The 72,089-nt window shown below is 40.6% G+C and overlaps 1 pseudogene; it reads right to left on the bottom strand.

The window, feature by feature from the left end:
- Nucleotides 1-19,362: 19,362 nt before the first annotated feature.
- On the bottom strand, nt 19,363-20,005 carry LOC147432809 (uncharacterized; annotated as a pseudogene).
- Between the last annotated feature and the right edge of the window lie 52,084 nt (nt 20,006-72,089).

The raw sequence follows: 72,089 nt of genomic DNA on the forward strand, positions 1-72,089 counted from the left end.
ATTGATTAACCAAATTACCATTTGTATTTATCTTCTCTCATCGCATACCATAACTTTTGCATTTAGGAGAGATTAGCACACTCATCAGTGGCATACCTTTAAGTGTGTGTGTGTGTGTCTCAAGTTTTATATGGATGTCGACCTCAAATGTGTATCTTTTTGGAAGGTCTTGAAGGCACGTTCTCTTACTTTACAAAATTTACAATGTAAATTTAAAATTTCACCTCATTCTTTATTCTATTTTTTATGTGGGATCAAATGCTACAATGTGCACAAATCATATGCGTGAAAATAACTACCATGGTCCTACTTATGTACATGGCCTATCGACAAGGAGAGGTTGTGGAGGTGGCACTATGTCATGTTTTCTTTGTCTTGATTTTTGGGTGTTGGGTTTTTGTTGCATCCTTTGATAGCCGATATTCCCGGTGCTAAAGATCGATTCGTTGCCTTCTTGTATGTGGAATAACTGATTGCAAATATTTGAGCTCCGGTATTGAGCTATGATTTTTCAAGTGTACTTTGATGGAAGGTCCATTCCATCTAGCCATTCATCATTTGTTGACATTGCATCCTTTTACAATTCCCATATTTGTTCATCTAGTTCCAAAGTGTTGATGGGAATAGGAGTTTGTTGGTTTCTCAAAGTAGCTTTCTTGTTGAGTACTTAAAGTTGAGCTTTCTGTTGGGCTTCAACAATAACCTACTATCGTTTCATCTTTCTTTGATTTGTTGCATGCATCTTTTCTAGAAAATCATTGGTTAGTGAAAAATTGTACTTCTTTAAGCAACATCCAGTAATCTAGTCAGCCATTAGTTCATCGTCTAGAGTGGACAAATTAACTACACTTGGAGATACATCTTCAATGATATACGGTCCGTTTCCCTTTTTTATGAACTTGGGAATGTGTTGCTTAAGGGAATAGACTAAAAATAGGTCCCCTTTTTTGAAGATTTTTGTGACTAGATGTGAATTAAAAATTTGTTTTTGTTTCCATTTTTGTGCATAGATGTGAGCTATAGATGTTAGGCTTTGCTCATCAAGATTTTCTAAATCTTCAAGCCTCTATGATAGTTCATGTCCTGTCCACTCAAGATCTTTAGATACCCTTAGTGCCGGTAATAGAAACTCTATAGGAAGTATGGCATCAAGTCCATAAACAAAGTTGAAGAATGAAACATTTAAGGTTGTCTTGAATGAAACTCTATAAGCCTAGAAAGCTCAATGCGAACAATTTTGGAAAAAATTAGGAGGTTTTATCCTTGGCAATAAAAGTGTATCCAAACTATTTACCAAGTGATAAGATGATTTCAACATGTAATTTGATCTCAAAGTGTTTTTTTCATAGATTTAGGGAATTGTCTCATCTCATTTAGGCCTTTTATGGACAAAATGGGTATCTTTGGGCTAAAACATTCCATAAAATGGTAAACCATTTGTAAGAAATAGATGAAAACTCCACACTGGTTTTATCCTTCTTGAAGTTGAGGGTGAGTTTACACATCCAGAAAAGAGCTCTCTTTTGAAATCTAAGGAAGAAGGTATTGAAATTACAAGTGATGGTGCTACTGCAGCCCCGTGTTGTTTTCACCCTTTGTTCGAGGATGTGAGGCCATCAATCATGATTTTCTGTCTTCAAAGAATTAGTCGGTCTTGTCTAATGAAATTTCAAAGGTTCAATGAAATTTTCTAATGAAGAATTGAAGCGTTTATATAGGGGTTTTAGTAAGATGGAAGACCATTGTACCTATGCATTTGGAAGTGAGACTACACCAAATTGTCACACAAACATGCAATTTTTTCCTTGTGTTCAATTACTTTCATGGTTGCTCAAACTATGTGTAAGGCAGTTTCGTCTCTCTATTATCTTGTATATGAGCTTGTGAAGGAGTGAATTAGGGTTTTAATTCATCAACATTGTGTGTCAGCTTCAATATAAAAGCTCTTTAATCTCTACAATATAAAAAAATGGTTGCCATGAAGGTGGAATCTCATGTATTTGTATCAAATGTTTGAAGGTACGACCATGTAATTGAGGGTGAGGCTACATAATCTTGTAAAAGAGGATTGGGTTTAGGATGGGATTTTTGCTATTATGAGAGTTGAGTTTTCATCGCTAAAAGTTTAGTATTTTTAATTTATCTTTTTAAGTCAAATTGGATGTGAATTGGTGATCATTTCAGCATGAATTCACTTCAAAAAACGTGCAAATTTTGAGGGTAACTATTTTGTCACAATCAGTCTTAGACTTTAAACCATATTTAGAAGGAGGTTTGGTGATTTTCCATATACACTTTTTTTTATTCTCATTACAAACTCTCAACAATTAAAGGTTTTGTAACTTCCCAACTAAAGCGCACAATTTTTGACATTTCTGGTGAGCCCAAAATGAAACTCCTCGGGTAGAAGTTTGTGAATTTATTTACACACTTTCTTAGCCATGTATGAAAATCTAGAGACACACAGAATGCACTTAGGATGCACTTTAATCCTAGAATCAAGCAGATGTCTCAAGAATTTTCCATCTATATACAACAACAATAAGCAACAAAAAGTATCCAAATTTCAACCTTCAAAGCACTGCAATCTATTGTGAAGAGAATTGAGTAGTTTGATGGAAAGGACATTAGAGAGTATCTACAAGATTATTATAAGGAAATGGATTTGAATCTATTTTCAACTCCAACAAACTATACAAGCTTACTTGCTCGATAGGGAGAAGGTAGAGCTATTCCTACAAAACACGAGCAAAGAAATTGAATAAAAATTAGAGCTTCTCTTTGAAGAAAAAGATACAAATAAAGGCTTGAAGATAAGGTGGAATGAAGAAATCGAATAGAAATTGGAGTTTCTCTTTGAATAAAAAGATACAATTAAAGGCTTGAAGATAGGGTGAAATGATGTACAAGATGCATAGAAGAGATGATATGGTGTTAAACAATAGTACTCTAGTTTTTACTATTTAAGAAATCTAGCGAAAACATGCTATGGTAGATTCTATGGATGATAGACTTATGCGGGATAACCAACTTTGGCAAATGAGGAATGAAAAAGCTAGTCGAGGACACGAAACCCAGTCATGCTATCTCGATGGCTAAACAAGAGGAATTTGTCTTGAAGGCTAGTTAGGTCATACTCAAAGGATGAAAACTTATTGAAGATGTGAATGAGAATGGTGAAGATATATGGCCATCCATGATGGATTTAGCTATAAAGAAAAATCTACCTCAAAGAATATGGAACAAAGCTGGAGATTGTATCCATATTGAGACCAGGTGGAATGAACCTATAGATGCCTTGTTAGTGCATGCCTATATTGAAACATTTTGAACCAATAAGGCAATTTTTGAAGAGAAATATAGGAGAAGAAATGGGGGAAGGTCCCTCAAAAAAGGCTACTAGAGGTGGAGGAAGAAAGGATTTGGTTCCCTCTCAACAAGAGCCCATGTCAAGGGAACCTCCATCACAAGAAGTATCATTGAAGGATGCTACACCAAAGGAAAAGCAATATAAAGAAAAGAGAAAAAGGGAAATGCCCATCATACAACCTACAATGAAATATTGAAGCTACTACATATTTAAAGAAGTTTTTGGGAAAAGAATCTAAAAGAGAAAGCTGGAGTTCACATTGGGATAAGTCCTTGGCATTGCAAAGAGAGAGTTCCACAAGGAAATCATTGAAGAAAACAACAAGATTTAACGGAGTCTATCCAATAATAGGTTCAAGGGAGTGCTTCAAAGATGCATGTGATACAAGTAAAATAAAAGGATGAAGATGAGAATGTTGTAGGTTGATGCTAGTCTTCAGGCAAAAAAAAATAGGCATGTTAAGTTTGTAGATGAAGATGAAGAGAAAGACATTCATATGAGACACTATTCTGGAACCATTGCGGGTAAGGGCTACAATAGAAACCTTGGTTAAGGCGGGAGATCTTCAGGAGCCTTACATGGACTTGATAGACCATGGTTTGGAGATTAACCTCATGCCCAACAGTCTCTATATGAAGGAAAAGTTCCCAATTGATACTTACCACGGGTGGATAATTGGGGTTTGTAACAAATCATTGAGGGATATCTATGGTTCTTCTCTAGATGTTAATGCAACCATAGGGGATGTTAAAGATGAGAAAATTTTATTTCTCCAAGAGATGTCAAGCTATCCTCTAATTCTCGGGTAACCATACATCATCACAATGTAAATGGACACAAAAGTATTGGATGATGGCTCTACTTATGTGAGGTTAAAAAACAAATATGGAAAATAATTTGTTCAATTCTTGACAGACTGTGTTGAATCATGATAGTTTAAGGGACCATTGTCAACCAAAACCAAGCAAGGACTTGCAAGATCAAAGGGAGAACCAAGGTTTGGCCCTATTACCATTGTAAAGCAGAAGTGATGTGGTACATGAAGCAAAAGGTTGTTGCTTGATCCAAAAAGGGACAAGGCTTTTTCTATAGGTGCCCTAGTAGCCAAAGATGGATCAATATCTTTTGCAATACTTTGAGATTTAAAGAAAGGACAAAAAAGCATGTAAATAGTGTATATAGAAAGAAAAAATTAGGAAGAAAAATGTTGTCACTTGATCCAAAAAGGGACAAGGATTTTTCTACAGGTTCCCTAGTAGCACTATATACAATATTTACATGTTGTTTTTGTCCTTTTTTTAAATCTTAAAGCATTGCAGCACATATTAATCCATCTACCATGATTTTCTTTATGAGAATAAGTAAATTCAAGGTGTGTTTGAAGAGGTTTCTTTTTCTAATTACTATGGATGATCTCAATGCTTTAGCATTGTTTATTTTTTAGTATGGAAATGACCTACTAAAAGTAGCTTCTATGGACATGTACATAATCATTGAAGCTTTCAAAGATGAGGAGTGCTATAATTCACAAAAAATTCTAGAAGTATAGGTGAAGACAAAGTGCAGGACTCTTACAAAGAAGATGAAACCAATGGAAGTGCCTTTGCCTATAGATTGCAAGGAAAAGATGAAGCAATCTTCTTTGCAACCTAGTCTCCAAAATCCAAAAAGAATCCATCACTTAAAAGAGTCATTAAAGATGTTGAACATTGAAAGAAATGAATCCTTGACACATGTTGAAAATAAATAATTTTACTACATTCTCTCTATTAATGGAAAATATTTTTCATTTGAGCCGTAATAGGTAGGGTGTTTGAATCCTTCTATAGTCAAAAAAATGGTAATATCCATTGTACCTCATGTTCCTTGGAATCTACAAACAATTATAGTGCCAAAAGTGCTCTTGCCAAATATGATTGACTTACACAATGAAAAGTTAAAGATGGGGATTTTATAGCCTTTGTGTGCTCTCTACTCAAGCATATGCTTCATAGTACCAAAGAAAATTGAAGCTCTATGCTTCCTTAAAGACCTAAAACTTGTTAGCAAAGTCACAACCAAGAATATGGGTATGCATTAATTGTAGAAAAGTTTGCAGAGACATTTTCAAGAAGGGAAAATATGTTCTATGGAGGATTTGTAATCAGGGTATGATGAGTTCAAAATAGAAGTGAAAATTATGACTTGACTACCATGAGTACACCTTTGGGTTTGGTAAGGATGTGCACCTTACCACCACAGGGAACAACTAACTGGATTACACACATGGCAAATGGTATGAAAAAAGTTGTACATGATTTCATACTTTAAACAAAAATTACCCTTCTTGATTAAGTGCCAATCAAAGGATGAAACATGGCTTTAAAAAATGAGGCTCTAAATTTGAGAGGGTGTTGCACATATGTGGAAAACCACATCAATGATTGTGATAAAAATCTAGCAAGGATGTAACAAATGAAAGTTTACCTTATTTGGGAATGAGTCATTGTTTGGGGTTGAAGAAATATTGATTGTGGGGCATCTTTGAATTCCTCATGGCTGTGGACCTTGTCCAGTTATATTGGCTGTAATACATGTTGACTAGAGAGAAAGACTGCGAAGGAAGAGAGAGAGAGAGAGAGAGAGAGAGAGAGAGAGAGAGAGAGAGCACAACACTTTGCAAATCCCAAAATTTTTGTAGAGCACACACACTAAGAATATATATATAGTGAGCACATAGACCTATATGTTTTGTAGCTATGGACTCTATATATAGTCCAACATCCCCTCTCCAATAGGGGTCTCTAACTATGGATGGAAAACCCCTCCCGGTTTCAAGGGAACAAGCCACAACACTGTATATATATTTTCATATTAATAAATTCTTGAAGGTACAAAATATCATTTCAAGGAGCTACTTCACTCCATTGTTTACAATGGCTTCCAAATAGGTCTTGATGTAAATGATCTAGAGAGGTGCTTCAATTTACCAAAAGTTGGTACTTTTATAGATATGTTGATTATTGTTGTGAATGCCGAAACTGATGAAGCTCATCGCTTCAATTCACCTGCTAAGAAAAAAAGTATGAGACTTAAGTAGAACAATGTAGACCAAAAAATAGTTGACATTGGAGACTTGTCACAAGCACATGTCTTTTTAGACTCGGGGTCCCTAACTATGGATGAAAAAACCCTTGGGGTTTCAAGGGAACTGTTAAGTATGGAGCCTGATTTACCCTTGTAATTTTCTGTGGTAAAAGCGCACATTTGTAAGGCCCCCATTATGAGGAGAAGCCATCGTGCGTGAAGGAAAATCACTCACCGGAAACCAAAATTTTCACGGACAAGAATCAGGGGCAACTTTAAAGGCCTCGGGGGCGGATTGGAGGGTCCGATTTGGACTTATTCGCACAAGGGCGGCTACACATCGCTGTCTCTCATAAGAGAGGGCAGCCCTTTTGGCCTATAAAAGGAGGCCATTTCTACACACATTTCATAGTGTGAAGTTGATGCAACAAGGTGAGTGTGAGGTGGTGAGAGTGAAGCAAGGCGGGAGCTCCATTAAGGGTATAATCCCTTTGTAAACTACTTCTTGTTTTGAAGTACCAAAGCCATTGAGTGGCTGCTTTTCCGTGGACGTAGCCCACATTGGGTGAACCACGTATATCGTGTGTACTCTCTCTCTCTCTCTCTCTCTCTCTCTCTACACTATAATCTCGTGTATATAAATTTGTCTCTCTCCATTAAGTAATCTACTCAATTATCTATTTAGCTACGTCTTATTTCCTAACAACTGGTATCAGAGCAAGGTTTGCTCGTAGCTAAATTATCTCAAGGAAAGGATTCCTTGAATTGAGTGGGAGTTATGGCGGAGGAGGGGAAGCTCAAGATTGAGAAGTTCAACGGCAAAAACTACCAGCATTGGAAGATGCAGATTGAAGACTATCTCTACCAGAAGGACCTCTATTTGCCATTAGGCGGTCTTGCGAAGAAGCCCACAACAATGGCAGATGAAGCATGGATTGTCCTTGATCGAAAGGCACTGGGAACAATCCGGTTAAGCTTGGCGTCAACGGTGGCCTTCAATGTTTCGGAGATGAAGACCACGGAGGACTTGATGAAGTCACTTGACGACTTCTACGAGAAACCATCGGCATCCAATAAGGTATTTCTTATGAAGCGCTTGTTCAATCTAAAGATGGCAGAGAATGGTTCAGTTGCAGAACACCTAAATGACTTTAACACAAACATAAGTCAACTTCGATCAGTGAAAATCAATTTCGATGACGAAGTGCGAGCTCTCCTTATACTATCATCTCTACCGGATAGTTGGGACAGCCTTGTGATGGCTGTAAGTAATTCTATCTCTGGCACAAATACTCTTAAGTTTGATGATGTTGTGGGTGTTCTTCTAAGCGAGGAAATGCGAAGGAGAAGCACAGGAGAATCATCAAGTGCTGCACTATCAGTGGAAACAAGAGGAAGGCCTAAGGAGAGGTTCAAAAACCAAAAGGGTCGTGATCGCTCAAGACGGAGCAAATCACGAACAAAGTCAGTTCTTGAATGTTGGAATTGCGGCAAGAAGGGCCACGTCAAGAAGGATTGCTGGTCCAAGAAGAAGAAGGAGACAGAGTCTCAAGACAACAAGCCATTATCGGAGGCCAATGTGGCAGGTAAAGTAGAGCAAGATGCTCTAATTCTCTCATTAGACAATGTGTCTAATTCCTGGATAGTAGATTCCGGGGCTTCATTCCATGCGACACCACACAAGCAACATTTCCAAGACTACACCAAAGGTAATTTTGGGTATGTATACTTGGGAGATGATGAAGCTTGTGAGATTGTCGGCAAAGGTACAGTTTCTATCAAAACTGCTAACGGAAATGAATGGAAGCTGAAAGATGTTAGGCATGTTCCTTCTCTTCGCAAAAATTTGATCTCTACAGGACAATTGGACGATGAAGGTCACAATATTACATTCGGAAACAAACGGTGGAAGATCTCAAAGGGATCTTTGGTGGTTGCCAAGGGTGAAAAAGTCAGTACACTTTACTTGTGTGCTGTTAGCACGCAACCTTCAGCTTGTGCAGCAACTACAGAAGTTGACAGTGCGGTGTGGCATTACCGACTTGGGCATATGAGTGCCAAAGGAATGCAAATCCTTCAAACAAAGAAGCTTCTACCAAGTTTGAAAGAAGTGGACTTAGAGTTCTGTGAAGATTGTGTTTATGGTAAACAAAAGAGGGTAAAATTTCAAAAATTAGGAAATGAAAGAAAAAATAAAAAACTTGAGTTGGTTCATTCTGATGTTTGGGGTCCTGCAAGTACACCATCACTTGGTGGCTCATTGTACTATGTAACATTCATAGACGATGCGACTAGAAAAACATGGGTTTATGTCATGAAGAATAAATCCGATGTATTTTCCATATTTCAAAGGTGGAAAGCCTTTGTGGAGAATGAAACAGGTACCAAGGTTAAATGCCTCAGATCCGACAATGGAGGTGAATATTGCAGCCAAGCTTTTGAAAGCTTTTGTGCTAGCAATGGAATTCGGAGGCAAAGGACAACCCCAAGGACACCTCAACAAAATGGGATTTCGGAAAGGATGAACAGGACAATTATGGAACGAGCACGAAGCATGCGGCTACATGCAGGCCTACCGCTTGAACTTTGGGCGGAAGCTGTAAGTACGTCTGTGTACTTAATCAATCGGTCACCCTCAACGGCATTGGATGGGGGAGTTCCAGAAGAGGCATGGACAGGTAAACCGGTGAATTATGCATTTCTCAAAGTGTTTGGGTGTGAGGCTTTCATGCACATAGATAGAAGCCTAAGATCAAAGTTAGATGCAAAGTCCAAAAAGTGTTTCTTCATTGGCTATGGAGAAGGAGACTTTGGGTATCGCCTATGGAATCCTGAAGATGGTAAAATCTTAAGGAGTAGGGATGTAATTTTTAATGAACAAAATATGTACAAAGATTACTTGGAAAGAAAACAAACAAAAGAAACAGGTGATGAGTACATGGAGGTTGAGGACGGTGAAGACTCAAGGACTGCAAACGGTGACAATGTGCAACAACATCAACCAAATGAGGAGCCTCAACCTATTCCCCGAAGATCTACAAGAGCAAGTAGACCTCCAGAAAGGTTTGTTCCTTCCTTCAACCATCTCTTGATCTCAGATTCTGGAGAGCCGGAATCATATGAAGAAGCTATGCAACATGAATCCAAAGGAGAATGGACGAAGAGCATGCAAGTGGAGATGGACTCACTACATCAGAACCAAACATGGGAGTTGGTTGAGTTGCCTAAAGGTAAGCGGGCACTTCAAAACAAATGGGTGTACAAGATAAAGGAAGAAGAAGGTGGGAAGAAAAGGTACAAATCTAGGCTTGTGGTAAAAGGTTTTTCTCAAAAGAAAGGTATTGACTTCAATGAAATATTTTCTCCTGTTGTAAAAATGAACTCAATTAGGCTTGTCTTAAGCCTTGTGGCTGCTCATGATCTAAATCTCGAGCAAATGGATGTAAATACGGCATTCCCTCACGGTGACTTAGAGGAGGAAATCTACATGCTTCAACCAAAGGGGTATGAAGTAAAAGGTAAGGAGAAAATGGTTTGCAGATTAAAGAAGAGCTTGTATGGTTTAAAGCAAGCATCAAGGCAATGGTACTTGAAGTTTGATCGATGGATGTTGGATCATGGATTCACAAGATGCAACTCGGATCACTGCGTCTACACGAAGAATTTGGGAGATGGGAAATTCATCATCCTAATGTTGTATGTTGATGACATGTTGATTGCAAGTGCTAACATGCAGGACATCAAAGACCTAAAAGAGGAGCTGTCCAAATCTTTTTCAATGAAAGATTTAGGTGCTGCAAAGAGGATACTTGGTATGAAAATATCAAGGGACAGGACGAAGAAGACAATAAAGCTATCTCAAGAAGATTACATCAAGAAGGTACTAGAAAGGTTTGCAATGCAAAATGCAAAACCAGTTTCTACACCTTTGGCTGGTCATTTTAAACTAACGAAGGATATGTGTCCAAAGACACAGGAGGAGATAGCCTATATGTCTAAAGTTCCATATGCTGCAGCGGTAGGTTCTCTAATGTATGCTATGGTCTGGACAAGGCCAGACATTGCACATGCAGTGGGAGTTGTGAGTAGGTTCATGGACAACCCAGGTAAAGAGCATTGGCAAGCTGTGAAGTGGATACTTAGGTATCTAAAAGGGACAACAACAAATGCTTTGTATTTTGGAGGAACTGATATTTTTCTAGAAGGGTATGCTGATGCAGATATGGCAGGTGACAAAGATACTCGAAGGAGCACTACTGGCTATGTGTTCACGGTTGGAGGCACAGCAGTAAGCTGGGCTTCAAAGCTGCAGAAAGTGGTTTCACTTTCTACCACGGAAGCAGAGTATGTAGCAATGACGGAGGCAAGCAAAGAAATTCTGTGGCTTCACAGATTCTTAGAAGAGCTTGGATTCAAACAAGACAATTGTGTCTTGTACAGTGATAGCCAAAGCGCTATCCATCTTGCGAAGAACTCAGCCTTTCATTCAAGGACAAAGCACATTGAAGTGAGATATGACTTCATACGCACTCTTTTGGAAGAGGGACAACTAAAGCTAGGAAAGGTGCATACAAGTGAAAATCCTGCAGACATGTTTACAAAGGTGGTCAACAAGGAGAAGTTGAGCTTTTGCTCATCTTCAATCGGCATTCAAGGATAAAAAAAGCCAGAATGGAAAGCAGTCACAGGTTTGGTTTGGAGATCAGTCTCCAAGTGGGAGATTGTTAAGTATGGAGCCTGATTTACCCTTGTAATTTTCTGTGGTAAAAGCGCACATTTGTAAGGCCCCCATTATGAGGAGAAGCCATCGTGCGTGAAGGAAAATCACTCACCGGAAACCAAAATTTTCACGGACAAGAATCAGGGGCAACTTTTTTTCGCCGGAATATTATGGCCGGACAGCGGTCGGAAAGTGGTCGGAAAACAACCGGTCGGTTGGCCGGTGGTCGGAAGTCAATGGCCAATGGCCGGTGGTCGGAAGTCAATGGCCGGTGGCCGGTGGTCGGAAGTCAATGGCCGGTGGCCGGTGGCCGAATTCAAAAGCGGACTGCCGAATTCAAAAGCGGACTTGTCTTCTCAAGGGCGGCCACACATGGGCGGATTGGAGGGTCCGATTTGGACTTATTCGCACAAGGGCGGCTACACATCGCTGTCTCTCATAAGAGAGGGCAACCCTTTTGGCCTATAAAAGGAGGCCATTTCTACACACATTTCATAGTGTGAAGTTGATGCAACAAGGTGAGTGTGAGGTGGTGAGAGTGAAGCAAGGCGGGAGCTCCATTAAGGGTATAATCCCTTTGTAAACTACTTCTTGTTTTGAAGTACCAAAGCCATTGAGTGGCTGCTTTTCCGTGGACGTAGCCCACATTGGGTGAACCACGTATATCGTGTGTACTCTCTCTCTCTCTCTCTCTCTACACTATAATCTCGTGTATATAAATTTGTCTCTCTCCATTAAGTAATCTACTCAATTATCTATTTAGCTACGTCTTATTTCCTAACAGGAACAACCCACACCAATATATACATATATTGTCCTATTGAAAAGTTCTTCGAAGTACCAAGTATAATTTCAAGGAGCTACTTCACTCCATCATTTACAATGGTTTCCAAATAGTCCTTGATATGAATGATCTAGAGAGGTACTTCAATTACCAAAAGTTGGTACTATTATAGATATAATGATTATTGTTGTAAATGCCCAAGATGATGTTGCTCATCGCTTCAATTCACCTTCTCTAAGAAAAAAATATGAGACGTAACTAGAAAAGTGTACACCACAAAATAGTTGGCATTGGAGAATTGTCACAAGTACATGGCGTTTTTAGATTCCGGGTGCCTAACCATGGATGAAAAAACCCTTGGGGTTTCAAGGGAAAAACCCAGAGCACTATATATATTCTGTCATAGCAATAAATTCTTGGAAGTACAAAAGATCATTTCAAGGAGCTACTTCATCGTTTACAATGGTTTCCAAATAGGCCTTGATATAAATGATCTAGAGAGGTACTTCAATTACCAAAAGTTGGTACTATTACAGATATATTGATTATTGTTGTGAATGCCCAAACTGATGTAGCTCATCGCTTCAATTCACCGACTAAGAAAAAAACATGAGACTTAAAGTAGAAAAGTGTAGACCACAAGATAGTTGACATTGGAGAATTGTCACAAGCACATGTCGTTTAAGATGGTTCACAATGCAGCTCTTTTAAACAATACACAGATGCCTAGAAAGTATTGATATGCATACATGTAAACACAAGCCGATTTTCAAGTACATATGAGCTTTGACATGAATAAGAGAATTTTTGAAGTATCAAGCATGTAAAAAATTTGATGTCAACAATGGCACACCAAGCACTCTAGATAATATTCATGAACTTTTTAAATCAAGTAGTAGAGTAGTGAGCTATGAGAACCTGTCATCAACATGTACGAAATTTTTCATCAAACGTGTACGATATTTGATGTTGATGCAGCTAAAGTGTGTCGACCATGGAAGATGACACATGCAAGTATGTAGGGGCTAGTAGGTGCATGGCAGAAAGCTAAAGCAAGTACAAGGATCTTGGACACGCAAGTAGAAATAGATGTGTATGATTGATCGATTTTCTAGACGAAAAGGCTCAAAAGACGATTTAATGGAATGAAAAGTAAAGGATTTTTGAGGTGCACAGTTTTGCTTCGAAATGTAGTGCTCAAAGTGTTGAGCAAGCTGGTCTAGATACCTTAATAAATGGAGATACAGCGTGCGAGATATTGAGGTTTGAAGATGAAGGTATTTGGAGATCTGAGATGATTACGGTAAGTGGTGATAGATGGCCAGAGCTAGATTGAAGTGATGAATGTGAATAACTTGAATTATGGAGTGCATTGATCCTTCGAGATTGACAACAATCGGAGTCATGGATACAAGTTAGAGAGGTTTAAATTTCTATCATGGGCCAATTTTGAGTCCATTTGACTACTTGGAAAAATAGTCCATTAGAGTGTTTCTGAAGTTGAAGTGTCAAAGAATTTTTACCAATTTTTATTGGCTTGATTGAGTTACCCAGGAAAGTCAAGGTATCATGGAGATGGAAGACCTCGATTGAGTTACCCAGGAAAGTCAAGGTATCATGGAGATGGAAGACCTCAAAGTCGGGGATGATTTTTACCAATTTTTATTGGCTTGATTGAGTTACCCAGGAAAGTCAAGGTATCATGGAGATGGAAGACCTCAAAGTCGGGGATGATGGTTTCCAAGGGGTTTTGTCGTCTTCATGTTCGGAGCATCAACAAGCAAAAAATTAAAATGGTTTGAATAGGGGTAGAAAACCAAGTCTTTTTTGAAGTTTGTGGTGTGTTTTTGAGGCTTTGACTGGCCAAGGGTTCAGTGGTTGCCCCGTGTCATTTTGGGGTAGTTTCACATGCAATACTTGGAGGTGGACAAGCATGGTATTTAGCCTAGGTCGTGCACTCGCTTGGGACATCAAAAGAAGAAGAGGAGCTCTTGGAACTTAGAAGCTATAGTGGATCTTTAAGCTCTACGGAGTTGCTTGGTGGTCATTCGGAAAAATTTGGCGCGTCACTGGAGTTTTGTAGTAGTAGTGGCTATTGTCCTATAGTTTGATGATGTGGCATGTCTAGCAAGGTGGGGTTCCTGCGGGCCCAATGGGTGCCCACTGTTTTGTTGAATGCAAGGGGGGACTCCTCCCTTGTCACAACACCGTGACATCTTATTGGGGGTGGGGGGCTCCCATGTGATTTGAGATAAAGGTTGCATGAGGATAAGGATAAACTTAGTGGTTCATAGGCAGCTGGGTGAGGAAAGTGACGGAGTTGGCAAGGTCATGCAATGTTTGCTAGATTAAATTTTTCACATGTGTGATGTATGGAAAAATGCCTAAATGGGCTACACAAGAAGGGAAACAGTTTTTTTTCTTTTTTGAGAGATTTTTCACACTCCTAAAAGAGGAGATTGTTTAGATTTTGTAAAGGATTTTTGACCGATAAAAGGGATTTTTGGCATTTTTCTCTACCGAAAGGCGGACGTTAGGGTGCCCCGACTTGGAGCATGTTTGTATATGGTTGTTTGGTGAATTGAAGCCATCATTGCTATGCAACTGTGTTAGTTCCCCCTTCCCCTTTCTCTTCTTTGCTTGTGTGCGTGTGTTTTTTAGCATGTGTCAGTAGGTGTGCCCCATGGAGGGCGATTATGCAAAGAGATATTAAGAGAAGTTGTGTGTGTGTACAAGGCAGTGAATCGGGCAGTATCGGATGATTGGTCATGTTTGTGGTGTTGCAAAAAGTTCTTGTGTATATTATCATTTGTAAACGTTTGTTTTCTTGTGAGATTATGTTAGTTTGAAGGTGAACTCTAGTGGTTAAGGATGCTCTGTATATCCTTGGCTATAGAGAGGCATGTTGTGTGTGTTTTCTTTTCTCCATTTCCATCTTATGGTTCCCCCATTAAGGATCACGCTAATTTATCAATGGTGATGTGTTTGTGTTTAAAGATGTCGTAGAAATTGTGTACAATTTTCAATGGTGATGGAGATGCAGAGGAATGGTTAGCAGGTTTTCAGCTAATGATGTTGCTGTTGCGGATGCAAAGTGATGAGGAAAAGCTGTAGATGATGCTTCTGCCAATCACGAACTTGAAAAGGTCTCGTTCAATGGTTTGTAGAGTGTTGATTGAGGCTCCTAGAAAAGCTGCAGAGACAATTCTTGAGGTTGTTTAAAAAGGTGATTACTCCGACAGTTTGGCTGTTGCAAAATTAAGGGGGGTATGCGAAGATGTAAGTAAAGAGTTTTCAATTTTTGAACAACTTGAGGTAGTAAGAGGTTTCTACTAGGGTTAAAGGAAATCGATATTTAAAGCTCCCAAAGTTTCTTGAGTGCTTGCATCCAAAGACTAGGGAAAAGGTCGAGTTTGATTTAGACAGCTATGAAGATATGGTATATTGGCCAAGATGAAAAGCAAGAATGTCAACTGAAAGTTGGAGTTGGGCTTGTTGAAGCCTACAAATTATGTGCTTGTTACGGTGGTAGCGGAGTGTTCCATGGTTCAACTGAAGGTGGTGCATGTTGTTCAAAGTGCAGGTCCTGTTGAGGTAAGTCCAATGGTTGATTATGCTCTTTGGAGGTCTCATCTTTATGATGTGCCTATACCGGTGATAAATTAGCTTTCATTAGGAAGAGAACGGGGTCTAGGATGGCCTCTTTATTAGACGGTTAAAAGGAGTCACACCTTCAGTATTAAGAAAGTGATCAAAGGACAACTTTTGAATTCAAATAGGCAAAACGGCTAGTTTATTTGAATTTCAAATCCCCCTTACCCCAAAAAAAAAATAATGAGATTTAGAATCTAGTGGTCAAAACCATATAATGTGGAATATCTATGGGTGTCTACCATAGTGATTTTCTGAGAAGGGCCTTGCTTTATATGGATGGGAGGGAGGGTTAGTTACAATTCTCTTGAATGATAGTGTGTTTGTTGGTGTGTGGTATGAAGTGTTCAATATGCTAAAGGATGTTTCGAGAGTTGAAGGTAGGCCATGGGTATCTTATGATCATGAGGGGCTATGTACTGGGGTGTAGCACTATGGTAAGCGATAATAGGTGGATGATGGAACTAATGCAATGTGTTTGATCCAGGTGGAGAACTATGTTGTGATGCAAGGGGTAGGGCAACCCACTTGAAGGTTTGGTAGTATGATACATAATAAAACTGTAGGTATTATGGTTGAACATAAATGTCTAGAAAGTGGATTGGGCAATGATGGTGCAACTAAAGTGTGTTGACCATGAGAGATGACATAAGCAGGTAGGGATGGGCTAGCACGTGCATGATAGAGAGATAAAGCACGCACAAGGATCATCAACAAGTTAGTGGAAATGGATGTGTATAGATGATGCCTTTTTTTAGACCAAAAGGGCTCCAAAAAGGGCCTAATGGGATGACAAGTGAAGGATGTGTTAGGTGCAAGTTTAGAACTTAGGAATGTAGTGTTCAAAGTGATGAGTGATCTGGTCTAGATGATTCATCAAATAGAGCTACATGGTGCAAGTTTTGTGGTTTGAAGGTGGAGGTGTTTGTTGCAACGGGCTGGGTAGGTGGTGATACATGGTCAAAGATAGTTTGAAGTGATGGATCTGTAGAGCTTGAATTACAAATTTTGTTGGTCCTTTTAGATATACCATGTGTAACAAAATCATACTAGGACAATGGTGGCTAGCCACATCAACATGATTTTGTGATCGGTGTGCCTCAACCAAAAATTCTACATCAACGAGACATGCTGGCTAAATTAGTGAATCTGCACTAATGTTGCCTAAGTCTGTGTATCTGAATTTAGTTTTGTGCTGCTTAAATTGTTCAATCTACGCTTGATATTGTTTAAAATACTGAATCTGGAGTTTTTTGGTGTGCTGCCTAAATCTGTGAATCTACACTCCTGCTATCTAATTCAACGAATTGATACGTATCATTGCTGTTGCCTAAATTGGTGAATCTACACCAAGATAAGTATTTATACACTACCTAAATTTTTGAATCTATGCTACATGTAATCAACAGACTAGATGAGACATAAAAAGAAAGAAAGTCTTTTACTACCTATTCGACACCGCGTTAAAGTAAGATTTAGTAGCAAAGTACTTACAAATTGTGTTTCATTAACTCAAGGCACCTCAACTTATGTGAGGAGCTAGCTGCATATCCCAATGTGAAATGATCTCAATAGCAATTTCATCTGATACAAGTATATCCACAAAGCTAGAAATTGTTGATTTAGTAAATCACAAGACAATGCAGGTAAGTGAAAAATCCTTGTCTTCTCTAAAAAAAATATATGGTAATTAACATAATAACTAGGCCATGTACATTGAATTTATGTAGCCATGTAGTCTCTTTAGAATGGGATTACTAGACTCTTCTAGGAGTCTGGCTATTATAGACTTTGAAAACTAATATTAGTGTATGAGACTTTGTGTTTTCTAAAAGATTTTTCAAAACCAAAAAAAATAAAACAAGGCAAGAACTTACCTGATTTCTCTCTATAAATCATTACATTCTTGAAAAATTAGAAGAGAAATATTGAAGGTCATCATCAGAATTATTTAGTGATGATCTTAACAATTTCTCTTGAAGTATTTGAAAGATAAACTATCTCCAAACAAATTTACATGCCTTAAATTCTAAGCTTGTATAGATTTGTTAATAACATTTAAGAGCATGAATTTATGAATGACTTAGTGAAAAATCCACATGGGATAGATTAGCATTAGATAGACATCACAAAAGTGGTCATAAAAGCAAGTCTATGATAAGATAGCATTCTCCACTTGTCATATTTAAAAAGGTGAAGGAGACTCCAATTGATTGCTACTTGTGGAGTAGATTATAATGTTTAAACGATAACACCACCCTACTACAAACTACCATTATGAACATGATCATTGGTATATAAACACTTCCATAATTTTAATGTCATTGAAAATGAAATACAATGGTTTCAGAACTCTGTTTATTGATAACATGCGGTGTAATAGTCAACAAGGTTATGATTGCTGGGTGAAGATGGGAATAAGGGAAAGGAGCATCCCAATATTTAAAAAAGATATCCCACTAGGCAGCCTAATGTAAACGTGATCTTCTAGATGGGACCAATAATGGATAATATTATTTGGACGATTGGATCTTGTTTGAAAAAATTTGATTTTGTGTGTGATAAGCTTTAGCATCTTGGTATTTGGTTTAGGTGAGTCCTAAATAACTATATGTATAAATACCTTCATGAAGACCTTGGGAACTAGAATATCCACTGTTATAGGAACACAAGAACCTTTACATTTATTTAGCCCGTGTGAAATCCTAGAGGACCTAGTACACCGTGATAGTTTGGTAATATAAATAGGAACACCGGTAGGAAATTGGAATGATATCCTTCATTTGACAAAAATATTGTATGGAAAGAGTAGAGAGAGAGAGAGAGAGAGAGAGAGAGAGAGAGAGAGAGAGAGAGAGAGAGAGAGAGAGAGAGAGAGAGAGAGAGAGAAAGAGAGAGTTTTCTTGCACTGATCATTGCCTGCTCATGGTGTCTATCTCAATAGTAAGGATCATCTTTGCCATGGTCTTGGGGTCTTTTCGTACCTTTTCTCATGTTGATTATGGGTAACGCAATTGTATTGTTATCTCATGTTCAAATACTACTTGCATGGCTAGTATTATGTAGACTACTGCTATCATGTCTACCATCAACACGGGGGGTGGGTGGGGGGGTTGTTGATGAGGTACTAGAGAAACTAAACACCATGCCTGATGATTGTATAAGGATTGTAGGCGTGTCGAGAGATGTACATAAGCAATGTTCAACCTCTGCTCTAGACCAAGCAATGTTAGCACATAAGCAAGCACCAAGTAATAACGAGCTCACAACAAGTACAAAAGATTCAAGGCTAGAATAAACTGTAAGTAAAGAGGAAATGTGATTCTCTACATGCATCTCACAAAAACTGCATGCACAATCTAAAAAATGGAAATAACTTGTAGAACTTGTGACTACCTATAAGTTTAAGGCACTATGAATATACACAAATGTTACTGCTACGAGAGTAGGAGTGAGAGTAGATGCATGAACATCAACCTATGTTAAAAAGTAACAAAAGTTGTGAAAGCGAGAGCCAAAACATTATACATATCAAAATGGGAATCACACTCAACAGTACAAAATACCAAAAATCTGTACTTGAACTTGTATCGACTACATGCAACCATAAAACGCAACCGTGAGAGCCAAAGGCTGAAGAAGTCAAAACGTTGAAGGATAAAAAAGTGGATCAATTGTAATGGAATCCACCCTAGCTTTCGAACAATCAAAGAGAAGGGTGGGTTATTATTTGGTGCACAAAAAAAAAAATAGAGAGAGAGAGAGAGAATGCTAATTACAGGGATCCATAATTGAAATAAGTGCAGTGCCACCAAAATCACAAGTGACTTTCAAATCTTTATCTGGGTGACCCTTCTAGTAACCATTGAATGCAAACGACGCATGCGCCGCTAGGTTGTTGGGCTCATAGGAGGGCTCGCTCAGTTGGATGGATAATCCTCGGCGCCACATGCATAATCCAATGCTACCTGTAATGCTTTTGGGTTGGCGGTTGGAGTAGCTACACACCAGTGCTTTCCATGAGAATTTTCCTGAGATGAGCCTTCATTTCTATTGCTGTTGCGGTTGCCTAGCTGCCCACGTGAGCCTCCATAATCATTGTTGTTGCCATGACCACTGCTTGAATGCCCACTCGAGACTCCATAATCACCGTTGTTGCTGTTGCCCTTACCGTTTCCATCACCATTGCCTAAATGCCCACCCAAGCCTCTGTAGTTACCGTTGTCATTCCCATTTCCATTGTCGTTGCCATCGCTGTTGATGTTGCCTAAATGACCACCCGAGCTTCCTTAATCACCGTTGTCGTTTCCGTTCTCGTTGCCATCTCCATTCCTTGAACCCTTAGGTTAGTAATCATCGCCATTGCCCCTTCTAACGTTGACTGAGCTGCCTTGGGACTAAGTGGCACAGGCATGGGAGGGTGGGATCTACAGCTGATGTTTCCAGATTCATTTTCTTCTGCTTGCCAATCCTCATGTCGTAGTAGATTGTCTCCCCTTTCTTACCGGTCATGCGTAGAAGGCCAGTACCCTAGTCCTGTTTTGCCTTCATGGCCATCAACCATGGCCTTCCCAAAATTAGTGGATAGCCCTCCCCCTTAGTAGACATTACAAAAACATCTACCTCTACCTCCATGTTGAAAGCTTTGATTTTCACGGCACTTACCACACCCACACACTTTACTTTTGCGTTGTTTGCCATCTTTGCCTTGCATGGAGAAGGCCTGTCAACCTCGAGCCCTAATCGAAGCATCATAGCTTCGCTCATTACACAGATTTGTGCACCTCCATCAATGTAGGTGTTTCCAACCCTCTTTCCTTTTATGTTTACGTCGACAATTGGAAGGATGTCATCCATGTTGCATCCCGAAATTGCTCCGGCTACCTTTGTTTTGGAGCGTCTTGTACTTACCATTTTAGACCATTGTCGCCTTACTTTTGGTACAAGATGTAGCAGCTGTGGCCATGTAATCTTCAGTCCTTGCTCTTCCACATCCAATGTTAGATCATAGGGCTTAGAACTTTCCCCTAGCTGGAAGTTAGTGATGCCCAATTTCCGTCGTGGCCTGGATGGCCTCTTGCTAGTTTCTCCTCTCATGCTTCTCTCATCATCTGATTGTGTAGCTTTCTCCCTCCTAGCTCTTTTCACAGTCATGGCTTCAAGTGGTTCTAAAAAGGTTACCTTCTCCTTACCCTTGTCCCTCTCCTTTGCTCTGGGTGGATCCACTACTATGGCTTTTCCTTTCTCTTCTAACCTTATGATGTTTACAGGGCGATCAGGTGGTGGGGCTGGTGGAAGAGGTTGGATGGATGCTTGTAGTGGTGTCTGGGGTGAACGTAGAATTTGTGTTGGTGGGGGTGGTGCTCGGGGTGGGGGTGTTCTTTCTCTAGGGGGTGACAATTGGTTCCTCCTACCTCCTCTATTATAGTTTTGTCGTGGTTTGGGACAGTAGTACATACCGTGATCGTCTTCTCCGCAGTTGTAGCAATGATACTCCCTGTGTTGTCGTCGTGCTCTTCCAGGGTCTTGATCTCTTTCTTGACTCCTCCCTTGTTGTATTAAGTGGATAGACAAATTCTGCTGTTGGTCAGTAAGATGGGCCAACATATCTTGTTGGTCATCTCTTACCCCAAGAGCCGGTGGTGGTGGTGGAATGGTGGTTGTCGTAGTTGCTGGTCGACGTGATGTTCCTGATTCTGTTGACTCGGTTTCTTTGGCTTTCATTCGCAGCTTCTTGTCTTTAAGGCGAGCAATCTCAACGGCTAACTCGTACGTAGCCGGGAATCTACCTTTCACCTTCTCCTTGAGAAGCGGCCATAAGCCATGCGTGAACCGATCTTTTTTTAGGAAATTGGGTGCAACTTCCCCCCTAGCCAGTGACTCAACCCACCGTTCCCACAAATCCACAAATTTGGACTCATAGGTGGCATATTCTAAAAGACCCTCCTACTTCTCATGAGATGCTTAAAGATTCTAACCTGGGATTCATCCATATCTTTGTTGCTCACTACACATGCTACTTCAAAGTCATCTAGGAAGTCTGTTACCAAATCCTCCCCCTTCTTTCCTTTAAATGTTGGAAATGCTACACTTGCCATGATTACTGAGAGAGAGCTAGAAAGACACACTGCTTAACTTGCAAAAGTTTTTTTCTTCTTTACAAGGAGGCGTGTATATCCTCTTATACTAGGAAATAGATTAAAACTTCAAACGGTACATTGCCTTGTACCAAAGGTAAGACAAATGGTTGATCTAATGCCAGAACCTCCAAAAACCGCTCCCCACCCGGCATGGTGTCAATGACGTGCTGGTAGTGAGCCTTCAAATCCAGTATTACCTTGATTGAGCGTACACGTGTTGGTATGTGTGATCTGTCTTGAGGTAGGTTGTACTGATTCATGTGAAGCTTAGAGGTGCTTAGTCACTGTCCAAGCTTGTGGGAGAGGGTGGTGTTCTTTCCTGAAACAAACTCAGTAGATCCCTAGTTTCTCTAGTGAGAGTGTGAGCCAATGCTTCCGTTATCTATGCTGCAGCATCAGGTGCGACTTGAAAACTGACTGTGATAATTACCTCGGTGACTTGAATTATCCAATTCTCAAAGTAGAATACTGTTGATTCTCTATTGTGTAGAGCTCCTTCCATTTTGTTGTTGTGGGTTGGTTGTAGGTTGCGGACATGGTTTCGACCTTCTCCTTCTTCTTGGCACTTGGCCTATGTATATCCACTGGGTTTGGCATGTTGGTTGACTCTCCCACTGCAAATCGATTACCGTTACGCCTGGCACTCGAGCTTCGAAGGAGATGCGGAGTTCGTCTAGTTGTGCTTGGAGCTCTTCTTCTTCTGTCGTCCAATTAGCAAATCCTGCTAGCCATTCATCCATTCACAATAGTTTAAGGGTTTCAGTCTTGTAAACTGAAGGGTTTCATGAAAAGATCCTTAGTGGGGGCACCAAATGACGGGAGCAAAGAGAACCCCGAACCCCGACGGCCTCTAAAACACCGGGGACCGAATGGCGCGCCTCGAGCCTGTCATGCTAAAGCAAATAGGGGGCACCACCTACTTTCAGCGGCTAGGACGCAAACAACACACCACCATAACAAAGTTTTAATCCAAGAGAGATGGATGCTTGGGAGTAATGATGAAAAGGAAAGGGAATGAGATCAAGTGAGAGAGAGAGAGAGAGAGAGAGAGTGATGGAGGGGGTATAGCGGCTTAGTATGTAGGCATCACAAAAGGATGGCGAATCCGCACACCCTTCACACATACACAAGCTCACTCCAAAACACAAGACTAGGTGGAGGTTCCGCACACCTCACATGGGCAAAACATTGCAAGAAAACATACTCACAAAACCTCAAGCTTTATTTAGAGAATTAGGCGATGAAATGGGGAGCATAGGGTAGGGGAATGAGAAGCGAGAGAGTGGTAGAGCACATGGCGGATAGGTGGGAGTTGATGTCGAAGACTCGCACGAGGATTATGGCCATCATCCTTCATTTAGTTGCCCTTCATCTTCCATAGCCAAGGGTGTAGAGGTCATGCTCAAGACAAGCATGGTGATTGCGGTGATGGTGATGGTGTGGGTGTGTGTGTGTGCACTAGGCACACACAGTGCATAGTGTGTTCTTTGGTGATGTTGTGTGTTTTTGTGTGATGGTGACCCCTCTTTATCTAGGGGAGGAGGGGGGGGAGAAATTCTAGAATTTAGAAATGAAGAAATCATTATCTACATAGGCCATGTGACTGTGGGCCCCACTTGTCTGGCTATGTGTTTATGTGCCAGAACAGCAGTCTCATGAGAGAGAGACTAAGAGAGAGAGATGGGTTGATGAAAAAAAGTGAGAGGTGACATGGAGAATAAAGTAATTACAAGAGTGGAGAGAGAAGAGTGTGTTCAGAGGTGAATCTGTGTGCAGATGTGTGTGAACACAAGAAAAATCAGGTAACCACCGGGTGGGGATGGGTCTCTGGGCACCTTTTTTAGTGAAACTGAGTGTGTGTGAGTGTGGGGGAGGTTATTTAGCTACAAGAAAAGAGACATGGCGCCCTTTAGAGAGAGGGGGGGGTATTTGGGTCATGGGATATGATAGGAGAGAGAAAGGGGGGGTGGGGTATACTATTTTGGAAGATACGGTAAGTTGCATGTGAGTTAGGGTGCATTATTGGTGAGTTAGAATGCATTATTGGTGAGAGGTGGGGTAGCTTGAGGGGAGAGAGAAAGGAGAAAGGACAAGGGGAAGAGAGAGGGGGTTGACCTTTTGAGTGGAGGAGAGGAAAAGGGACACACGGCGGGGCAACAGTGAAGAAAAATGAGGCAAGGTGGGGATGGGCTGCCCCGCAGGCATGAGGTGGCCTATTTTACCTTTCTCATATATTTACATAATCATACTTTATTTTTTTCTTACTTTTTCCAATGTCTTTTATCACTCCCTCCCTAAGAGCGGGTTTTCATGGGGTGGGGACGAGAGAAGAGGGGTATGGGAGCTTGGCTTGTGAAAAGCCCCCATCAACTCTAATTATCTTCTTTTGAAAGCTAATGATGGGACACATACTATTGAAACTCCACTACCCACATTGATGGAATTAGAACGATTGAAAGTGATTAAAATCCTTTGCATCATTAAGTAAGCCGAAGTTTTGCATCTCTATTTCACACAATTTTGAGAACTTTTGCACAAGCATAATTTCGTTCCCTATCATTCATTTGCTTTTGCAACTTGTGTGTGCATACAATCCTTGGCAATATATCTTAGTAGAGTCCCTAGACTCTACAATGGTTTTACATTTGATGTCCGAAGTGATTGACCAGAGTACCCTTTTTATTTATCTCTCATCACATACCCTAATTGTTGCATTTATGAAAGATTAGCACCACTCGTCATTGGCATACCTTTAAGTGTCTGCGTGTCTCAAGTTTTGTATGGATGTCGACCTCAAATGTCTAACTTTTTTGAAGGCCTTGAATGCACGCTCTCTTGCTAGAAAAATTTTGCAATGTAAATTTAAATTTTCACCTAACTCTTTATTCTATTCTATATGTGGAATCAAATGCTACAATGTGCACAATGTCATATGCGTGAAAATAGTTGCTACGGTCGTACTTATGGACATGGCTTATTGACAAGGTGAGGCTGTGGACGTGGCACTATGTCATGTTTTGTCACATTTATTTTGTCTTGATTTTTGGTGTTGGGTTTTGGTTTCATCCTTTGATAGCTAACATTCCCGATGCGAAAAACTAATTCGTTGCTTTCTTGTACGTGGAATAACTGATTGCATTTATCCGAGCTCCGGTATCGACCAATGCATTTGTGATATGATTGTTCAATTGTTCTTTGATGTGAAGATCCATTCCATCTAACCATTCATCATTCGTTGACACTGCATCCTAGTACAATTCCCATAGTTGTTCATCTAGTTCCAAAGTGTTGATGGGAATAGGAGTTTGTTAATTTTTGAAAGCAGCTTTCCTCTTGAGTACTTGAAGTTGAGCTTCCTCTTGGGCTTCATCAATAACTTGCTGTCATTTTATCTTTCTTTGCTTTGTTGCATGCATATTTTCTAGCAAATCATTGGTTAGTGGGAAATTGTACTTCTTTAAGTGACATCCACTAATCTAGTTAGCCATTAGTTCACCATCTAGAGTGGACAATATAACTCCTCCATTTGGAGATACATCTTTATTGATAAACGGTCTGTTTACCTTTTTTATGAACTTGGGAGTGTGCTGCTTAATGGAATAGACTAAAACTAGGTCCCCTTTTTTGAAGATTTTCATGACTAGATGTGAGTCAAAAAACTGTTTTTGTTTTCTTTTTTGTTCATAGATGTGAGCTACAGATGTTAGACTTTATTCATCAAGATTTTTTGAAATAAAAAATTTCAATTCTTGATAGTTTTTGTTGAATCATGATAGTTCAAGGGACCATTGTCAACCAAAACCAAGCAAGGACTTGCAAGATCAAAGGGAGAACCAAGGTTTGGCCCTATTACCATTGTAAAGTAGGAGTGATGTGGTGCAGCAAGAAAAAGGTTGTCACTTGATCCAAAAAGGGACAAGGTCTTTTCTACAGGTGCCCTAGAGCAAAAGATGGATCAATATGTTTTGCAATGCTTTGAGATTTAAAGAAAGGACAAAAAAAACATGTAAATAGTGTATATAGAAAATACAAAAACCATGATTTTCTTTATGATAATGAGTAAATTTTAGGTGTGTTTGAAGTTGTTTCTTTTGTAGATACTATGGAAGATCTCAATGCTTTAGCATGGTCTAGTTTTTAATATAGAAATGACCTACTAAAAGTAGCTTCTATGGACATGTATAGAATCATTAAAGATTTCAAAGATGAGGAGTGTTGTAATTCACAAAAAGGTCTAGAAGTGTAGGTGAAGACAAAGTGCAAGACTCTTACAAAGAAGATGAAACCAACGGCATTGCTTTTGACTATATATTGCAAGGAAAAGATGAAGCAATGATCTTTGCAGCCTAGTCTCCGAAATCCAAAAGGAATCCAACACTACAAAAGAGTCATTGAAGATGTTAAACATTGAAAGAAATGAATCCTTGACACATGTTGAAAAGAAATTCTTTTAAAGGATTCTCTTTAGAAGTGGAAAATATTTCTCATTTGAGCTATATTAGATAGAGTGTTTGAATCTTTCTATAGTCAAACAAATGGTAATATCCATTGTACCTCATGTTCCTCTCTTGCCAAAGATGATTGACTTACTCAATGAAAAGTTAGAGATGGGGATCTTAGAGCCTTTGTGTGCTCTCTACTCAAGCAACTACTTTACACTACAAAAGAAAAATGGAGCTCTACGCTTCATTCAAGACCTAAAACTTGTTAGCAAAGTCACAATCCAAAATATGTGTACATATTAATTGTAGAAAAGTTTGTAGAGACATTTTCAAGAAGGGAAAATATATTCTATGGGTTGTTTGTCATCAAGATATGATTACTTCAAACTACAAATGGAAAGAAACACCTTTGGGTTTTGTAAGAATGTGCACCTTACCACAGGGAGCAACCAACTGTATTGCGCACATGACACATGGTATGGAAAACATTGTACATTATTTTATACTTCAAACTACAATTCCCCTTCTTGATTAAGGGCCAATTAAAGGATGAAACATGGAAAAAAAGATGAGGCTCTAAATTTGAGGGGGTGTTTCATATGTGTGGCAAACCACATCAATGATTGTGATAAAAATCTAGCAAGGATGTAATAAATGAACCTTTACCTTATTTGGGCATAAGTCACTGTTTGGGGTTGAAGAAATATTGATTGTGGGGCAGATTTGTATTCCTCATGGCTGCGGACCTTGTCGAGTTAAATTGGTTGTAATACATGTTGACCAGAGAGAAAGACTGCGGAGGGAGAGAGAGAGAGAGAGAGAGAGAGAGAGAGAGAGAGAGAGAGAGAGAGAGAGAGAGAAAGAGAGAGAGAGAGAGAGAGAGAGAGAGAGAGAGAGAACAACACTTGCAAACCCCAAAATGTGTGTAGAGCAAACACACTAAACATATATACATAGTGAGGACATAGACCTATATGTAGTGTAGGTATGGACTCTATATATAGTCCAACATCCCCGCTCAAGTAGGGGTCCCTAACTATGGATGAAAAAACCCTTGGGGTTTCAAGGGAAAAAACCCATAGCACTATATATATAATGTCATATTAATAAATTATTGGAAGTACAAAATATCATTTCAATGAGCTAATTTACTCCATTGTTTACAATGGTTTCCAAATAGGCCTCGATACAAATGATCTAGAGAGGTACTTCAATTACCAAAAGTTGGTACTATTATAGATATGTTGATGATTGTTTAAGTGACAAAACTGATGAAGCTCATCGCTTCCATGCACGTGCTAAGAAAAAAACATGAGACTTAAGTAGAAAAGTGTAGACCACAAAATGGTTGACATTGGAGAATTATCAGAATCACATGTCTTCTTAGACTCGGGGTTCCTAACTATGGATGAAAAAACCCTTGAGGTTTCAAGGGAAAAAACCCACAATACTATATATATATTTCCATATAAATAAATTCTTGGAAGTACAAAATATCATTTCAAGAAGCTACTTCACTCCATCGTTTACCATGGTTGCCAAATAGGCCTTGATACAAATGATCTAGATAGATACTTCAATTGCCAAGAGTTGGTACTATTATAGATATATTGATTATTGTTGTGAATACCCAAGATGATGTAGCCCATCGCTCAAATTCACCTGCTAAGAAAAAAAACATGAGACTTAAGTAGAAAAGTGTAGACCACAAAATAGTTGACATTGTAGAATTGTCACAAGTACATGCCTTTTTAGACTCAAGGTCCCTAACTATGGATGAAAAAACCCTTGGGGTTTCAAGGGAAAAACCTAGAGCACTATATATATTAATAAGTTTTTGGAAGTACAAAATATCATTTCAAGGAGCCACTTTACTCCATAGTTTGTAATGGATGCCAAATAGGTTGGCAGATAGGTCTTGATATAATGATCTAGAGAGGTACTTCAATTACCAAAATCAAGTACTATTATAGATATATTGATTATTGTTGTGAATGCCCAGACTGATGTAGCTCGTTGCTTCAATTCACGTGCTTAGAAAAAAAACATGAGACTTAAGTAGAAAAGTGTAGACCACAAAATAGTTGACATTGGAGAATTGTCACAAGTACATGTCTTTTTAGACGGTTCGCAACACAACTCTATTAAACAACACAGAGATGCACAACAAGTTTGATATGCATACATGTAAACACAAGCCGGCTTAAAGTACATATGAACTTTGACATGAATAAAATAATTTTGAAGTATCAAGCATGTGAAAAAATTGATGTCAATAATGGCACACCAAGCACTCTAGATAATATTCATGAACTTTAGAATCAAGTAGTAGAGTAGTGACCTATGAGAACCTGTCATCAACATGTACGAAAATTGTCATAAAATGTGTATGATACTTGATGTTGGTGCAGCTAAAGTGTGTCGACCATGGAAAATGACACAGGCAAGTATGTATGGGCTAGTAGGTGCATGGCACAAATCTTAAGCAGGTACAAGGATCTTGGACAGGCAGGTATCAATTGATGTGTATGATTGATCCTTTTTCTAGTTGAAAAGCGCTCCAAAAAGGGTTAAATGGGATGAAAAGTAAAGGATTTTTTAGGTGCACGTTTTTTTCTTGGATATGTAGTGTTCAAAGTGATGAGAGAGCTGGTCTATACAACTCAATAGATGGAGGTACAGGGTGCAAGATATTGAGGTTTGAAGATGGAGGTATTTGCAGATCTGAGATGAATATGGTAAGTGAGATAGTCAGAGCTAGTTTGAAGTGATGGTTGTGAAGAACTTGAATTATGGAGTGCAATGATCCTTCAAGATTGACAAATGGAGTCACGTATACCAAGTTAGAGAGGTTTGAATTTTTTCCAGGGGCCAATTTTGAGTTAATTTGACTACTTGGGAAAATAATCCATCATAGGTTTTTTGAAGATGGAAGGGGTTTTCACAGGTAGCACGTGATGTATTGACGGTCGGTTTTCGAAACTGCGATTGCGAGAACCAAACCCCAAGAAGGGGAGAGCATATTACCAAGAGAAAAAGAAAAACTTTCTTTAACATTCACCAACCCTAGGCGGGACGCCACCAATTCGTCCACATCTCCCCATTAGCACCTGGGCCCGCTCTCTCTCTCCTAATGCTCGGCTTCGCCAACCCACTCTCTCTCACTTACCCTTCCGCCACTGCACCACCCGGCCCAACGGGCGCATAAAAAAAATTTCCTATATTCCCTAGTGGGCCGCCAGTTTTGTAATATTCTCTCTCTCTCTTTCATTATTCACAATCGCTCTCTCTCTCTCTCTCTCTCTCTCTCTTCGCTCGTCCATATCCCAGCCCAGCGGGCTGCCATACCTCACCCCTCCCTCTTCCCTCTCATCCACACCCCCTCGGCTCCACTCTCCTCCCTATTCCCCCCCCCCCCCCCCCACCCCCCTCCCTCTTTCCTCTCGTCCACACCCCCTCGGCTCCACTCTCCTCCCTATCCCCCCCCCCCCCCCCCTCCTGTTTTCTTCCCACCGGCAGACCACTGCCCTATCCTTCCCCCTACCTTCCCCTCCCTCACAAGCCCTCTCTCACTCTCTCTCCCTTTGAGTGAGCGACCCCACGGGCATAAAAGAGAATCTCGCACGCTCTCTCTCTCTCTCTCTCTCTCTCTCTCTCTCAATACATTGCCTCCACTTAACCTCTTATCCAAATCCCCCCCCTCACTCACGCACTCTCTCTCCCAGGTGGGAACCCGCCCCATAATATTCTCTCTCTCTCTCTCTCTCTCTACAACCACTATACCCTCCCCCTTGTCCCATTTCGTTGACCAGCCCCCTACACCCCCCCCCCTTCTCGCTCTCTGTCAACCACGGGCTATCGCCCTCTCGCACTCCCTCAAACTCTATCTGGCTCTCTCTGCTCGAGAGCAAAGGCGCCGCAAGTAGCACCAGGGCCCGCTCTCCCTGTCTCTTATCCACCCTCACCCGAGCCAGCGCTCCCTCAACCCACCATCTCCTACTTCTTTGCGTTGAGCCCACAGCCCGGTTAAAGCCCATCTAGGTGCATAATACTCTCTCTCTCTCTCTCTCTCTCTCTCTCTCTCTCTCTCTCTCTCTCTCTCTCTCTCTCTCATTCCCACTCTCCCGCTCTCTGCTTCCTACTTCTGCAGTAAAGCAGCGTTAAAAAGAAAGAAAAATAAATAAAATATAAATACATATATATATTAACATTATTCTCGTTCCCACGCACATTGGCCGACACACTTATCCATACACACCCACACTCACCCATACACAGAGTATACACATATACTCACACTCACAACAAAGAAGAAAAGAAAAAACGAAGGACTCAACGACATCCACGCCATCGACAAAAAGGAGGCGGCTAAATCTCGCATCGCCAACACCAAAAAAAGAAAAGCCACCGAAGGCATGCCCTGGTCGACCCCGAAAGTGACGAATGCGCTACACCGATGCACCAACTAGGCCGCCATTCACTGGCATCGTGTCCACGATGCCCTCTTCAATAAAACACGTAGGTTGTCGTCAATTTTTTTCCAGTTTCAAACCAAACCTTGTAAAAAATCCCAAATTTGTAAATTCTCATCTCTATAGGTGATGGTCACAAAGGCCCACCTAGTGGTTTTCCTTGTAATATTTCCCAAGACAAAGAAAGGGTCGACCACCCAAGGCCCACTGCCTTGCTTTGTCTCCCCTGACTAGATTACCCTAATCTAAAGCAGCCAGCACCTATAAAAAGGCAATGAGAGGTCACTATTGGGGGGGGCAAGTTCATCAGAGGTCAGCACTTGGTAGTATTTTGGTGGGAGTAATTGGCAACGTTTGCATCACAAGAGAGGGGACTTAGTGTAGCAATTTTCTTTGGGAATTTTTACTATGTAAAGAAGCTATGTCTACATCTTGACTCCAATGGTCGATGCACACACACTCATGTTTGCAAGGTTCTTGTGTCGGTGAGTCATCTCTAGAGAACGCACCAAGTAGACTCACTATCTCTCCCTCTATCTATCTATCACCATGATTTGCCACCTCGCCAAAAATAAGGTTGCTATAGATATTACAAGAAAATAATCCTAGCTCACACCCCCGAGGGTTTTCATCACCTGTCTATTGTGTGTGTGTGTGTAGAGTCCGTGATTTTTCAAATCACCATTGTCTACATCCTAGCCGCTCAAAGCTAGGCGGTGCCCCCCTGCTCGCTTCATCGTGACCGGCTTGCGGCGTGCATCGGCTCTCGGAAATTTTATAGGCCGTCGGGGTTCGTGTCGTGCTTTGCGCTCGTCATTTGGTGCCCCCACTGAGGAGGGATTCTTAGAAACCTTCACTTTACAATGCTGAAAGCAACGCACCTCATCAATCATGGACGAATGGCTGAAGAAATTCTCTAACTGGAGGACGGAAGAAGAGGAGACTAAGGAGGCACTAGCCGCCTTTATTGAAGTACTACTACCAGGGTATAGTGTTGTTAGCATTCAAGAGGTAAGATCCCCATCTCGTGTTTCTCGTTCTAACCACAAATTGAGAGCATCCGGTGGGAGGTCTATGAAGTGCTATTACTGCTATCAACCAAAACACACTGTCAATGAGTGCCAGCAAAACGAAGGCAGCGAAGGGGCTGAAATCGCCTACATTGATATTCACCACGAGGAGATCGTCCATATCAAAGGAGGAAAGAAAACGGTAAGGCCTCTCTTTCCTAAGGAAAGTGCAATCAAAGGTATAGCCTCTACTCCAAAATGACCTAAAGGGGCTGCTCAAGCCAAAGGTAAGGAAAGGCTAAGCCAGCCTGAAGACACATGACCCCAAAGGAAGAAGCATCTAGCCAAGCAAGTGCTTCAAGTTTGGAAAGTCGGGTCATACCCAGTTTGCCAAAGATAAGGTCATCCGAGGCTAAGCGGTGGAAGGTCGCCTATCGATTCGCACGACGCATGCAAGTACTGCGAGTCCAATTTGAAAATCCTGAAGCAGAAGTGGTAAGAAGGTTTCCATTCCCTAAGGAAGAGTGATTCGGCTACTGCTCTCGCTGTTTTGGAAGACGGGTAGAGGGTCTTTCTCCTCTCCCCGTACAACTCATCCCAAAGAAGCTCTCCACCATGGGTGAAACTGAGTGGGCTGGAGACAGATTATAGATGAATGGAGTGGAGTTCATGCAACATGCCGACTACGATAATTATCTGCAGTTGCTGCTATACAAAAGGTTGGGAGTAGTCAGAAGTGTCTCCATCACCCCATATGTGCTGAGCGACGAAGGAAAAGTAGAGCCTACGAAAGGCCAGAGAGGTTTCATCTCATTTGGGTGAGAAAACTGGGTTCTAAGCAGACTTTAGCACTTTTGACTGAAAAAGGCTAGAACAACTAAAATTGGGGACTTTTGAAATCGAAACCAAAATCTAAGCATACCACTGAGTTGCTGACATCAAGGGGAAGCTGTGGGTCAAGTCTGGGGTCAAACAGACCAAAAAGACATCCTACGTGTAGGATGTCATCTATGTGATTTTGCACTCCAAACTCAGTTTTGAGCATACCAAAGCTTTGCATTTGAATCCATTTTGAGAAAAAAGACATGCTATGTGTAGAATGTCTAAACCAAGAAATTGAAGCCAGAAACTGATTGTAGGCATAGCAAGGTGTTGTATAGCGTGAGGCAAGCCTCCTAGCCAATTTTAATCCAAATTGGAGTTGATTACACTGACCAAGACCAACAGTAGGCTATTGGAACAGATTTTTGATCCATTGACCAGCCTATAGGTGTCCAAATCAAAAAGTAAAAAGAGCTGTGGACTTAGCACATCAAGGGGAATTCATAGTGCAAGTATCCAGGCAAAGCAGAGTAGGAGACATCATACGCGTAGGATGTCTACTAAAGCTTAGGAAAGAGAAAATTTGATTGAGATTATACAGTGAGGTTCCAGTTGACTTAGGGGTTCTAGAAATTCTTTTAGAAGTGAATTTGAACCTTGTTTGACCTTTTGACGGAGCAAAGATGGAATTTAGTCTTTTCATGTAAATTGACCAACATCCGAGGGAAGTACAGTTCTAGATTAGCAAACCTAATCAAGAACATTAGAAGTGTATAAACTATAGTAGTGGTTGAGGTTAACTCTCCAATTATACCAATCATTACTGAGATCATCTCTAGCGGTTAAATGCTTTGATTCGATTGCCGAAATTAAACGCTTGTGTACAGGTATATTCAGCAACAAAGCAAGAAGTTCTGCGGAGACTGATCCTTTGCCAGGTGATTGGTTGAATTAAACGCTTGTGTACAGGTATATTCAGCAGCAAAGCAAGAAGTTCTGCGGAGACTGATCCTTTGCCAGGTGATTGGTTGAATTTGTGATAAATTGCATTGCTAAGTTTGATGAATTTAAGATCAGCAAGATACATTTTTAGAGACCAAAAGGTGGCAGGTGATCAAGGTAGCTTAGTGTCCACTGAGGAGAGTGTAACTCAGGCAAGGCTAGATCCACTAGCACCGATTATTGAGGAGGGTAGTGATACTTACATTTCATCACACAAATCCTTCGTCATGATGGGTAGTCAACAGCGAAGAGGTTTCACCTATGACGGACCAATGCCAAGGGGAAGCACCTCCCTAAATCCTTTGAACCAGTACAAGTTCACTGTAATCTTCTTCGAAGGAACAAACTCGAGGGGAGCCCTAGTTTATTATGTCTATCGAGGACGCAAGTGTATTTTTATTGAAGAAAGACCGGCTCAAAGACTAGAAATAATTCGAGTCTATGATGATGGGGATAGATTCCAAGACGAAAAGGGGAACCACTATCTGATAGTTAGTAACCTTGAGGATTACAATAGATATGGAGATAAAGTGGCGAAGGGGAAAATGGTTTAAGAAACTCGATAATTAGCCCCCTCCAAACATTGATCGACCTGGAGTGATTTCTATGTATGATAAGAAAACAACCAGGGTTTCAACTTATAATGAGAATGTGGGAAATTACAAGCATGAGAGCGAGGGAATAGTCTCCTACTTTTGTTCCAAAGAACTATACCCAAACGAGTTAAGCAGAGATAAGGTTCTTTACTTATTCTCTTATGAAATTGCTATGGGAAAGGATATCGTTTTTGTTGATAGGTACGGGCGAGAATACCAACGTATTCTCCTAGAGGAGGTAGAAAAGGCAACAGCTCTAGGAGCATCAACATATGCCCCCAATGAAGTACCAAGATCCACCTACACCCCTAGCAAGTCGACAAATCCCTTTTCAGAGGAGTATGACGTGACCTCACATTCTCTCGGACCGCAGACATTCAACAACCAAAACCAACCAGAAACCTAGCCATCATTGCAGGCATGGCTTGGATAGAGTGCAACATTGAAACATGACCAAAACCGAGATGGTTATCAAGCCTCACGAGGGCTAAGGGATTTACAAGAACCACCACTCTATTCACGGTATGAAGGAGAGAGTAAGAGAAAGACTCAAGGGTCAAGAGAGCCTGGAAGACCATCCATAGAACGAGATCGGAGAGATGAACCATCTTTGGCAAGAACTGTTAGAAATTATGGCTTAGGAGTACCATTGGGAGAGGAACCCGGACACTACCAAAGGCCAGAGGAGGTATATAGATTGGGATGAGGAGATCCAATGATGAGATTTGTAGACCATCATAGAATTAGACCTTCTCAAGTGCAAAAATGGGTAAACAAGAAATACACGAGAAACAGGGATCCGAGAGATCATGTAGCAGCCTTTGTGCATGTAATTAGAGTTTAAGAGGTGTTAGACTTCCGTACCCAATTTGCAGGGTTTGGGCTAACCTTAGAGGATGAAGCTGCTACTTGGTTTGACTTTGTGGAGCGTACAGACTTTGAGTCTATGGAGGAGGTGTTTGATGAGTTTATCAAGGAGTTCTCACAAAGGGGGATAACTCATAATACAGTCTCACAAATTTATAAATTCAAACAAAAATACGGGGAATATGTGTGAAAGGCAGCCCTGTGACTAAAAAGATATGTTAAGTTCTGCCCTGTGGAAGAACTGCGAACTCAGTCCAGACTTATGCTTATATTTATCCAAGGACTAAGGAATGCAGATCTCCAAAAGGACTTACATATGAAGAGGAGCACGATGCTAAATGAGTTAACTAAGGAGGCTCTTTACCTTGTTGACAATCGTGCGGTCTACAAAGAGGATGAGTTCAAGGATCTTGATGATGATTCATCCTCACAACAAAGTGGAAGCAAGTATTCTAAGATAGCACCGAAAGGAGAAGTAGTTGTAAACCAGGAGCAGCTTGCGGAGGAAGTGCTAAAAAAGATTAACTTGTACGCCAAACCCCAGGCTAAACAGCCTAAGTGGTGTGCTATTGAACAAAAATGGACAAACCATGGGACGGGGGAATGTTATTATAACAAGGGATATGTGAGAGAGAGACCTTATGCTCCCCAATCTCACGTAGCATCTCCTCAAATTCCACCGATGCCTAGGTATCAAGCAGGCAACCTACTAGGACCTATAGGAGTAGAAAGACCACAACCATTGTTGGGCCAACAACCACCCCCACCAGGATTACAACCAGTCGGCATAAGGTACACACCAACCGTAACTGAATCAGAAGAGAAGGCTTTGGTGCCTATCATGAATATTATGAAGATCCCAATGGATATGCTGCAAATCTTGCCTATTATCCACCAAAAGAATCCTCGACACCAGAACCATGGAGCATGATAGGAAATACAGGACCACCAACCGCTACACAGGCAGCAGGAGAAGGAAGATATAGCTTGGATGAAGGAACATTGTTGTTCATAGACAACGGAGGCATGGGCGGACAGAGATATGCATACCAACAAAGAGGAGCTCAAGGAGCACCTCAACAGCCTAAAAGACCCCGCTACAAGTGTGGCGGAGACCATTGGCTAAGAGACTGTCCTCATGATGAAATCATTAGAGTCAACAAATATTGCACCGAGTGTGGAGTTACTCATTTGATTCCTGATTGCCCTAAAACCCCGAGCAAAGGAGCAAAAACTACCTTGAACATGTTGGAAGCAGTGCCTTCCAGTGGAGGGTCAGAAAACAAGACAATCATACATATTCAGGCAGTGACGCGAGCCCAAGCTCAAAGAATGACGAATAAACCTATAATTGAAGAGCCAAAAACCAATGCCCCAAGTTCAGAAAAAAAAAATCAGAGAAGCCCTTGGAAAGCTAGAAAGGCGCGTATGAAAGCCAGAAGAGAACGAGAGAAAACGGCTCTATCCGAGGAGTTAAAACACACAAAGGAATGAATAGAGTGGTTAGAGGATCTAGCTAGCCTAAGCTCACACACTCTGGCAACCATAGCACCCAAGGAAATAGCAAAACCCAAAAGTGCAGGATCAGTATTGGCAGACAAGGTAAATGAGCAGTTAGATGCAATTTTAAAAGCTTACGAAGCTGATGGCGGGAAAAAGAGCAGTGCAATCGGGTGGCCTCTGTACTCGTGCACACTCCACAAAACACGCCTCATGCAAACAAGCAAAGAACAAAACAAAGGGGGCATCACCCTAAATTAAGAGGTTTAGGGACCTCACACATAGTGCACATAGGCAAGTGAGACTTTTGGCATTATGATGGCATCAAAACATATGGCAAAACACATAGAAACGAAGCTTAGGGACCTTATGTAGCATATATATACACAAGACATCAGCTTAACAATACAACGGCATCTGATCAAACATAACAAGGATATAGAGAAGCAAGCCAAGGATGGCATAATCCCTTGTCAAAAACAATCAACCCAGCAAGTAGGTATGATCCTACTAGCAACACATCAATACCTTAGAGAATGATGGCGAGGATGGTGGCCATGGAGCATGAGAGAAGACTCCTTATTTAGGTTTTAGGGCTAGTAATGTAGCATACTAGAGGGAGAGAGAGAGAGGGAGAGAGAGTAGAGCTCCATCCATAGCTCCTCGTTATAGAAATGTCGTCATAGCTTCGTTGCTTGGTGAAGTGGGTCAAGTGTTGGTTTTGAGTGAGAGAAGGCCTCCTTATATAGGTTTCTGAGAGGGTTTAGGATTAGGGATAAACATGCTTAAATTCGCTGATTGGGGTTACTTTTTGGTGAGGGTGGTCAACAGATTGAGGTCACCTAATATGTCACCATCAAGATATTCTCTAGAGTGATGTGAGAGGGGAGGGTAAATGCTGATTTTTCTGATTGTGACACATGGGGATAAGGCCTTGACCAGCATTTAAGAGCAGGTAAGGTGGCTGTTGAAACTGGAGGCTCTACACATGTCAGGGGGGGACCTGCGGGTGGGAGGTGACAGCTGGGTCCTCCTGAATATCAAATTCTCAAAAAATCCTCAACCATGGCTTCTTTTGACATGTGTTCTTTGAAAAAATCAGTATGTCTCTTTTCAACTCAAAAGTCTTTATCCCTGTTGACTCACCTTTACCATAAGATTTTCCCCTTTTCTCATCCTGTAACTGCATTGTTGATGCCCAATCACTGCTTCTAGTAACAGTGAACTGTTACCTACCAAATACTTATGGTGCAGTAAAAAATATTTACCATGGGTAAAAAAGTTATTGTAGGTAAAAAGTGATTTGTATTTACCATGTAGGTGAAAAATATTTACTGTAGGTAAAAAATATTTACTGTCAGTAAAAAAGTGAAAACAGAGTATGATGTGCTGTGAGTCCACACGAACATCCTCGTGTAAATTTCACTAGAAATTCACACCTAGAATGGGCTATTCTATAAGATATAGGTTGTAGGCATGCATAAGAGCTCGTTCCCACGTATCTTCTGTCCATGGCACTTTTTACTCTTTGGTGCTTGTGAAGTAGAGTTTTCTTCTCTTTCGAGATCCCTTGGACTAGAGTATCCTCATCTCCCCAACAACTGACTGTGCCTTTATTGCATCTTCAGAAGGGGTCGTAAAAACCATGCATCATATAGCCCTCCCCCTTAAGCTAGAGGTATTTGATGCCTCTAGCTGTAGGTTGTGCTACAATAGGGTTCTCTTGAATACTTACCCACCTAGTACCAATTGAATTTTCCATGTTACTGCTTTCTTGGCTGATGCACCCTGTTTAGTCCTTTTTGATGAATAATTGTATCCATCCATGACTAACAACTGGTCTCCTAGACCCTTGAAAGCCATACCCCATCCATTGTCAATATCCGCTTTCACTGGTAGCATTCTCTTTTTTTCTTTTTTTCTTCTCTTTTTTTTATTTTTCTTTTGGAACGACTATGTACATGATTGTTACCTTAGTTGGAGCTAGAATATGATGAACTCTCCTCTGAACCATCCTTAGCATTGATTTCACCAGCATATGGCTATGAAAGACGACATTGGTAGGCCTTCAATCGCCAACCATTTACCGGGGTCTGATGTACCTTACCATCTAGGTCACCTAGTTGGTAACTACCATTTGAGAACCTCTGTATCACTACAAAAGGGCCTTCCCACTTAAGCAAGAACTTACCATCCTTCCTGCGATCAAAGCGATTGTCGTATCTGAGCACTAAAGAACCTTCCTTGATACCTTTCTTGACAAGGTTGCGATTGAACTTCTTTCGTTTCTCCTCTGCCTGGGCTGCATAGTACTTCATTGCTGACTCTCGATCTAGCCCTAACCTCTCCAAATCGATGATTCTTCCTTCCACCTGCTTCTCTTGACTATCCTCTTGATGTGATTTTAGAACTCGGAGGCTCGCTAGCTCCACTTCTATAGGCAATAGTGCCTCTTGCCCGTAAACCAAGTGAAAAGGTGTATACCCCAAGGATGTTCTGTAGGCCCAAAGTGCTGCATCTAGGTGTTTGTCCCATGCCTTAGGATATAAATGCACTTGCTTAGTGATGATTTTACATATAAGAACATTTACCTTTTCCACAAGACCATTGCACTGAGGGTAGTATGGTGTAGAGTGCCTGCGCTTGATTTTTAACTTGCTCATCAATTGCCCGACTAAATCAGCTCGAAATCCCGGTCCCCTATCCGAGAGAATCTCCAAAGGTGTGCCAAAACGGCAACAAAGTCATTCAAAAATGAAATCACTTACGTCCTTGGATGTGATGCGCTTTGTGGGACGAGCTTCTGCCCATCTGGTCATGTACTCCACCCCCATAATGATGTATTCCTTCCCTGATTGAGTGCAAGGTAGTGGCCCTATTGCATCTATCCCCCATTTTTCAAATGGCCCATAGGTTTTGATTGGATGTTGGTTTTCATGGGTAAGACGCCTTGGTCAGCTTTTTGGCAAACCTCACATGTGCGGCACCAATGTTGTACATCTCGATGGAGGCTTGGCCACGTGAACCCTGCTTGTAAAATCTTTCTGCTAGTAATCTCTTGTGCAAAGTGGCCACCACACACACCTTCATGACAACTAAGCAAAATATCCTTTATCTCTTGGGATGCAGGAACTCTCCTTAAGACAACATCTTTCCCTCTACAATACAAGTCCTCATTCACTAAGCTATAGCTGGTAGCCTTTTTTGCCAACCACCTACGTTCACTTTTACTCATACCAGAGGGTGCTTCACAATGCTCAAGAAAGTAAAGTAAATCATGCAGCTCCTCCTTTCCCTGGTATAAAGGACTTTTCACAAGGATAGCACCTACTATGAGAGTTTGTAGTTCTTCACCTGTTAAGGCATCTGCTTCTCGATTTTGATCTCTAGGTACAAAGTGCACTCGAACTTCTTTAAAACCCTTCAACAAGGCCTTTGCTTCCCTCATCTTAACAGACAATTTGTCATTTTTACAGGCCCATACACCAACCATTTGCTTAACAATCAACATGGAGTCACCAAAAACATTTAGCTTTGTGATGCCCTGATAAAGACAACATTGCAACCCTAAAACAAGGGCATGGTACTCTGCCTCATTGTTAGAATGAACCTCTTTTAGATGAAACCCTTTTGCAAAGATATTCTCCTTCTCTGGACCTAATATTACTATGCCTGCTGATGCCTTGTCTTTGGTCCTCTTGTAAGCCCCATCAAAATACAGACTGTGTGCTCCAAGTAGAACTTCAGGCTCTGAGATAGGCGGTACCTTACTAGGTGCCTCTTTCTTGGCCTTCTCATAACACCTTTGTGTGAGGACATCTGCCAAACAAGCACGGGTGGAATCCTCTACTTGTAGTGTGTAGTCAAACTCTTGAAGCTGCACCACCCACTTTGCTATTCTTTGAGACAATTCCATGTGTTGTAGGGCATATGGAAAAACCTCCTCAGTTGTGATCACCACAAATTGTCTCGGAAGTAAGTAAGCCCGAAACTTCTCCACTGCAAACTTAAGAGCTAGCACCAATTGCTCAGTTGCGCTGAAACCCTTTTCAGCAGCTGTCATCACTCTACTAGAGAAGTAGACTGGTCTCAGGAGAGATGTCTTTGGGTCTTTTTGCATCAAGACAGCTCCTAGAGCTTTTGGACCTACACTAGGATTTACATAGAATAATTCACCCCATGTAGGTTGTAGGACGATAGGCAATGAGCTCAAAATGGTTTTAACTTCTTGAAAGCACCTTTCACCCTCCTCACTCCATGTCAATGTAGTGTGTTTAGTGAGCTGCTCCAAAGGATAGATTGCCTGAGAAAGGAGATGTATGAATCGTCCCATGTAGCGAACCTTTTGAATGAAGGAGACTAGTTGCTTCACGTTTGAAGGAGTAGGTAAAGCTAACAATGTCTTTACCTTTTCAGGGTCAGCCTCAATACCATCTTGAGACACAACATGGCCTAGTAGAGTGACCTTGCTCTCACCTATGTGGCACTTGTCTGTATTCAATTGCCCACCCAATTGGGCCAGACGGGTGAAACCTTCATCAACCTAGGACAGATGTACTTCCCTAGAGCTGTAAATGCAAAAATCATCAATGAAGACTGGTATGGACTTACCAAAGTAAGGTTGAAACACCAAGTTCATAAACCTCTGGAAAGTAGCTGGGGCATTAGTTAAACCAAAAGGCATAACTCTATAAGCAAAACACCCCCAAGGTGTTATGAAGGTAGTCTTTCTTTGGTCTTCATCTGCAATTCTGATTTGGAAGTAGCCTGAGTACCCATCACACATTGTGTACCTTTCATGACCAGCCACTTCATTTAGTATTTCATCTTGAAAAGGCAAAGGAAAATGGTCCCTTTTTGTGGCTGCGTTTAGAGGCTTGTAATCCCCACATACCCTCCACTTCCCATTTTTCTTTGGTGCTACCACAACTGGAGACACCCACTCAGAATCTTCCACTGGGTAGATAAATCCTGCCTTGAGTAATCTTTTTACTTCTTTTAAGAGTGCATCTTGTTGCACTAGCCCTAATCTCCTTAGCCTTTGCACCACTGGTTTGGCACCTTCCTTTAATTGGATATGGTGTTGGGTTACCATCACTCCTTTAATGTGCTCGTAATCAGTTATAAAGAGGCCAGCATGCTTCTTTAGTACTTGCAAATAGGGTTCTCTCTCTTCTTCTAGTAGGTCCTTAGCTAGCATCTCCTCTAAGCCTGTGGCTTCTTCCTTGTTTAGAGAGTCTTGACCACCTTCTCCTTCTGGGTTTCGTAGTATTATACCCATGACTTCCAAAGAGCTAGCATCCTCCTCAGATGACTCATCCTCAGATGAAGAGCAGCTGCTTGTGCTCCATTCATCCATAGAAGTCTCCATCTCTAGGTCTTGTTGTCTACCCTGCTTCATGTCATACACAATTTTTTGTTGCTTGCCACCTACCTTATGATTTGGTCGCAACTCAAGGGAACCTGTCTCCCAATCTTGCCTAGCTTTCATAGCCATAAGCCAAGGTCTTCCAAGGATTAGCAGATAGCCCTCCCCCTTAGTTGGGATCACATAAGCATCAATTGAGATTGCCACACCAAAAGCTGAAACCTTCACTCCATTAACCTTTCCCACACAAGCCACCCTTACATTATTTTCCATCTTAGCTTGTAAGGAAGTTTGCTCGTTTACTTCCAAACCCAACCTGTGCATTAATTTCTCTGTCATAACACAAATCTCGGCTCCACCATCTACGTACACATTGGAGACTCGTTGACTCTTAATCTCTGCATCAATGACTGGCACGATATCCTTCATGCCTCTTGCACTAATAGACCCAACTGACTTTTCCTTAGCCCTCATGGTGCTGACCATCTTAGACCAGGTTCTACGCATCTTTGGGGAAAGGTGGAGGAGTTTCTGCCATGAAATCTTTGGCCCTTGCTTACTCACATCTGCTACTAGGTCGTAAGGTATGGATCCTACCCCAAGTGGAAAGTCTTCTACTCCTATGTGCCTCCTTGACCTACTCTTCCTTTTCTTGTCTCCTATCACTTGGCAGGAACCCTCATTCCCTCTATCCGGATCTGAAGCTTCCATTTCATCAGTTCTTTGTTTCCTAACTCTCTTTATTGGCATGGCAACAGCTTCCTCCATTTTTTCTTTCCCTTTATCCTTACCATTGTCAAGACTTATGACAGAGACAGCCCTGTCCTCCCCTCCCGATGGTAGTGGAGGGATCTCTGCTGGTGCTTGTGGTGGTGGTGGAGGGGGTCTCAATATTTGGATTGGTGGAGCCACGTGTGCATTTTGTCCATTTAGTGGCCTAGCTCGAGGAGGAGTGACTTGCTGGCGAGGAGGCCCTCTTTGATTACCATTTCCTTGATAGCGTCATGGATGGGGCAATAATACATGCCGTGACCTACCTCTCCACAGTTGTAGCAAATGTACTCACGTGCTTGCCTTTGTCCTTCTTGTCTATTTCGTTCATTTCCTGGCTGGGGAGCCCTTACACCTTGAACCAGATTGATGGACAGGCTCTCTAGTTGATTGGTGATTTGTTGAAGTAATTCTTGTTGAGAGGACTCTTGGTCTGTTGCTCCTGTCCCTGCTACTACCCTTGCCGTAGGTTGAGCTAGCGGTGGAGGCTCCATTCCCCCTTGTAGTTGAGCTTGGAATTTTAACTTCCTATCCTTCTCCCTTGCATAAGTCATAGCTTTATCAAAGGTATCTGGGAATTTACCTTTTACCTTTTCTCCAAGGATGGGGTAAAGCCCTGCCAGGAAACAATCCTTCTTTAGGCATTCTGGCGCCCTTTCTCCTTCACCTAGTGATGCACACCATTTCTCCCATAGGTTGGAAAACTTTCCTTCATAGCTTCTATAGTCATTGGGTGATGTTTGGCGTAGCTCTAAGAGCTGTCTCCATATCTCCTCTGAAGGCTCATGGCTGCAAAATTCTTCGATGAAGGCCATCTTTAAGGACTCCGAGTCTCTTCTTTCGTTAGGTGCCAAAGTTTGATACCATAATTTTGCACCTTCCCTCAAGACCAAAGGAAAGGCCCTTAACTTAGTAGCTTCCTCATCCCTTCCCGATACCAGAAAGGCCATTTCCAAATTATCCAAAAAGTCTGGAGCAACCTCCCCAGGCTTACCATAAAAATTAGGGAAGGCCATAAGTGAGAGAGTAAACAATTACACAAACAGCTCCAATTTATTTTAAAATAGAGTATGGTAATTACAATTTGGAGCTTTAGCACAACTTAGCTCAAAATAGGATGAAGATCGACACATCAAAGGAATGGTAATAGTCTAGTAAGGGTAGAATGACAGGATGAGGAGAGCGCAAGATTTCCCCAAGTCTCTCGGCTCCAAACAACAGGGCTATTCTTTGTTGATTAAAAGATTTTTCTATCAATACAAATATTCACACGGATATGACGCACAAAATTGAAAGTAAACATGCGGGGATCATCATTCTCATTATTGGCATTCATACTTACACACAAGAGCCTAGCTTAGTTGCACCACCTTGGGACCGATGAGCCTGATCATCCACAGAAGGTCAGCACCTCGGATCACTTCGACTCTTCCTGATGCATCTGTGAAGATGTAAGCCGTGATGGCAACACTTTGTACAATGCTGAGCCTTTTAGCAAGCAACAATTGGATGCTATTACCATAATCAGCATGACGAATGAAAGTGACACCATTAATGTGCAACACATCATCAACTAAGATAGTTTCCTTAGATTGAGATAACTTCTTGAAAATTAGCAGCAAAGGTAGGGCAGGGAGGCTTTTCACCCGGTCTCCAAAGCACTTTGGACAATATCCAAAGTGATCTTCATGCGGACAGGAGGTTGTCTTGGGATTGGTGGTGTCTGGATTCACAAAGTGCACTGGGAGCACTCGCAGACGGGCGGCAATCTTGTAGGCAAGCCTTCGCCTCTTTGCTTCAGGAGGATTTAGGGGTGAGAGTCGTGGTTGCAAGTTGGTTGCTCACTAGCCTTTTTCTTGCCTGTAGTGGTCATGTAATCCCTTATTAATGAGATTAAGCCAAATGTTACCTTACGCTTGAGCACGCGTTGCGGCCTTGGGCCACTTAGGTGTAGAGGTGATCTTCCTCCTCTTAGTCGGCTCCTCAGGAAAGAGAGGTCTGGTGATGCTTTCTCTTCCCTTGATGTGTGTCACAGTACCTTTGTGTATGTTGATGTAGAATATTTCAAGCTCGTGTGCGTTGGAGGTTTCTGGAGCACTCATAGGTTGAGAGGAGAGGTATATCAAGCTCTTCTTCTCACTCTCCTTCGTTGGCGACGATCACGAACAAGGCATGTAGAAGAACTTAGTTCTTGAATTTCAATGACACTGCAACCTGGTAACAAGACCTCGATGAAAGCTTTTAAGGCCTCTAAAGCCTCCTCCTCTTCTGTTCTCCAATTTGCAAACTCCTCACGCCATTCGTCCATGTTGTAGATTGCACATCTTCATTGCTTGTGGACTGAAGGTCTGTGTAGCCCTCCTCAGTGGGGGCACCAAAATGATGGCGGGAAAAAGAGCAGTGCAATCGGGTGGCCTCTGTATTCGTGCACACTCCACAAACCACGCCTCATGCAAACAAGCAAAGAACAAAACAAAGGGGGCACCACCCTAAATTAAGAGGTTTAGGGACCTCACACATAGTGCACATAGGCAAGTGAGAATTCTGGCATTATGATGGCATCAAAACATATGGAAAAACACATAGAAACGAAGCTTAGGGACCTTATGTAGCATATATATACACAAGACATCAGCTTAACAATACAACGGCATCTGATCAAACATAACAAGGATATAGAGAAGCAAGCCAAGGATGGCATAATCCCTTGTCAAAAACAATCAACCCAGCAAGTAGGTATGATCCTACTAGCAACACATCAATACCTTAGAGAATGATGGCGAGGATGGTGGCCATGGAGCATGAGAGAAGACTCCTTATTTAGGTTTTAGGGATAGTAATGTAGCATACTAGAGGGAGAGAGAGAGAGGGAGAGAGAGTAGAGCTCCATCCATAGCTCCTCGTTGTGAGCAATGTCGTCATAGCTTCGTTGCTTGGTGAAGTGGGTGAAGTGTTGGTTTTGAGTGAGAGAAGGCCTCCTTATATAGGGTTCTGAGAGGGTTTAGGATTAGGGATAAACATGCTTAAATTCGCTGATTGGGGTTACTTTTTGCTTAGGGTGGTCAACAGATTGAGGTCACCTGATATGTCACCATCAAGATATTCTCTAGAGTGATGTGAGAGGGGAGGGTAAATGCTGATTTTTCTGATTGTGACACATGGGGATAAGGCCTTGACCAACAGTTAAGAGCAAGTAAGGTGGCTGTTGAAACTGGAGGTTCTGCACATGTCTAGGGGGGACCTGCGGGGGGGAGGTGGCAGCTGGGTCCTCCTGAATATCAAATTCTCAAAAAATCCTCAACCATGGCTTCTTTTGACATGTGTTCTTTGAAAAAATCAGCATGTCTCTTTTCAACTCAAAAGTCTTTGTCCTTGTTGACTCACCTTTACCATAAGATTTTCCCCTTTTCTCATCCTGTAACTGCATTGTTGATGCCCAATCACTGCTTCTAGTAACAGTGAACTGTTACCTACCAAATACTTATGGTGCAGTAACAAATATTTACCATGGGTAAAGAAGTTACTGTAGGTAAAAAGTGATTTTTATTTACCATGTAGGTGAAAAATATTTACTGTAGGTAAAAAAATTTTACTGTGGTAAGAAATATTTATTGTCGGTAAAAAAGTGAAAATGGAGTATGCTGTGCTGTGAGTCCACACGAATATCCTCGTGTAAATTTCACTAGAAATTCACACCTAGAATGGGCTATTCTGTAAGATATAGGTTGTAGGCATGCATAAGAGCTCGTTCCCACGTATCTTCTGTCCATGGCACTTTTTACTCTTTGGTGCTTGTGAAGTAGATTTTTCTTCTCTTTCGAGATCCCTTGGACTAGAGTATCCTCATCTCCCCAACAACTGACTGTGCCTTTATTGCATCTTCAGAAGGGGTCCTAAAAACCATGAATCAGAAGCCAGACTAAAAACGAAACAAACCCAAGAGCAAAGATGGATGACTTATCCATATGCTGAAATAGAAAAACAGAGGTTGGAAATGTGTAGAACGATGATTGAAACAACTCAATCTTTGATAGAAAATCCGCTTGGTAAACCTGTAAATTGGCATGAAGTACCAGCTCCAACCCCTATCAAACCAATTTTAGAGAAACGAAGGAAAGACTCACGAATGCCTCTGAGTCTAGGGGAGAACCTATCATAGTGCCCAATACAACAGATGAGGCAAGTGAGGGGTTCCAGCCTAAAACATTGGCAGAAATGGGTAAGTATTGTAACAGTTTAGATGACCTGTGGAAGCAAATCCGTGTTGCCAACGAAGCTAACAAGGTGAGTTACCACCTGAATAGCACAAGAAAAGAGAAAAATGTGATCTTACCTCCTATTGAAGAAATCAAGGCAAGATCGCAAATGAACTTTGATATACATTCACAAGAGGGAGACCAAGGATCAATTAGTTCGGGGCACAGCCAACCAAAGTCGCTGAAAACTCTACGTTGTTTCTTGCTGGTCTAAGAAACAAGACAACCATTTATAAAGAAGAAATTTCCACTAGTAGATCGCATAGATAAATGTGAGCATGCCCAGTTTGCATTTGTGTAACCTCAAAGAGAAAGAGATTTCATAGAATCTGATGTGAGTTGTCGTTGATAGACTAAACCAAAATCTGTAGTTCCTTTCAAGTATTTCAATACACGCTTTGAAGAAAACCAATGCTTAATAAAAGGACATGCAAGATGTTGTCCAAGATAATTAGTAGCAAACAGAATATCAGGATGAGTGTTCATACCAAAAAACTGAAGACATCCAATCAAGTTAGCATAAGGTTGATTTGTGACAATTTGACCTCCATTGTCAGAAGTATTCTTCGTAGAGCTCGCAAGACAAGGTGTGTTGGCTGAATGTGCAGATTCCATACCATATTTTTCAATAGTATCTGCAATAAACTTAGACTGTCGAAGGAATAAAATACCTTTTGTATGGTTCCGTTGGATTTGAATTCCAAGACACGAGTGAATCTCGCCAAGATCCACCATATCAGATTCATAAGACAATAACTTTTTCACTTGCTGAAGAAATCCCAAATCATTGGAAACAAGGATGGTATCATCCACATAAAGAGCAAGAATCACAAAACTACTACCTTGACATTTTATGTATAAGTTGGGGTCTGAAAAGCAAGAGATGAATCCTTTAGAGGTGAGAAAAAGATCAAATTTTGTATACCCGACTCGCGAAGCTTGTTTGAGACCATATATTGCCTGATGGAGTTGAGCAACAAGGTCTTCTTTACCTGGAATAACAAACCCTTCTAGTTGTTCCATATAAATTTCCTCTTCCACGTCACCATTAAGAAAAGCAGTTCGCACATCCATTTGATGAGCTTCTAAATCAAATTGAATAGCAAATCCCAATAAAACTCGAACACTTGTAATGCAAGCAACTAGTGAAAACGTTTCTTGATAATCAACACCAACTACTTGGGAGTAACCTTTTGCAACTAAACGTGCCTTGAACTTGTCAAAAGATCCATCTGATTATTTTTTGTCTTATACACCCACTTACATTTAATAGCTGTACGACCAGGAGGTAATTCAGTTAGTATCCATGTATCTTTAGAGATAAGAGAATCGTACTCTACTTCCATAGCCTCTTGCAATTGATCCTTTTGTGGTGAAGAGATAGCTTCATCATAAGTAACGGGATCTTCAAAAGTAGAAAAAGCATTACTAGAAATATCATCATCATAAACATGACATGAGCCATGTTCAAAATCAATAGTCAGATCAACAAAAATATCAATATCATCATTGGCAACATTCGGAATGGATGGTTGTGAAGAGGAAAGTTTCTCTATAGGAAGAGTTTCATCATCTGAAAGAAATGGAAAATTTTGAAGTATTGATTTAGTATCATCAGAATCATCCATGGACCATGAGCCTCCCATAATCTGTTCGTTAAAAGTAGCATCATGATTCACAATTACTTTCTTGGAGGAAGGGTCATAAAATTTGTAGCCTTTGGAAGTGTCAGAATATCCAATAAAAATAACTTTAAGACCAGGAGCATCAAGCTTTGTTCGTTTTTCTTTGGGAACATGAATATAAGCAATACATCCAAAGGTTCGAAAATGAGATACAGAAGGAATGTCACATGTCCATGCTGTGATTGGTATCTTACCAGAGGGTGCAGTACTAGGAAGATGATTATGAATAAATACTGCTGTCAAAGTAGCTTCAGCCCAGAAAACACGAGATAAGACAGAATGAATCAACATACATCTTACAACATTGAGAATAGTGCGATTCTTTCGTTCAGCAACGCCGTTCTGTTGAGGCGAATATGGAATAGTGTGTTCATGATGATTTCCACTGTCAACACAGTAACTCACAAACTCTCGAGAAACATATTTGCCTCCATTTTCAGTACGAAGCTTCTTAAGGAGACGACCAGTTTGAAGTTCCGCAGCCTTGTCAAATTGTTTGAAAACAGATAAGGCTTCAGATTTTTGTCTAAGTAGAAACACAGTGGTATACCTTGAGAAATCATCAATGAAAGTAAGGAAGTAGCGATATTGTGATCTCAAAGAAGGTAGAGGTCCACATATATCAGTATGAACAAGATCCAATATGTCATGCGAATGAGTCACTGTATTTGAAAGAGGAAAGGGTTTACGATTGTGTTTCCCAAGAGCACAAAATTCACAAATTCCCATATGGGGATGGGCTTTAAGATCCATGCCATGAACAAGATCACGACGTTGAAGATCAAGGAGTTTTGAGAAATCAGCATGAACAAAAAGGTGATGCTATACTTTGCAATCATGATCACCTGGAGCAGTGATAACATTTTCTATAGCATCATTGAGAGAGAGTTCAAACAAATTACCGTTTCGAGGAGAAGTGGCTATAGTCTGTCCATCTTTCTCAATTCGGAAATTGGTATGATCAAATCCAACAAATAGACCAAGATCAAGAAGTCTAGCAACTGAAATAAGATTACGTTGAAGATCTGGTACATGTAATACTCCTCGCAAAATCTGAGTGGAAGAAGATAAGGTACCAAGATATAAGTCTCCAATACCCTTTACTTGACAAGTAGTATCATCAGCAAGATAAAAAACACGTTGAAATGGTAGTGGATGATAGTTATGGAGCCACTTAGACTGATATGTCATATTTCTTGTAGCACTGGAATCGACAATAAAAAGTTATCCACCATCACGTACATGAAGTATTCTGTCTGGAGCAACTAAACATAGGACACAACTTGTTTCTGGTACAATGTTGTTTCGATGTTCAGTAGCATATTCTCTATTACACATATGAGTGGGATGATCAGATCGTCCACACTATTCATAAGAAGAAGAAGAAGAGTCTCTAGATAAACGTGGTTGTTTCGTGGTGATATTGTGTTCTTCATCATATTAACGTGCCCAACAATCATCTTCAGTATGGGCATTTCTGTTACAATAAGAACATTGCGCATTAGGAAATTTGAGACGAGAGAAAATATTACCGCGACGGCCACCTCTGCGGTTTCCCCGTTCAAATGGATGCCTTCGAGCATAAAAAGCACATTCCATATGTTGTGACTCAGTCTCCTCTTGTGAAATCATAGTTGTATCGTGACCAACATTACGACATTCTTGACATTGAGAGTATTCAATTAAAGACATGCAGGCTTGGTCGAAATCAAGACCATCTTTATTAGAGAGAATAGTAACAATGTTATCATAAGAAGAGTCCTTCATCGTATGAAGGAGAAGTGTAATCAATTTCTTTTGTACAACAGGATCACCGGTAGTAGCAAGATGATTATTAATAGATTTGAAAGATTCAATATGTCCCATTATGGCAGTACCAACTTCATATTGTAACTTGCTAAGCAACTCTCTAAAAAAAAGTATTTCTGTAACAGATTTCTTCTTAAAGTTAGCAATAAGGTACTTTCATATGTCGTGGGAATTAGGCACTTCATACATATCAAGAAAAAGAGAATCAGTAAGAGCAAAAAGAATATACCGACGAGCTGCTTTATCACATCGTTGCCAATCCGTATACACAACATTCCAATCTTCAAATATAGGTCCTTCAGTGATAAGCACGTTATCATTATCCGTATCAACAAACTGAGGTAGACAAACACGATTTCCAAGAACAATATCAGAGATTTCATTGCCTTCAAGAATTAACAAAATCTTTTCTTTCCAGCCTAGAAATCATTGGCCTTGGAAAGGAGGAAGAGAACGCTGGCCAGAAGGAAAGACATTGACGAGAATAGTCATAGCCATATCTTGTTGCGAGAAGACGTATAAGATAAGATCATAGAATCTGCACACCATATATGGTGAAGCCCGCAATTGAGAATGAGAGAAATATGAGGACTCCCTTCTGTCAACGATAAACACAAGAAGGATGCTCAAGGAGCGTCCAAAGATGTGAGAGACGTCACCCAAAAAAGGCAGGTAAAGGAGACGTTAATAATAAAAGAATCCTCAAAATAGAGTAGTGTGAGACGCAAGATTGACGGCCACAATACGAATAGCAAAAAACTAAATTTTCTCGAAAAAGTTAACGCCGAAATTAGAAAAACGATCGCGGATGCTTCACAAAGAAGTACGAAGAAGAAAGCTGTGTCAAGCTCAATTGCAGTAAAAACAGCATAACTTTGTGCTGTGAACTCCGATTGACGCAAACCTATAACTCAAATGGAAGAGCGCGAGGAGACGAACAAGTTCTAGATGAAAAGTGCCATTGCACTACGCTCCATCACACTTTTCCCATTTCTCCAAATTTTGAGCAGAAGACCCCCAAAAATTGAGATGAAGTTCAGGGTGTCATCAACAAGAAAACGTAATCAACAATTAGATTGATTAGCAATAAATACCACACAAAACACTAATCATATTCTTCTTAACAAAAAATAACCACAGTTAACAAGAATCAATGCTGCTCAAAAAATAAAATTTATAGCAATTGAATCGGTGCGTGATCGTTACCGCTCTCATACCATTTTGAGATGTAGAGAGAAAGAGAGAGAGACGAGATAAGAGACACACCATATACGCTCCCAAAGACTGATTCATATTGAGGACAAGATACAAATATTTAGATGATACCAAGTTGAGTAGAGTGAGCCATATATAGCTCCAACACTTATGCTAGGTGGTGCCCCTCTCTAGTTATAGGATTAATCCTACCTTGAGATGATCCTTGGGGATGTTCAAGCTATGTGTGGTGTAGAGGCCACCCCATATGGCATGTCATTTCCGCCCATCACGATAATTGTTATTTGACACTTATTTCCTAAACTCGAATATGTGTGTGTGTGTGTGCATGAGAGAGAGAGAGAGAGAGAGAGAGAGAGATATTCTTTCTCAAGGATAGAGAGTAGAGAGAAGGAGAGAGAGAGATTGTCCTTCATAGTAGGAGAAAAATTCCTCGGCACAACCTTTCTTGCCCACCCCGCTAGTGATAGCCATTTTTCGGCTTTCCATAATTGCCATAGTAAGCTACCTCACCCTATCAAATCACTCAAACATTTTGGTTATCCCTACCATTTCACTGTACATAGGCGTGTGTGAGTTAGGGGACTTTCCCTATATTTTCTTAAAAACCCTTAATTAGCTAGTCACTGGGCTAGTTGAGCCAAAAAATAAATAAAAATTAAAATTATAAGTATATTATGGCCCATTTGTGTATAAATATTTCATTGTATATAGGGCCTAAATAAAAGGATTTTTCATAATTATTTTGGTATTTATTTAAATATTTCTACCTATGGTGTGTTATTTATGCTATATACATTGACTCACCATTACCATATTTTTTCTTACCATTTTGCATACTCTTTATTCCATATAAAAATAATTTTATTCAAGCTTCTCTTATTTTTGATGTAACTCCATCCCAATAAAAATCCAAAAAAACTAGTTTATTTATGTGTATATTTTTTCACTATTGTCATTTTTCCTTCCTACATCTATTCTCTATTACTCTCATAAATTAGACCACCAAAAATATTCATCTTTTTATGGTAGACTTATAATAAGAGAGATTTATTTTGACCCCTTTATATTTTTTCCACCTATATTATTTATATTTGACATATACATATTTTTTTAGACCCCTCAATATTTGATTTTCTTAGTTGTACTATTCATTTATATCATGATATCAATAATATCTTCAATTATAGACCTACCAAATAAGGTCAAGGGTATGTGGAATTCATGCATGCACCATGGGGAGCTCACTCTTGGAGGTATTCAAAAGAATCATCCAAAGAAGGACCTCACAAGGACCTTGTGCAGTGGGAAAAACAGTCGGTTTTGCTGAATTTTTAAAGATCACATGCGCCCCGAATTTGAAAAGGTGTTACAAACAAAAGTTTTAGCTTGTGAGCTGAACTTTAACCTCAAATTTTTTCATATTTTTTTGAGCTACGAGCTGTGAGCTATGATTTTATTGGTGGACCCCAGTTTGCCCATGCTATGCAACCACACTCCCTCTTCCACTTTATCATTTTTCTCTTTCACACACACTCCTCCCTCTCCTTCCCACTCCCAAATCTGCAACTCCCATGTCCTAATTCACCCTCTTCACCATTGCCACATCTCTCACACCTCCATAGCCGTCATCCTCCATTTCTACACCGTATGTGTCCCCCTTTCTCTCTACATATATGTCCATATTACCATACTCTCTTCACCTTTGTAAAGAACTTCAAAAAAATCAAAAAAAATCCAAAGATAACCTCTGCAAATGAAGGCTTCTATCATGAATTTTTCAAGGTTTGAAGATAACATAGCTTCATCGACACGCGCTACTTCGCCATGCTGACCGCTTCTTCTACTGGTGCTGTAAAGAGGTGAATGTCAACTTCTCCAAGCTTCAACCTTGCTTTACAAGCTTATCCCTTCTCTAAGTTTTCTTATCATACATCTCACCATTTGGTGAATGATTTTGTAAATATCTTTTAGTGATAATTACTAACTACTAACCACTAACCTTTTTGTAAATGCACCCTCTATTAGAGTAGGCACTCCCAAATTATTCACTCAATCCTCTCTCCTTTCATCCTCAATAATTCTCTTCCCTTGAGCCCACATCCACGTGACTCAAAGGACAAGAGAGACCCACCCTCATTAAAAATAAATAAAATATGCATAATCTTTTATTCCTTCAAATAAACTTGATTAGGCCTAATCCTAATCGGGGCTTCTAAAACCTATAAATAGAGCCCTTCTCTCCCTTATAAATCATCACATGATCACAGTACACCACACCATTCTCAACACATAACACACCACTCTTCAAACCTAGTTGTGTAGAGTGTGCGCATTGTGAGTGCTCTATTCCATCACTACTCATAGGTGCATGGAGAAGCTTGAAGTTAGTTATGCCATCTAGAGGAGTGGAGTGTATGCCATACTCTTCACCACACTTGTAGACTACTCTTGTGTATAAAAAAGATTTATAGTTTTGGGTGCAATTGTATGCTGCAACTACGACTCTTCTCTCCAAATTGACTGGATAAGTTGGCTAATCAGGTGGTTGAAGGCATATTGTCCTTGAAGTTTGTTGTGCCATTTCATGCTTGGTGGTTTGAGGGCTTGTTGAATTGTTTTCCTAAAAGGTAAATTGTAAGAGGGTGCTCGGTGAGAGGGCTCCCGTGACCCTAAGACAATTTGTGTATTGGCAACAAGGTCAAGTTTTGTGTTGTCTTTCATCTCTCTATCAAGCTTTGTGTGCATCTAGTCTTTAAGGCTAAGACTGAGTTGCTCAAGTTGATTTGTGCTCTTTACCTCTCTCTAGCGTGGTAAATGTTTGTGTTTGGTGTGTGTGGCTATCTTGCATTCCCCTCTCTTTGTGCGTTTGAGTACAAGGAGATATCACGTGCGTCCTAGTTCGCATCTACAACTAGGTGGTGCCCCTTTTCTTGTTTGGTTTCTGGCTGTGGGTTGTTGTTGTCTCTGATTGTGCCTGCCCCAGCCCCAATTGAGCAGCACGGGAGCCTCGAAGGGTGTTTAGAAGCCGCTCTTCTTGTTGCCCGCCCTGGACCGCCTCAAATTGGTGCCCCCACTGAGGACCGACTTTGTGCTTATTGTTGTTGTATTGCATGAATGCTTGAATTTAGCATAATGAAGAAGATTATATGAATCATGAAAACTTGTATGACTGAGTTTGATTTCAATGCAACAAAAATTGATCTAGAATATGGTTTGGATTAGCATAACATAAGAAAGGAAAAAAAAACATTTTCACATAAGAATCTAGAATTCATGAGACCTTTCAAAACTTTGTGTATTTAGTTGATGTCATGAGAGAAAATGATTGTTTGGAACTAATATTTGTGTGGTTCTAGCATTGAGAGACTATGACACGCTATACCTTTGATGATATCCCAATCTTCTTCAGAAATCTAGAAGAAGATATTGATGATTTTCTTGCTGATTTTAGAATGGTTTGTCGTATCATTGGTAAAAGGGATGACATTGAAAAAGGGGATTTTCTATTGCTATGCCTTAGAGGCAACGCTCAGCAATGGTTTTGGAGTATGTCTTCTCTTATTGAAGATGGGTATACCCAAATTTCCAAAGCTTTGAAGACCAGATTCTCTAAATTTCCAACAACGGAGAAAGCATGGGCTTCATTAGGGAGACTTCAACAACATGGTGAAGACTACTATGAATATGAGGATATTTTTTCTCGTCAATGGGGAGGATATGGGTTTAGTTCTACATTTCCAGATTATGTAAAAATGGAGCAATTTATTTCGGGTTTGTCTCCTTTCCTAAAGACTAAGGTTACTTGTAGTGGACCCTCTACCTTTGAAGAAGCGGTCACTATAGCCCGAAGGAAGTTTCACAAGTACTTCGACATCAAAAATGGTTTCCATCATGCTGGAAGAACCAACCACCATGAAAGTGTTTCTATCAAGGAGTCATCTCCTTTGCCATGTTGAAGAAGTTACTTACATGCCAACTGATTATTCAAGTGCTAAAGTGTGTGGCCAAGATTCAAATGTGGAATCTCTTTCTTCTACCTTTATCACAAGTATGCAAAAATCAACACAAGATATCTCAAATGGCATTGATGATTCAATAATGGATACATCCAACCTTTTGGCAGAGGATCAATTTCTAGTCCGAGCAGACGAAGCTTTTGTGCAACATTACTCTATGGAGAATGAAGACCTTGAAGGTAACCTTGATCTTATGGAATGTTCTGAGAGTGTATCTTGTCTAAAAGAAGAGAGTGAAGAAGAAGATGAAATCATAGGTGGGGAGATCATGGACCACATTGATCATAAAGATATGATTGTGTACATGGAATGCCAACTCCAAAACAAAGTAGAAGAGTGTGAGTTGAATCCATGTGAGGATAATCTTCAAGAAGTGTTTGAGGATGTTGAAAAGCATTGGTATGACCCATGTATATTAAGCATGGAGGAACCTATCATGCAAGACGCCAAAGTTTTCACAAAATCAAACAGTAATCCATCAACCTTTGAGGTGGTACAATGTAAGGAGTTACAACCTTGCCAAAGGGGGGGCTTAGAAGGGGATGAAGAACATGGGAGAGTAGTAAAAGATAAAATCATAAAAGGAAACTATCAGAAGGGTATCATTCTCTCCAATGGTGTTTTAGTGGGTGGCTCTTCATTCATGGGACAATCTCTTAGCAAGGAAATCCAAGCTTTTGAAGCCCCAATCATCTTCATATTGGGTTTCACCTCTTCAAGGTCAACTTCTCCTCTCTTCACATATACCTTTCATCGGGGACACCATACCTTCTTAAGTGGAAGAGGACATGAATACTTGGTGATGAACGGATGTTTCCAAACCTTCTTCATTTGGTTCTTTGGTGTATGGAGGTCGCACATTGTGATGCTTCTGGTATTCATCATAGATGAAAAACTTGTTGGTTGCTACATGTGGATATTTCATCAATCAGTACCAAAATCTATTCTCTTCCAATGTGTTGGAGGCAATAGAAACCTTCCTCTGTTATCTACCTATGTAGTAAACTATTTGCAATACCATCCAATAGCAGCTGGAAGCATGGATCAAGCTTTCCTAAATCATGAAGGTCATAGAATTTTTGACTTGATGAGCCTACCCAGGTTGAATGAATTTTATGAGCTAGAGTTCAGGAATTTTCTCATACAAGCTCTTGAAGATCGTAGCAGATACATCAACTTTACACAGGAGGAAGAGCAACCAATCTTTTATATCACATTCATAGTGATAGATGCAATGATGGACAAAAATAAAATCTACAAGTTTCTTCAACCGAAATCAGTAAGTGATTCCATACCATACATCTCTCTTTGGGAAAGATATTTCAAGATCTTTGATCCTGGGGGGTCTTATGGAAACTTTCTCAATGGAGGAGGTTTACTCAGTCACTTCATTACATCCTGCTATTGGCTCTGAGAACCTTTCATATCACACAAAGTTTTTTAATCATACAACAAAGGTTCTTCAAAGATGAGAGCAGACAAAGACAGACGTTACACAATCTACATGTTGTATAGTTGGATAAATGGTACATGAATGTACCATTATCTAAGGGGGGGGCTAATGATAGCCATTTTTCGGATTTCCATAGTAAGCTACCTCACCCTATCAAATCACTCAAACATTTTGGTTATCCCTACCATTTCACTGTACATAGGCGTGTGTGAGTTAGGGGACTTTCCCTATATTTTCTTAAAAACCCTTAATTAGCTAGTCACTAGGCTAGTTGAGCCAAAAAAAATAAAAAAATAAAAATTATAAGTATATTATGGCCCATTTGTGTATAAATATTTCATTGTATATAGGGCCTAAATAAAAGTATTTTTCATAATTATTTTGGTATTTATTTAAATATTTCTACCTATGAAGTGTTATTTATGCTATGTACATTGACTCACCATTACCATATTTTTTCTTACCATTTTGCATACTCTTTATTCCATATAAAAATAATTTCATGCAAGCTTCTCTTATTTTTGGTGTAACTCTATCCCAATAAAAATCCAAAAAAACTAGTTTATTTATGTGTATATTTTTTCAATATTGTCATTTTTCCTTCCTACATCTATTCTCTATTACTCTCATAAATTAGACCACCAAAAATATTCATCTTTTTATGGTAGACTTATAATGAGAGAGATTTATTTTGACCCCTTTATATTTTGTCCACCTATATTATTTATATTTGACATATACATATTTTTTTAGACCCCTTAATATTTGATTTTCTTAGTTGTACTATTTACTTATATCATGATCTCAACAATATCTTCAATTATAGACCTACCAAATAAGGTCAAGGGTATGTGGAATGCATGCATGCATGCACCATGGGGAGCTCACTCTTGGAGGTATTCAAAAGAATCATCCAAAGAAGAACCTCACAAGGACCTTGTGCAGTGGAAAAAACAGTCGGTTTTGCTGAATTTTTAAAGATCACATGCTCCCCGAATTTGAAAAGGTGATACAAACAAAAGTTGTAGCTCTCTCTCTCTCTCTCTCTCTCTCTCTCTCTCTCTCTCTCTCTACTTCATCAACCTTGATACTTTGAGGGTCTCCACCTTGAGAGTGCCCATACTATGAGGCAGTAACAAGCCATGGAAATATGCTTGCCACATGCTGAGCAATCAAGAAATGACACACAAAACACATATTGTTTTCTTTGTAGCACAAAATTTGTTAGTTTCCAATGAAATATTCCCTCACCTAATATGCTACAATGTGATTAGAGAATGAATCACAAAGAGTGTCCAATTTTGTGCTTTGATGTGGGGTAGCATGCTTGGGCATCACAAGGAGCCTCAACATCATGGCAAGTCGATTCTATTTTTGTGCTTCAACAGAGGTTTAATTTGATGCATCAACAAATCACTTCCTCCTGAATTTTCTTTCATGCATAGAAAGTTGATTGGCTTTCCATGCATCCAATATATTTTGAATATCCGAAATTGAGACACACACACACACACACACAAAGAGAGAGGGAGAGAGAGAGAGAGAGAGAGAGAGAGATAGAGTCAATGCATCCAATATATTTTGAATATCTGAAATTGAGACACACACACACACACAAAGATGCTTTCCATGCATCCAGTATATTTTGAAGATCCGAAATTGAGACACACACACACACACAAAGAGAGAGAGAGAGATAGAGAGAGAGAGAGAGAGAGAGAGAGAGAGAGAGAGAGAGAGAGAGAGAGAGAGATAGAGTCAATGACTTCTATGCATGCAAGCAAGAGAGATAAATACATGGAATCTTCAAAATTCTCTATCTCTTTTTTGCTCTAAAGTATAATTACATATTGGTACTCTTTTATTAAATACACCTAATTTCTTAGATAATTCTCCTCAACCCTTTTTTAGCTTAATGATCTACCTATGCCTTTCTTGCTTGATCAGTACCGCCTCATATGTTTTCTTGTCTGTTAGCTGTCTCAGCAACACTGACTCCTCCTTCTGACATTGTTGGGATATTTTCTCTGTGCGTGCTTGCATCCATTGGGCATACTAGACAATCACGGATTTTAGTCATTATGGCATCAATGATAGGTAGAGATAGAGGTAGATTGAGAAGGCATAGTGAGAGGTAGATAGAGAGGGTGCATCTTCACCTAATCTCTCTATCTACACTTTCTCTATTTCTACTCTCTACATATCCTCCCTCTCTACCTATTATATAGACCCTCTCTATCTACTCTATCCACATCTGAATCTCTTACTAACTCGTAACCCTTATTTTTCGACTACCTAATCTCTACCATCTAGACATGGAGATAAAGATAAACAGAGGTGAATTCCTACACTCTCTCTACGTACTCTCTCTATCTCTACACTTTGTGTATCCTACCTCTCTCAATTGACACACTCTTTTAAATTCTCTCTATCTACATTCTAATCTTCTCTACTCTCCTAGATCAAAACCCTAACCTCTAACCATACCTCTCTATATCCTAATATCTATCTCTATTCTCCTTATACTCCCTCTATCTACACAAAATCTCTCTATCTACACTCTCTGTTTCTACTCTTACACATTCTAGATCCTAACCTATATCTGCTCTGTACCTAATCTCTATGTCCACCCTCTCTCTATTCTTTGGACATAGGGAGGAAGGTTACTATAGGTAAATATCTACACTCTCTCTACATACTCTATCTATCTCTATACTCTATGTATCCTCTCTCTTCCTACCTACACCCTCTCTAATATCTCTATCTATATATTGACATTCTCTACTCTCCCAGATATACACCCTTATGTCTATCCACATCTCTCTCTATCTATGCTCCCTCTATCTACACCATAATATTTCTCTCTACTCTCCCTGTACTCCCTCTATCTACACCCAATCTCACCCTCTTGATTTCTTCTCTCTATGTATCCTACCTCTCTATCTAATAAATATAACCTCTCCACTCTATCTATATTTTACTCCATACACACCTTTCTCTACATCCTAGTCTTTTCCGAAATCCCAACATTATCTATCTACTCTCTACATAATCTCTCTCTTTCCCGCTTCCAAACGACGTATAGCACATTAATGCCACTTGTGATTGGATGGAACCTCAAGGCCAAGGTACTTAAAGCTCTCAACAACTTCAAGTGTCTCGTTGTTGTACACAATGCATGGCTTCTCCTTATGGTTGGTTTTCACAAGCATAACCTTTGTTTTGGATTCATTTACAATCAGCCCACTATGCAAGCAAAAGTTCTCAAGGACAACCATAATCTTTTGTGCATCTTTCAAAGTGTGTGCTAGCAGCACTACATCATACGACCGAGTTACAATTGAAAATATGCTTTTGGAATTGTAATGGATACCCATGGAATGCGGGGGTTGGCATTGATGAACTAACAAGCAAAGACGATGTTGTACTTCTTGTTGAAACTTGGGAGCATGATACACAAAGGATTAACGGCTTGGAGGATTACAATGTACATTCATTGATGTGGTCAAAGAATCTCAAGCAACGAAGAGGACAAGGAGGGTTAGCATGTATGGTTAAGAAAGGATTGGAAGATTTTGTATCAATTGTGAAAGATGACAAGTACAAACGTTATGTATGGCTGAAAATTATGACACCAAAAAGAGCACCCATTTTTGTAGCCGGCTGCTACATTCCTCATCATGATTCTCCCTTTTATGCTTGCATGGATAGAGATCAACTATTTTCTGATTGGAAGAGGACATTGCTTATTTCAAAGGTGAAGGTGATGTTATTGTATTTGGGGATATGAATGCTCGCACAAAAACATTGCAACATGACACTCAACAATTTGATATGCCATACATTTCAAGGGAGTTGGATGAAGTTCACTTGTATGATCGTACTTCAATGGATGAGAAAGAGCCGGATCACTATGGAAAGTTACTTTTACACATGTGTAATAGCACGGGTATGCTCATTGCCAATGGTGTATCTTTGTGGAGTGGAACCAATGGATTTACATGTAGGAGACATAATGGGGATAGTGTGATTGACTATATGCTACTCTCTGAAGCCATCATGTATCGCATAAAGAGTTTTATGTTTGGTCAATGGACCCCGGAATCCGACCATCGCACCTTATGTATTGACCTTTCATGTGGAGAAGCAACTAAGCATGATAATCTCAGCCAAAGGAAAGAGAAGTTATCACTATGTATGGATTTCAAACGGGCACCAATGTACATTGAAATGGTTGAGCAAAAATTATGGATGACAAAGCTTCAATGTGATGCACCATTGGAAACTAAATGGGAAGCTTTCAAGAAAGCTATTTGTTCTTGTGCGGAAGAATGCTTTGCCATAAAGCATCTCCATGGTATCAACAAAGATAGATCACGCAAAAGGTGGTTTGATAAAGAATGTCAAGATGCTCGAAAGTCCTTGATAAATCTTGATGCAACTATGGACAAAGACAACTATCAAAGTCATTTGCATACATACAAGGCATTGATTCAAAAGAAGAGAAGAAGATGGGAAGTAAAGCAACAAGAATTTCAAGTCCAAGAAAAGGCACATGCATGTGGAAGATTTTGGAGAAACTTGAGAGGCAAGCGGGTTGAGAATTTTGGTAACTTGAGTCTAGTGGATATGTAAACACATTGGAGGCAATTATATGAGCAAGCAAATACTGAAAAAATGCCATTTTATGGTTCACTCCCATGTATGCCGTCTTTTTCTACTATTGAGGATGTATGCGGTGGTCTTGAAAAGTTGGCCACTCACAAAGCGGGAGATCTTCAAGGTATCAAGCCGGAGATGATCAAATGGACGGGAGATTTTACCCATGAGTGGATGTGTGATATGTTCAACCTTGCACTTCAACATGGTATTCCTTATGATTGGAGTACTAATTGGGTTAAGCCTTTGCATAAAGGAGGGGATGTAAAGAATGTAAGCAACTACCGGACTATAATGATTGGGTCTCTTATGGCAAAGTTGTTTGGGTGCATAATGGAGATGAAATTGAGTGATTGGGCTGAAGAGAATGACAAGCGTGCAAAGGGACAAGCGGGTTTTCGTCAATGCCATAGCACCATTGATCATCTTGTCACTCTTCGTGTTCTCATGGAGGAACGTCGGTTGAAAGGTAAGCGATTGTATTGTTGTTTTGTGGACTTTAAGAAAGCCTTTGATATGATTCCACATAACAATTTGTGGAGAAGGATGGAAGAACTCCAAGTGCCAAGTGAGTTTATGCTTGCGGTTTCTTGAATCTATGAGAAGGTGATTTGTAAATTGCGCATGGGAAGAGAAATTTCAGAAATTTTTGTAAGCACTATTGGGGTTAAACAAGGATGTCCATTGTCACCAACTCTCTTTGGTCTATGCATCGATCAATTGGAACAAATGGTACTTGACTTTATGCAAGAAGAAGGCATTGAAGAGGTCACTATTTGCAATGCGGTAATCATGCTTTTGTTGTATGCAGATGATGTAGAGCTTCTAGCACACACTTTAGAAGATGCACAAAAGCTTATGGTTGTCCTTGAGAACTTTTTCTTGCATAGTGGGCTGATTGTAAATGAATCCAAAACAAAGGTTATTCTTGTGACAGCCAACCATAAGGAGAAGCCATGCATTGTGTACAACAACGAGACACTTGAAGTTGTTGAGAGCTTTAAGTACCTTGGCCTTGAGGTTCCATCCAATCACAAGTGGCATGAATGTGCTATGCGTCGTTTGGAAGCGGGAAAGAGAGCATATTATGCATTTGAGAACATGTGTAATGCGGGAAACATCAAGTGTTGGGTTCTCAAGAAGTATCTTTTTGATGCATTGGTGACACCGGTTCTTCTTTATGGAGTTGAAGTGTGGGGCGGGAGCATCTCAAAGTCTACTTGGAAAGAGTTTGAGAATGTCCAAAAGCGTTTTCTTACAAACTTTCTCCAAGCTAAGACACAAACACCATATATGCTCCTACTTCTTGAGTCGGGATCTCTTCCAATTGAGGTTATGGGCATGGAAAGGGTTGTGGAGTACATGATAAAGATGCGCCAAAACCCCTCACATCGACTTCCTACAATTGCATGGGAAGCAAGCAAAAAAGTTCAAAAGACGCATAAAAGAAAGATTTTGAGCATGGGATGGATGCAAGACATAAAGAAGTGGTTTGGGAGATGGGATGCATTACACTTGCTACATGATGCTTCAATTGACTCTCAAGTGAATGAAGCTTTTCTACAACGCCAATGTATTACGGCTTGGGAGAAATCTGGTGGGTCACGCTTCATACATTACACCACCTATATTGCCCCCAACTACAAAACCATGTTCTTCCGCTGAGAGAGGAAACCGTACTCACACTTACATGCTTGAGCCTATTCCCTTGTCCGCGATACGCATTATCGTAGGAATTCGGCTTAGCTCCCATTTCCTTCGATGCGAGATAGGGCGTTGGGGCAATGGAGAAGAGTCAAATCGCTTGTGCACATTATGCTCTCTGCAAGTTCGAGAGTCCGAGTAACACACACTACTAGAGTGCTCAGCTTTTGATCACATCCGAACTTGCTTCTCTCACATTTTCAGCCATAACTTAGACCTACACACTTTCCTCTCCCAGCCAAAGTGTGGGCTCTCCATTGCGACTCTCATCACTACAATTTTGGAGCATCGAGAGTCACTCATCAGCCATACACATACTACATCACATGTAACTTTGGTCCCATAGGTCATATTTGACCTCCGAGGACGATAATAAAATCTATCTATCTCTCTCTCTCTCTCTCTCTCTCTCTCAGGAGAGAGAGAGAGAGCGGGCCCGAGTGCTAATGGGGAGATGTGTTCGAATTGGTGGTGCCCCACCAGTGGTTAAGCCTAGGTGTGGTGAATGTTAAAGAAATTTTTTCTTTCTCTTCGTAATATGCTCTCCCCTTTTTGGGGTTTGGTTCTCGCGGTCGCGGTTTCGAAAACTGGCCGTCATTAGCCCTCCCGTCTGGCTAGAGGCATTCATGCGTCTAGCCCTACCTCTGATTCTTTAGTCGTGGAGCTGGAGGGTTTCCCCTGTTCTAGAATATCTAGCATGAACTCTGGATCAAACCTAAGGAAATATCTTTTTAGTCTCCATCCATTGACTCTAGTCTTGTGAATTCTCCATCCGCTTCCATCAGCTTATAGCTGCTGTTGTCATAGCACCTTTTGACAATGAATGGTCCTTCCCATCGGGGTTGAAATTTCTTGTCCTTCCTGGTGTCCAATCTGTTGTTGTATCTCAATACTAACATACCTTTTTCCAGGCCCTTTTCCTTAAGCCCTTGATTGAAGGTGAGCCGGCGTCGCTCTGTCTGCGCTGTATAGTGACTGATTGCATCTTCCCTGTCTAGTTGGAGTCTTTCCAAATCCAAGATGTGGTTGCGAAGATTTACAATTGGGTGTTGTAATCGGCTAGCCATGACTCATAAGATGGCTATCTGTACCTCAATGGGCATAATTGCCTTCTTTCCGTAAACTAGATGGAAAGAGGTGAAGCCTAATGATGTTCGGAACATCGTTCAGTAGGCCCATAGAGCGGCCATGAGATGTTTTTCCCAGTCTCCTATGTGCTTATTCAGTTGTTTTGTGATGATTTTGCGGATCATTCCATTTACCCTTTCTACTAGGCCATTGCATGGTGGATACATTAGGAGATTTCGGAGGTGTTTTGGAGGGCCTTTTGGTAGAGAGAGGAAAATAAGCTCCTCCAATGAGAGAAGAGCCTACGTTACGTAGAAAAATAGATTGATATTAACAAAAATATAAAAGGTGTCCCTCTCCTCATTTAATAATCTAGTGGTCCTTGAAGACGAGCACTCTCTTTTATTTAATGCGAGCACCTTTTTCAAAAGGTAGATGCGGTGCATTTGATACGGGATACGTCATCACTAGAACTCAAAAAGTCACAAAACTATAAAGTGGTGGAAGATTTTGAAACTTTTGATACTGCCAATGCGTCCGGAACGCACATATCTCCTAGAAATGAATGTCCAATTGCCTCGCTTAGACATCCAAAGAGGCCAAAAATGTCAAACACCCCTAAAAGAACATTTTACTAACGGCGCGCGAGGGGGCATTCCAAAATTTTGGAATGCCTCCTCGCGCGCCATTAGTAAAAAGGCTCTTTTTCCCTCTTTTTAGGGAGCTTTTTGAGAGGAAAATGTCCAAAAACCTCTAAAAAGGGGCTTTTTGGAAAGATAAGTGTCCAAAAATCACTAAAAGGAGCTTTGTACTAACGGCGCGCGAGGGGGCATTCCAAAATTTTGGAATGCCTCCTCGCGCGCTGTTAGTAGAAGGCCCTTTTTTCCTCTTTTTAGGGAGCTTTTTGAGAGGGAAATGTCCCAAAACCTCTAAAAAGGGGCTTTTTGGAAAGATAAGTGTCCAAAAATCACTAAAAGGAGCTTTGTACTAATGGCGCGCGAGGGGGCATTCCAAAATTTTGGAATGCCTCCTCGCGCGCCGTTAGTAAAAAGACCCTTCTTTCTTTTTTTTAGGGAGTTTTTTGAGAGGAAAATGTTTAAAAACCTCTAAAAAGGGGCTTTTTGGAAAGATAAGTGTCCAAAAATCACTAAAAGAAGCTTTGTACTAACGGCGCGCATAGGGACATTCTAAAATTTTAGAATGCCTCCTCGCGCGCCTTAAGTAAAAAGCCCATTCTTGGGGGTTTTTTGACATTTTTTGCCTCTCCGGATGTCGGAATGAGACAAGTAGACATTCGTTTCTAAGGTATTTTGGCGTTCCGGATGCATTGGTGGTTTCAAAATCCTCAAAATCTATCACTATTTTACAGTTTGTGACTTTTCAACTTTCAGTGATGACGTAAGCTGCATTGAATGCGCCGCACCTGCCTCCTGAAAAAGACGCTCGCATTAAATAAAAAAGTGACCGTTTTCAAGGACGATTGGGAATATAAATCTACTTCTTAGAGTGTCTGGTTGTCCTTTTGGACGTACTCACAAGGTGCAAGTGCATTTTAAAAAAAGTTTCTAGAGAGAGAAATACAATTTCTTACAAGGCCCTCCAAATGACCTCCGAAATTTTCTAATGGTTTGGTGTGAAATGCCGGTGTGTAATGCTTAGCTTTTTCATCCGTTATCCCACCATATCGCCTCTGAATCTGGTCCCCTATTAGATATCATCTCAAGAGAAGTGCCAAAACGGCAACAAATGTGCTCAAATATAAACTTTGTTACCTCTTGGACTGTAATGCGGGTGGTGGCTGCGGCTTTTGCCCATCGGGTCATGTAGTTTACACCAACTAGAATGTACAGTTACGTGATTAGGCCCTTGGTAGAGGAACGAATGCATCTATCCCCCATTTCTCAAATCGACCATATGAGATGATAAGAGTCTGTGGCTCATAAGTTAGTGTGCGATCACTAGCCACTTGACAAGCCTTGCATGTTTTACACCCCCGGGGCGGTCACCTTTTAGAATGTGTATGCTATCACGTGAGTTAATCGGAGAGGATTATTAAAAGATCAAAATGTATACATACAGAGGGGGGTGGGGGTTTTTTAAATAGGCACGTATTGTAAATATAATATGTATATTGAGGTATTATTAATAACCTCTTGAACACACGTGATATAGGAAGCTTTTGATAAGTGACCGCCCCGGGTTTACACCAATGATTCACATCCCTGTTCAGACTAGGCCAAGAGTATCTTGCCAGTAGAATCTTCCTATTGGTGATATCTAAAGAAAAATGACCGTCGCAGATACCATCATGACAACTTGAAATTACTTCTGTGATCTCACTGGAGGTTGGTACTCACCTGAGAAATCTGATCCTTGTCCTTACAATACAAGTGGTCATTTATCGGGTAGTTTACAAGGCGGTATCTTGTAGCCTTATTTACCAATCACTGTTTCTAGCCCCTAGTGTACCCTTCTTGACATTCTCCTGTATTTAGAAAGATGATAATATCAGGCATCGCATCACTACCTTGAATGAGGGGTAGTTTTAGTTTGATTGCTCCTATGGGAACGTCTTGTATTCTTTCCTTGGCTAGAGCATCTACCTCCTGATTTTCTACCCTGAGGACATGAAATAACTGCACTACTTCAAGCTTCCTTAAAAGATCCTTAACTCGGCGTAGTTGACCAAGTAAAACCTAATTTTTACAAACCCAAGTTCTGCTTATCTGCTTTATCAAAAGTAAAGAATCGCCAAACACATTTAGGTACTAAATTCCTTGCAAAATACATTGTTCTAACCCAAGAATTAAAGCTGCATACTCTGCTTCGTTGTTGGAGTGGGAGTGTAATATCTACCTGATGGAGAATACCCTTTCCTATTGCTCATTGAAAATGACGATGCCACCTATAGACTGGTCCACTGTTCTCTTGTATGCTCCGTCAAAGAAAAGAGAGTGAGCTCTTTCTAGCTTAGGAATTTCTACCATTGGTGTCTCTTCTTTTGCTTTCGTGTTGACCTTCAGCTTCTTCTCATAGTGGCGATGAGTAAGAATACCCGCTAAACTAGCCTTCGTGGAGTTTTCTACTTGCATGGTGTGGTCAAACTCTTGTAATCTAACCAGCCATTTAGAGATCCTAGATGAGACATCTATGTGTCGCATTACATACGGAAAAACCTCCTCCATTGTCAGAATTACAAAAGGTCTAGGCAGTAGATATGAGCGAAACTTTGTGGTAGCAAAAATTAATGCGAGCACCATGTGTTCTACTGTGGTGAATCCCCGTTCTGATGGGGTAATGACACTACTAGAGGAGTAGATAGGACGCATGAAAGAAGTTTGGGGGTCCTTTTGCATTAGTACGGCTCTGAGTGTATTACTTCCTACACTGGGGTTCACATAAAATGGCTCGTCCCATCTCGGGGGTGAAATGGTGGGGAGCGTGGCTAGGATTTGCTTCACCTCGGCTCATTTTCTTTACTCCATGAGAAGACATCCCTCTGGGTGACTTGTTGTAGAGGGAGAACCACTTGAGATAGCAAATGGATGAACCTGCTTAATTATCTTACCTTCTAAAGGAAAGAAACCAACTGCTTAGGTGTGGTGGGTGATGACAAAGATACCAAAGCTTGTATCTTGCTAGGTCAGCCTCAATCCCTTTTGTTGAGATTACATGGCCAAGGAGAGTGACTTTGCTTTCACCAATGTGACACTTATCCACGTTGAGCTGGCCACCCAACGTTTGCAGCCTGGTCAGGCCATCATATACTTTGCTCAAATGGAGGGAACATGAACTATAGATGCAAAAATCATCTATGAAGACCCGTATTGACGTTCCAAAGTATGGTTGGAAGACAAAGGTCACATAACGCTGTAATGTGTCCGGAGCATTGGTGAGGCCAAAAGACATCAATCCATAAGCAAAGCATCTCCAAGGTGTTATGAAAGTTATCTTTTTATGGTCTTCTTCCACAATGCTAATCTGAAAGTATCCTCAGTAGCCATCACATACTATGTAGCGCTCATGACCTGCCACTTCATTGAGGATTTCATCTTGGAATGGGAGGGGAAAGTGATCCCTCTTTGTGGCTGCATTGAGAGGTTTATATTCCACACAAACTCTCCACTTGCCATTCTTTTTCGGTGCTACCACTACTGGAGAGACCCATTTTGAGTCTTCGACGGGGTAGATGAAACCTGCCTGTAGAAAATTCCTCACTTCTTTGAGTAGTGCCTCTTGTTGGATTACCCCAAGTATTTTGAGATTTTGCACTACAGGTTTACCTCCTTCCTTGATTTTTATGCGGTATTGTACTACTGTGATTCTTGTGATCTTATCATAACCATCAATGAAGAATGTAGTGAAGTTACCTAGCATGGAGACATATTCCTTCCTCTCTTCATCGGCTAATTCATTGGAGAGAATCCAATGTAACTTACTTGTATCCTCGAAGGATTGCGTACCTGATGGTCCTTCTTGGTTTATCAGTGGTGCTTCAGATTGTGTCAAACTTTTTGGGTCTTTAAGGATGACTCCTATCACTTGGATGCTACTGTCACTTTATTCAGTTGTTGTTGTCTCTTCTCCTGAGGTGGACGAATAGTCACTAGTGGACTCATCTTCTGAAGCCTCCACGATCATGTTGCATTGCTTCCCAGTCCTCATGTCGTAGAATATGGACTTCCCTTTAGCATCCCTCATTTGAATCATTCCGGTACTCCAGTCTTGCTTAGCTTCCATTGCCATGAGCTAGGGTCTCCTAGGAATGATAGAGTAGCCCTCTGTTTTGTGTGGCATGACAAAGATGTCTACCTCCACTTCTGTATTGAATGCCTTTACTTTGACCGCATTCACAATGCCTACGCATTTAACTCTTACGTTATTTTCCATTTTGGCTCGGCAGGGTGCCGGCCAAAATGGACAAAGATGTCTACCTCCACTTCTGTATTGAATGCCTTTACTTTGACCGCATTCACAATGCCTACACATTTAACTCTTACGTTATTTTCCATTTTGGCTCGGCAGGGTGCCGACCATTTTGGCTTGGCAAGGTGCCGGCCTACTCACCTCTAGGCCTAGATGGTGCATCATTTTTTCACTCATGACCCATATTTGCGCACCTCCATCTATGTAGACAAGTGAAGATCACCTCCAAGCAAGTCCAAAGATTTATTCCAGTCGAGTTACTCGAAGCACAAGGATTCTATGAGGGTAACTTTCAAATCTGGTTACCTAAGGTAGTAGCTTATCAAGGAATCACCCAGGAAAAGCAAGAAACATCAAGAAGTCAAGAGCAGCCACACACTACACCCAAGAGTACTACAACCTATAGATGGATCCCTCGTCAATTACTACAAGAGCAAGGCGTTTTTACAAAAGAAACAGCCATATTTGGAAGTTAGAGACAAGGTATCGTCAAGTCCAAGAAGAAACAAGGCAAGTGGCAAAGGACATCACACCAGGCCCAAGAACAATGTGGGTTCCAAAATCCGCGATTGAGGCTCAACAACAAGAAAGATACACAACTCCTTTACAGCCTCTTAACAACCAAAAGAAAGCAACGGTAAATGTGGAGGTCACAGTTTTGAAGAACACTATCTGGAAGAAGAAGACTTCATCAACCATTGCTTCAACATCAATACCTGTCTTATCAAGTGACCACAATTTTCTACCAAGGAATGAAGAGCAGATATATGCCAATGTATTGGACAACATGGCATCTCAAACAGAAACTAACAAGAAAGGCCTAAACATCAAAAGCATATGGAATTGGATTTCAGGCCGCGATCAGGTAAGTCCAAGTCTCCATTAAACTTACATGGCATAAGAGTCTAGAGTCGGGCAGCTAAGCCACTAAATGAGCAAAGTGTCAGACCCAAGCTTCAAGTTAATATTTTTCTGTGGTCTATGAGTCTAGCTAATAGGTATAAGCTCAAGCTAGAGAGTTGAGCATACATAAAGTCATGTCGCTCATGCTGGAAGAGGTGAGAATAAGAGTCAAAGTCCATATAATATATAAGGTGGAGAAGGCGGAGTAGTCCAAAACAAAAACACTCACACACTTGACACAGTGAGGAAGAGTGGAGAAACCTCGACAGCAAAAACCCTTCTTGTGAGTCGTGAAAGCTTTTGAAGCACTCATGCTATATGTTTTACTCGCTACACTAACTCCAGGAAGAACCCATCAATACTCTTCTCTCGCACCGCATCTTGTTTAACATGCATACCTCTGTGCAAGCATATAGATGTCCCATCATTGGACATATGCATTAGGTACTCTTTTTTATTCCACCCATGCACTTACACAAACAAATGACGATGACCAAGCGGAAACAGGTTTTATGAGCCTTTGCTCAACAAGAACGACTCTGACTTCAAGCTACTAACACTTATCCATGTATATCAAGCCCATACTAGTAGCCATATGGCCATATGTACTTTAACTCAATATAACTATATAACATCAGAACCTAAGTACATATAGCCTCGCATTTAATTATGACTAAAAAAAATTTTTCCCACTGGGTTTTTCCCTTTAGTCTTATCCAGGTATCTAAGACCTTCATTTTGTATATACACTACATTTTACTTTTACTCTTTTATTTTTTATAACAACAAAAACAAGAAGAACCACGATATCCCCACACTACTAATTGCAAATCTACTGACAAGTCAAAAGGGAGAGGCCAAATAACAGCTTGACAAAGCTTCAAGTCAACTTACAGGTACGACTTCCAGATAACAACCACAGGAAAAGCAAACTCGAGCTACAATGACAACGAACTGCTACACCAACAAGTCGATACAACCTCATGCAATTCAAGATACAAAAAACAATCGGAGGGGGAGAGTTCCAGGCTTCAGATACACTACAGGTACAACTTCAAGGTAGCTTTAATATCACGTAAAGAAACCAACTGCAGAAGAGGCTGCCACAACAACTTCAACCAACACCAAGACATCAAAAACTTGTCAAGGCCAACAAAGACATAGGGTCTTGTCGGGGACGACAAGAATTTGGAGGGGGAGAGTGTTGAAAGCAAACCCTTTCAACAACGTTTCCACAAAGATTCCATTAAGATTCCTCAAAGATTCCTCAAAGATTCTGTAAAGATTCCACATGAAGATGGTGATGAAGTAATGAAGATGAAGATGGATGCTGCAACATGAAGATACGAGTTCATGGACATCATCGAATATCCCGTTATTATTATTTTGAGCCATTACGGCCACTTTTGTAATGTTTACGGGAACCTCATATTTTAAATCGGCACTTGTATTTTGGCCACAGATGCTTGTATAATGAGTAAAGCCAACTCACTTTCTTGTAATTACGCTTTGTAGAAGCCTAGGGACAATTGAGGTCATTTGGCCGGACATTAGGTTTGAAGGCTTTGTATATAAGCTGAAACCTAAGGCTTTGTAACACATTACGTTATCTCAAATAATATACAGTCGTGGGTTCTGCAGCACACAGTAGTGAGCTTCACGCACACACACCATCGCGCACACTAATCACATTGCAGATATGAGAGAAGGAGCGTGTTAGCAGTGAGGAGCTCTCCGCGTCGACGCAAGCAATGCAAGCCAAGGACCACATCGCGAGCCCACCTGCTACGATCTATATTTGGTCGTAAGTA

The sequence above is a fragment of the Adiantum capillus-veneris genome, chromosome 20 (assembly GCF_014529385.1).
Source record: "Adiantum capillus-veneris isolate H3 chromosome 20, ASM1452938v2, whole genome shotgun sequence".
Lineage (NCBI taxonomy): Eukaryota > Viridiplantae > Streptophyta > Polypodiopsida > Polypodiales > Pteridaceae > Adiantum > Adiantum capillus-veneris.